General features: G+C 43.2%; 2 protein-coding genes and 2 long non-coding RNA genes across 6 annotated transcripts in view; 1 reads left to right on the top strand and 3 right to left on the bottom strand.

Moving 5' to 3' along the window:
* Positions 1–13,201: 13,201 nt before the first annotated feature.
* LOC135514849 (patatin-like phospholipase domain-containing protein 2) lies at positions 13,202–47,031 on the bottom strand. Its single transcript, XM_064938512.1, has 10 exons — positions 46,947–47,031; positions 46,334–46,844; positions 35,119–35,351; positions 34,726–34,791; positions 30,093–30,302; positions 21,019–21,079; positions 20,218–20,403; positions 19,097–19,229; positions 16,654–16,773; positions 13,202–16,528 (listed from the first exon to the last, which is right to left on the bottom strand). Exons 2-10 carry the CDS (start codon positions 46,518–46,520, stop codon positions 16,300–16,302), a joined length of 1,425 nt encoding a protein of 474 aa, XP_064794584.1. The 5' UTR covers positions 46,521–46,844; positions 46,947–47,031; the 3' UTR covers positions 13,202–16,299.
* A 13,478-nt stretch (positions 47,032–60,509) lies between these two features.
* Positions 60,510–62,389, bottom strand: LOC135514542 (uncharacterized). Of its 2 annotated transcripts, none has more exons than XR_010451693.1 (3): positions 61,762–62,389; positions 61,379–61,480; positions 60,510–61,284 (listed from the first exon to the last, which is right to left on the bottom strand). It is a non-coding gene; the product is annotated as an uncharacterized LOC135514542 (long non-coding RNA). The 2 variants fall into 2 exon arrangements; XR_010451694.1 differs by lacking the exon at positions 61,762–62,389 and adding an exon at positions 61,577–61,667.
* Positions 62,390–62,911: 522 nt separating this feature from the next.
* On the bottom strand, positions 62,912–63,275 carry LOC135514541 (uncharacterized). The gene is made up of 3 exons (XR_010451692.1): positions 63,223–63,275; positions 63,071–63,132; positions 62,912–62,988 (listed from the first exon to the last, which is right to left on the bottom strand). It is a non-coding gene; the product is annotated as an uncharacterized LOC135514541 (long non-coding RNA).
* A 5,205-nt stretch (positions 63,276–68,480) lies between these two features.
* sult4a1 (sulfotransferase family 4A, member 1) overlaps positions 68,481–72,089 on the top strand; it is a 24,500-nt gene continuing 20,891 nt past the window's right edge. For both annotated transcript variants that reach the window (XR_010451739.1, XM_064938511.1), the window contains exon 1: positions 68,481–68,811. Coding sequence is in view for 1 of the 2 variants with exons in the window: in XM_064938511.1 (XP_064794583.1) it covers positions 68,643–68,811 (169 nt within the window). In the remaining variant the exon portion in view is untranslated. The remainder of the gene's footprint in view (positions 68,812–72,089) is intronic.

The following is a 72,089-nucleotide window of genomic DNA, read 5'->3' as shown; positions in this document are numbered from 1 at the left end:
CTTTTCTCTGTAAGTGTGCCTTAAAAACTTCTTGGTGACAGGGGGGCAGTACTGAGTAGCTTGGATGAATAAGGTGCCCAGAGTAAACTGCCTGCTACTCTGTCCCAGATGCTAATATATGCATATTAGTATTATTGGATAGAAAATACTCAGAAGTTTCTAAAACTGTTTGAATGATGTCTGTGAGTATAACAGAACTCATATGGCAGGCGAAAACCTGAGAAAAATCCAACCAGGAAGTGGGAAATCTTAGGCTTGTAGTTTTTTTAAACTCAGCCCCTATTGTAGATAGATACAGTGGGATATTGGTTATGTTGCACTTCCCAAGGCTTCCACTAGATGTCAACAAACATTAGAACTTTGTTTGAGGATTCTACTGTGAAGTGGGACAGAATGAGAGAGGAATGAGCCAGGTGTCTGGCAGATTGCCACAGGCTCTGAGGTGCGGTCACGAGAGCGTTAGCTCTCGTTCCATTGCTTTTCTACAGACATAGGAATTCTCCTTTTGGATTTGTTTACCAAACGCCCTAACAAAAGAAGCTATTTGAACATAAATGATGGACATTATCAAACAAAACAAACATTTATTGTGGAACTGCGATTCCTGGGAGTGCATTCTGATGAAGATCATCAAAGGTAAGTGAATATTTATAATGCTATTTCTGACTAATGTCGACCACCCAATATGGCGGATATCTTTTTGCTGATTTGTTGTCTGAACGCTGTACTCAGATTATTGCATGGTTTGCTTTTTCTGTAAAGTTTTTAAAAAATGGACACAGCGGTTTCATTAAGGAGAAGTATATCTCTAATTCCATGTATAACAGTTGTATTTTCATCAACATTTATAATGAGTATTTCTGTAAATAGATGTGGCTCTCTGCACAATCCCCGCATGTTTTAGAACTACTGAACGTAACCACGCTGCGCCTTGGTCTCCTCCATACAACGACCGTGACTCACTGGCTGTTGGCGAGGTGGGACGCTACCGTCCCACATATCCCAGAGAGGTTAAAGGTCCACTGTGTAGTTTTTGTATGACCTGACCAATTTCAGATAGGTGGTGGAAGAAGGTTCTTCTCATCACTCCTATCAATGCCAACTAACAGGCACATGGGGGGAGGGCTTGGAATTGAGGTTGGTTTAGGAGTTGGGTCTTGTAATACTGTGTTTGTAACCAAGTGGGAGGTTGGAATTTACCAGTTGTGAAGTCGTAAATACCAGTTGGATTTACTCAAGTGCTTGAACTCGTTTGAAACGTTGATTGGCTAAAGGCCAACAAGCTGCATAAACCATGAAAGAAAAGTACAGCAATCATGCTTGTAAACAAATTATAATGTTCAAAACCATATTAATAGAATGATTTTATAAATAATGTTTTGTTGTTACATGTAGCCCTTTACACTCATATACAGAGCTGTGAAGGACAGAGCCTGGGGTCTGACATCATGTATAGCATGTTACTGTTCAGCCACAATGTTCCAATTTTGGCGTTAATCACTGCCCAAATCAGCCGTTTTTCAACCCGTATACAATTACTGTTGATGTTTACACAATTCAAAAACGGTCCATTATAAATCACAATCTGGGCCAGGTGGGCATCCTTTGAAAGCCTGTTCGATTGTCAACATGACTAGCTAAGTTAAATACAATATTACAGTGTTAGGCTTTCCCAAAGCAAATCAGGGAAACTAATTCTGGTGCACATGGATAGGAGTCATGAGTCATTAAGAGGCGTGTGCCGCAGCATATTATCTTCACAGTAGACAAACACAGGCTCATTGTATTCAGAATAACACAGGGTATAACGCAATGTCATCTTGTAACTGTACGTCAAACATAGTGATCATAAACGTTGGCGTGTTTTATGATATGGAATTGTGAAGTGCACATTTGACTTGTTTGGTTTGCTTGTATGACAATTAAAGCAGCATTTATTATTTTTATTTTTTTATTTCACCTTTATTTAACCAGGTAGGCTAGTTGAGAACAAGTTCTCATTTGCAACTGCGACCTGGCCAAGATAAAGCTTAGCAGTGTGAACAGACAACACAGAGTTACACATGGAGTAAACAATTAACAAGTCAATAACACAGTACAAAAAAGGCGAGTCTATATACATTGTGTGCAAAAGGCATGAGGAGGTAGGCGAATAATTACAATTTTGCAGATTAGCACTGGAGTGATACATGATCAGATGGTCATGTACAGGTAGAGATACTGGTGTGCAAAAGAGCAGAAAAGTAAATAAATAAAAACAGTGTGGGGATGAGGTAGGTGAAAATGGGTGGGTTATTTACCAATAGACTATGTACAGCTGCAGCGATCGGTTAGCTGCTCAGATAGCACATGTTTGAAGTTGGTGAGGGAGATAAAAGTCTCCAACTTCAGGGATTTTTGCAATTCGTTCCAGTCACAGGCAGCAGAGTACTGGAACGAAAGGCGGCCAAATGAGGTGTTGGCTTTAGGGATGATCAGTGAGATACACCTGCTGGAGCGCGTGCTACGGATGGGTGTTGCCATCGTGACCAGTGAACTGAGATAAGGCGGAGCTTTACCTAGCATGGATTTGTAGATGACCTGGAGCCAGTGGGTCTGGCGACGAATATGTAGCGAGGGCCAGCCGACTAGAGCATACAAGTCGCAGTGGTGGGTGGTATAAGGTGCTTTAGTGACAAAACGGATGGCACTGTGATAAACTGCATCCAGTTTGCTGAGTAGAGTGTTGGAGGCAATTTTGTAGATGACGTCGCCGAAGTCGAGGATCGGTAGGATAGTCAGTTTTACTAGGGTAAGTTTGGCAGCGTGAGTGAAGGAGGCTTTGTTGTGGAATAGAAAGCCGACTTGATTTGATTTTCGTTTGGAGATGTTTGATATGAGTCTGGAAGGAGAGTTTACAGTCTAGCCAGACACCTAGGTACTTATAGGTGTCCACATATTCAAGGTCGGAACCATCCAGGGTGGTGATGCTCGTCGGGCATGCGGGTGCAGGCAACGATCGGTTGAAAAGCATGCATTTGGTTTTACTAGCGTTTAAGAGCAGTTGGAGGCCACGGAAGGAGTGTTGTATGGCATTGAAGCTCGTTTGGAGCTTCAATGCCATACAATATAATCCATTATAATCCTCAACGTCTCATATTTCAAAATACAATGAGTCCTCTTATCTAACAGCATTTCCCTCACTCACACAACAAAATATTTGAAAAAGTTGCCCAATTAGCAGGAGGGACAAGGGCAACGTCTTGTCACACGAGGTGCTCAAGTTCAGAATGGCTGTCAGTCAAAACCCATACAGATTTTGACTGACAGTCAGTAATTGTGTGCTGGTGCGGATGCAGGGTTGTGTTCCAAGCAAAACAATTACAAAAGTGTGCTTTCTCTAGTTCCTCGATGACACAGCTCGGAGCTCAAAAAAGCACCTCAGATTTTAAGACTCTTTGAGTCATGAAAGTGCTTTGAAATGACTTAAATGTGCACACTTTGGAGAGGTGTGTGGTTAGTTGTCTGACTGGATACACCAGTTAGTCTTCTGACTCAAACCCTTGTCATGTGTTTGACTTATGTTGCATCTACACCACATTTCCCAGGAATATTCTTATCGTGTCACTGAATGTACACAGAGTATAACATTTCATCATCAAGAAATGCAGCGTAAAGTACTGTAAATGTAAAATGCACATAAAATCAACAGTTTAAGTGTTTCCAATGACATCAGTGTGCATTGTGTGATTTTAACCAATTATGAGTAGGTATTGCCTACTAATTGGTTATCTTCCTCTATATTTTTTACTACAAAACATAGAAACGTGCAATCTTCATGTTAATGTTGGGGTGATGCTGGAGATAATGCAGTTGATTTTTTTTTAAATGTCTCTTTTAAACACTGTACAGGAAATATGTATTATTTTGCATTTGATGTGATATGAAAGTAGGAGGCTTTGTGATTTTAGACCCTTATCGTAATTGAGATTGTTGGGGGTGGTGCTGGAGATGATACATATGAAGTAGACCTTGTTTTATTTATTTCCCTTTAACACAGTTGCAGCCAACATTACTTCTCAGTTTCAACAATTTTCTGCCGTCCATCCGTTTCACACGATCATTCAAAGACGCTTCCGTAAACAAGCCGTAAACATGGAAATAGAGCCGTGTGGTGGTAAGAAGGAAGTGGTGGTCTGGAAGGGAGATACAAAAAGGAAACATTAAGAGCACGTTAACATAAAGGTGCTCGAAATGATAAAGTAGGGCCAGGTGACTAAAGGAAATGGACATATAGCATCAATAAACTTAGGATCCTGCCGGGACTAAACATAACTAGAACAGAGCATTAGCATAATCGTTAGCATAAACGGAGGGGCATAGATATATTACATAAATAACACTTACATCTACATGACTATATAATATTATAAAGGAACTTACATCATTTTTTAACATTTATTTTACTAGGCAAGTCAGTTAAGAACAAATTCTTATTTTCAATGACGGCCTAGGAACAGTGGGTTAACTGCCTGTTCAGGGGCAGAACGACAGATTTGTACCTTGTCAGCTCGGGGATTTGAACTTGCAACCTCTACGGTTACTAGTCCAACGCTCTAACCACTAGGCTACCCTGCCACATGTTGGATTGATTTGCTGCTTATATGGGGAAACAGGAGAGACAAATGCAGAGGGGAGGTGATTAGGGAGTGGGAACAGGTATGGAGGGAAAGGGCTTGACATTTTTTGACAGTTGGAGTCCTGTAGGCGTGCACCCCGCATTTAACCTAACCCCTCAACAACTACTCATTTACATTTTAGTCATTTAACAGACGCTCTTATCAATAGTGATTAGGGCTAAATGCCTTGCTCAAGGGTACAGACAGATTTTCCACCTAGTCATCTCAGGGATTCAAACCAGTGACCTTTCAGTTATTGGCCCAATGCTCTTAACTGCTAGGCTACGGCTAAAACATTACATTAGAAAAATATTGTGATATGACATTTAGGCTATATCACCCTACACACAATGCATCTCTTTAATAATAAAACAATAATGCTTGGGTTTTATATAGCATTCATCATGGAAACAAATATGATGTTATTAGACTCTGTATTGTAAGCATTGTACATCTTGTCCCCAGTGCAAGCTCAAAACATGATGTCCCTAAAGCCAGTATTAGACATGGTTATGGCAGACAGGCATTCATTTTGCGGGACATGATGTGGCCTGTCATTACTTCATAAGCCTCGATCACATGAAGCCAATTCTAGTGAAGCTAACTGTTGGATTATCTTGAAATTCCTATTTTATTTGATTGTGGTCAGTGCCACTGGGCTCTGTTTTGAGACTTGGTTTCCAGAAAGACATCATAACTACTGAAAGACATGGTTGTTAATTGTAATGTGTTGGATGCATGGATTCTGTGGGACTTGCTGATTCTATGGGATTTCATGTAGTGTGTAATTGCCTCTGGAGCTTATATGCCTAATGATGGGTAACCAGGCTGTCTAGTATCTGATCTCTACTTCACAGAAACAGTGTTTGTTTCCCTTTAAGAGAGGGTTCATGGAAGCCAACTACATAATTTGGGGTGTGAGGTTGGCATAGCTGTGAAATCTGTTGTCCTAGGCTACTGTAGGGCAAGTCTCTGTCACAGACAGTGGGAGACGCTAAAAGCTGACAAGTTGCACATTGAGAAAGACCAGATTTGGAAAGAGAAATATAGTTTGGTAAATGTTTGCCTGACATAACAATATACTGGTTTAGTTTGGGCTGTGAATATTTCCCTCATTGGTGTCATATTCCATTTTAACTAATGACTAACCATGTATCTTTTCCTCTAGATTTCAACTACCCATTACCCTTTCCTCTTGATTCTCTCTACCTCCCTCAGCCTGGCCTAGACATCATACAGGTGGGCCTACAGTACTGAGTATTACTACTGTTCTGTAGTACCCTCAGCCTGGCCTAGACATCATACAGGTAGGCCTACAGCACTGAGTATTACTACTGTTCTGTAGTACCCTCAGCCTAGACATCATACAGGTAGGCTTACAGCACTGAGTATTACTACTGTTCTGGAGTACCCTCAGTCTGGCCTAGACATGATACAGGTAGGCCTACAGTACTGAGTATTACTACTGTTCTGTAGTACACTCAGCCTGGCCTAGACATCATACAGGTAGGCCTACAGCACTGAGTATTACTACTGTTCTGGAGTACCCTCAGCCTGGCCTAGACATCATACAGGTAGGCCTACAGCACTGAGTATTACTACTGTTCTGTAGTACCCTCAGCCTAGACATCATACAGGTAGGCCTACAGCACTGAGTATTACTACTGTTCTGGAGTACCCTCAGCCTGGCCTAGACATCATACAGGTAGGCCTACAGCACTGAGTATTACTACTGTTCTGGAGTACCCTCAGTCTGGCCTAGACATCATACAGGTAGGCCTACAGCACTGAGTATTACTACTGTTCTGGAGTACCCTCAGTCTGGCCTAGACATCATACAGGTAGGCCTACAGCACTGAGTATTACTACTGTTCTGGAGTACCCTCAGTCTGGCCTAGACATCATACAGGTAGGCCTACAGCACTGAGTATTACTACTGTTCTGGAGTACCCTCAGTCTGGCCTAGACATCATACAGGTAGGCCTACAGCACTGAGTATTACTACTGTTCTGTAGTACCCTCAGCCTAGACATCATACAGGTAGGCCTACAGCACTGAGTATTACTACTGTTCTGGAGTACCCTCAGCCTAGACATCATACAGGCAGGCCTACAGCACTGAGTATTACTACTGTTCTGGAGTACCCTCAGTCTGGCCTAGACATCATACAGGTAGGCCTACAGCACAGAGTATTACTACTGTTCTGTAGTACCCTCAGCCTAGACATCATACAGGTAGGCCTACAGCACTGAGTATTACTACTGTTCTGGAGTACCCTCAGCCTAGACATCATACAGGTAGGCCTACAGTACTGAGTATTACTACTGTTCTGGAGTACCCTCAGTCTGGCCTAGACATCATACAGGTAGGCCTACAGCACTGAGTATTACTACTGTTCTGGAGTACCCTCAACCTGGCCTAGACATCATACAGGTAGGACCTACAGCACTGAGTATTACTACTGTTCTGGAGTACCCTCAGTCTGGCCTAGACATCATACAGGTAGGCCTACAGCACTGAGTATTACTACTGTTCTGGAGTACCCTCAGCCTGGCCTAGACATCATACAGGTAGGCCTACAGCACTGAGTATTACTACTGTTCTGGAGTAGCCTCAGTCTGGCCTAGACATCATACAGGTAGGCCTACAGCACTGAGTATTACTACTGTTCTGGAGTACCCTCAGTCTGGCCTAGACATCATACAGGTAGGCCTACAGCACTGAGTATTACTACTGTTCTGGAGTACCCTCAGTCTGGACTAGACATAATACAGGTAGGCCTACAGCACTGAGTATTACTACTGTTCTGGAGTACCCTCAGTCTGGCCTAGACATCATACAGGTAGGCCTACAGCACTGAGTATTACTACTGTTCTGGAGTACCCTCTGTCAGAAAAATATTGTGATATGACATTTTGGCTATATCACCTTACACACAACTCATATCTCTAATAATAATAATAATAATAATGTTTGGGTTTTATATAGCATTTATCATGGACCCAAATGTGATCTTATTAGACTATATTGTAAGCTTTGTACTAGCACTAAAACCGCACTCAATGAGCTGTATACCGCCATAAGCAAACAGGAAAACGCTCATCCAGAGGCGGCGCTCCTAGTGGCCGGGGACTTTAATGCAGGGAACCGTAAATCAGTTTTACATCATTTCTATCAGCATGGTAAATGTGCAATCAGAGGGAAAGAAAATTCTAGATCACCTTTACTCCACACACAAATGCGAACAAAGCTCTCCCTCAACCTCCATTTGGCAAATCTGACCATAATTCTATCCTCCTGATTCCTGCTTACAAACAAAAATTAAAGCAGGAAGCACCAGTGACTCGATCAATAAAAAAGTGGTCAGATGTTAAACTACAGGACTGTTTTGCTACAGACTGGAACATGTTCCGGGATTCTTCCGATGGCATTGAGGAGTACACCACATCAGTCACTGGCTTTATCAATAAGTGCATCGAGGACGTCGTCCCCACAGTGACTGTACGTAATTACCCCAACCAGAAGCCATCAAACAGGCAAAGCATCAATACAGGACAAAGATTGAATTATATTAAACCGGCTCCAATGCTCGTCGGATGTGGCAGGGCCTGCAAACTATTACAGACTACAAAGGGAGGCACAGCCACAACCTGCTCAGTGACACGAGCCTACCAGACAAGCTAAATAACTTCTATACTCGCTTCGAGGCAAGTAACACTGAAACATGCATGAGAGCATCAGCTGTTCCAGACGATGCTCTCCGCAGCCTATGGGAGTAAGAACCTTAAATAGATCAGCATTCACACAGCTGTTCCAGATCACGCTCTCCGCAGCCGATGGGAGTAAGACCTTTAAACAGATCAGCATTCACAAGGCCGCTGGGCCAGACGGATTACCAGGACATGTACTATGAGCATGCGCATGACCAACTGGCAAGAGTCTTCACTGACATTTTCAACCTCTCCCTGTCTGATCCTGTAATACCAACATGTTTCAAGCAGACCACCATAGTCCTTGTGCCCAAAAACACTAAGGTAACCTGCCTAAATGATTACCGACCCATAGCACTCACATCTGTAGTCATGAAGTGCTTTGAAATGCTGGTCATGGCTCACATCAACAACATTATCCCAGAAACCCTAGACCCACTCAATTTGCATACCGCACCAACAGCTCCACAGATGATGCAGTCTCTAGGGGCTTAGACAGCTGCCCCAGGGAATTCCTGATTCTACCTGTATTATGCTGGAGAGAACACCCTCTGTGTTTTGTTAGACAGGTAGCTCTTTAATCCACAATATCGTAGGGAGTGTCAAGCCATAATACGTACATTTTTCCAGCAGCAGGCTGTTATCGATAATGTTAAAAGCCGCACTGAAGTATAACAAAACAGCCCCCACAATCTTTTTGTCATTATTTTCTCTCAGCCAATCATCAGTCATTTGTGTAAGTGCTGTGCTTGTTAAATGTCCTTCCCTATAAGCATGCTGAAAGTCTGTGGTCAAACCCCATTTTTTCCAAAAGTTACTAAGGGTTGGTAACAGGCTGATTGGTCGGCTGTTTGAGCCAGTAAAGGAGACTTCACTATTCTTAGGTAGCAGAATGACTTTAGCCTCCCTCCAGGCCTGAGGGTCCGCACTTTCTAATAGGCTTAAATTCAATATGTGGCAAATAAGAGTGGCAGTATTGTCCTCTATTATCCTCAGTAACTTTCCATCCAAGTTGTCAGACCCCGCTGGCCTGTCATTGTTTATAAGACAACAATCATTTGTGTGTGAGAGTGAGTGAGTGAGTGAGTGAGTGAGTGAGTGAGTGAGTGAGTGAGTGAGTGAGTGAGTGAGTGAGTGAGTGAGTGAGTGAGTGAGTGAGTGAGTGAGTGAGAGAGAGAGAGAGAGACCCTGGGCAAGCTGGTAGGTCTGGTTGTACTTCCATATTCGTTCACCAGCTCCACATCTGTGTCAGGGTCCTCTCTATGGAAGTCAACCCTCATGAGGAAAGCCATCCTGGGCAGGAGGCTGGGGATCTGGGGTGGCAGGTAGTCTAGTGGTTAGAGCATTGGACTTGTAACCAAAAGGGTTGGCAGATCAAATCCCTGAGAAGACAAGGTACAAGTATGTTTTTCTGCCCCTGAACAAGGTAGTTAACTCACTGTTTCTATGCTTTCATTGAAAATGAGAATTTGTTCTTAACTGACTTGCCTAGTTAAATAAATATAAATCTGCTCTATGTCCATGCAAAGTCAACCAGGAAGATACTGGAATTATGGGATAGGGAGATGGAAGAGAAAGTCATTAGAAGGCAGAAGAGATGTAGTGGGATGTGAAAGAACATTTAAATTTGACCATTTTTCTCCCCAATTTCGTGGTATCCAATTGTTAGTAGTTACTATCTTGTCTCATCGCTTCAACCCCCGTACGGACTCAGGAGAGACGGTCGAAAGTCATGCGTCCTCCAAAACACAACCCAACCAAGCCGCACTGCTTCTTAACACAGCGCGCATCCAACCCGGAAGCCAGCTGCACCAATGTGTCAGAGGAAACACAGTGCACCTGGTGACCTGGTCAGCGTGCACTGCACCCGGCCCGCCACAGGAGTCGCTAGTGCGCGATGAGACAAGGATATCCCTACCGGTCAATCCCTCCCTAACCCGGACGACGCTAGGCCAATTGTGCGTCGCCCCATGGACCTCCCGGTCGCGGCCGGCTGCGACAGAGCCTGGGCTCGAACCCAGAGTCTCTGGTGGCACAGCTAGTACTGCAATGCAGTGCCTTAGACCACTGGCCACCCGTGAGTAAGAACATTTTTAAGTATAAAAAAGTGTACCCACTTCATACAATACTTTCCATAGTTTTACACCGAAGCCTACTTATAAAAACATTGTGTGCTCTTGAAATGCTCAACTGCATATCTCTATGAAGAAGTGAGGGGGTAGGTGACTTAAGTTGGTTACTTGTCTAAGATCCAACAGGTGGTTATTTATTATGACTACTGCGCCCTCACCTGGTGGGCTCTAAGCCTTGCATGCCAGGCCCCCTTGTCACAGTCACTCTTTTGTATCTCTCTACTGTACACCAGGATTAGCATTCTCTCTTGACCTCCTTCCTTATCGTCCTGTTGTACCTGCAGTGATGCCGAACACATCGCCTGCATCGTGCACCTAAAGCAAGGGCAGATCTAGGTAGGCTAGCCAGATAATAAGGACAACATGACCAACAACAAAAAAACAATTAAGCGCAACTGCATGCACAGAACGATAACTTTAAAATTGCGTTAAACCAACTGTAAAATATGCAAACCATTCAGAAAGGCATTTGATCTGATACTGAGCTGTAGCTAACATTATCTAGCCATAAGGCTACCAACCTCGCTGATAAATTTGTAGTACAAGCTCTTCCAATACTGCGGTGGGAATTGTTCTTTTTTGCCTGCACTACAGACTCCACTAATACAGAACTAGTAAAGGCCCAGTGCATTATATATATTTTTGTATTACATTTATTTATTATTATATATATATATATATCATATCTTTTTTACTTCCCGAGCCTATGCCCATGGCTCTGCCCATAAGCACTCTGTTATGTTGTGCTGGGTGTCATGCACGGATGCTGCTTTATAATGTTTCTAAATTTGAGTCTTCAGTCGAGCCAGAGTCCTTAAAACAACAGCAAGTTACCAAACCACAAGAAGATTCAAATGTGTTTTTTGGTGATGGCTTTATGGGATACCTAACAACTTGTAAACAACTACCCATCCCTTTGAGTGAGTACTATTTCAATAGTTATGTTAAATAATACACACAAGGTCCAATTATATTATATGACTGTTGCCTCCCGTTTATTGGGATGGTAATGCCGTTTGTTTTCTGATTTTATTTATATATATATATACAGTTGAAGTCACATACACATAGGTTGGAGTCATTCAAACTCGTTTTTCAACCACATTATTGCATTTATAATTCACTGTATCACAATTCCAGTCGGTCAGAAGTTTACATACACTAAATTGACTGTGCCTTTTAAACAGCTTGGGAAATTCCAGAAAATTCTGTCATGGCTTTAGAAGCTTCTGATAGGCTAATTGACATAATTTGAGTCAATTGGAGGTGTACCTGTGGATGTATTTCAAGGCCTACCTTCAAACTCACTGCCTCTTTGCTTGACATCATGGGAAAATCAAAATAAATCAGCCAAGACCTCAGAAAATAAATTGTAGACCTCCACAAGTCTGGTTCATCATTGGGAGCAATTTCCAAACTTGTTTTGGTCCTGTCCAGACTGTCTGTCTTTTTTATGTGAGGTCCGGACCACCTTGATTTTAACATCTACAAACCGGACCAAATCTGAACCAATCATAGATGTCTATGTTTCACAAGTTTGAACAGCACAGCAGTGTACAGTACATTAGAGTACAGTAAATGGTAGTTCAGTACAGTAGAGTACAACAGTACAAGTATAATGTACTGTAGTGTACCCTACTTTACTCTAATGTTCTCTACTCAAGACATCTTTTCAACTTAATTCAGAACCAAAAATGAACCTAACTTCAACATCTGGGAAAAGACATCTTTGAGATGTGTACAAAACAGGAACACCTTCCTAATACTGTGGCAGGTAGGTAGCCCAGTGGTTCGAGTATTGGACTAGTAACCAAAGGTTGCAAGACCGAATCCAGAGCTGACAAGGTACAAATCTGTTGTTCTGCCCCTGATCAAGGCAGTTGAACCACTGTTTCTAGGCCGTCATTGAAAATAAGAATTTGTTCTTAACTGACTTGCCTAGTAAAATAAAACGACACTCCCTTTTGCCCTCAGAACAGCCTCAATTCGTCGGGCATGGACTAAAAGCGTTCCGGATGGATATGCTGGCTGATGTTGACTCCAATGCTTCCCACAGTTGTGTCAATTTGGCTCAATGTCCTTTGGGTGGTGGACTATTCTTTACACACCGGAAACTGTTGAGATTGAAAAACCCAGCAGTGTTGCAGTGCTTAACACACAAAGCGGTGTGCCTGGCACCTACACCCATACCCTGTCCAAAGGCACTTAAATATTTTGTCTTTCCCATTCATCCTCTGAATGGCAGACATACACAATCCATGTCTCAATTATCTCAAGGTTTAAAAATCCTTATTTAACCCATCTCCTCCCCTTCATCTACACAGATTGAAGTGGATTTAAGTGACATCAATAAGGGTTCATAGCTTTTACCTGGTCAGTCTATCATGGAACAGGTATGTTTTGTGCACTCAGTGTATGTACCCAACAATGAAAACACTTACGGGAGAGTGGTGTAAGTTGAGCCATTTTTTACATTCAGCATCACTCTGTCAAGGGAAATGTAGTATTTTTCTAACAAAGATATCTACATATATTTCAGGATGTTGCGTATCCCTGGAAATAATCAGAATTCATGTAAACATTAAAGTTTTAAAAATATATCTTGTCCAAAAAAGTGGTTTGCACAACTTACCCTGGGTATGGGGTTAAGCCACCTACACATTTATGTACTGAATTAAATATTACCACTACAAAACCATGTCTATCTTTATTTCCCAAACACAATTCAGTACAATCACAATATATATTTTTGTATCATTTTAAGCATATTTTAACACAGGCTTAAGGCCTAACAAACACTTTGTACTTTTAAAAACATTTTTTACATAAACAGGGTCCGGCCTAAGCCTGGGAAGAAAACACTTACATTTGCTCAACTTGCAATTGGCTCAACCATTGTCTCAACTTACCCCCATGGTCATTGGCTCACCTTACCCCAAGGCAAACATCTTCACTATATTAGCCCACACAGCTACAAGGATGCACTTTCATGCTAGGTTTAGGATCTCATATTGAAGGTTATTGAGACCCCAACTGTTGTATAGAACAATCTTAAAATGATCTACGTAAGTTGGTTTAGATACAAGCATCATGAAACCTCGAACACAAATTAATTTGACGTGGTAAACTTTTTTTTGTTTTACCTAACTTGCTTACCACTTTTTCCATGTGGTTTCTTCCTTCAAACTCCATGAAATTATGGACTCGTCCTAAATATTTGGTCAAATTATGAATTTTGTGTATAAACAAAGCTCAATTTACCGCTTTGGTTCAACTTATCCCACTCTCCCTTTCCTATTCTGCACAGTTTCCATAATGATGAGGCACCACAATAGGATTTTAATAGTTACAGTATATTTAAACACAAAAGGTCACATCATAAAAACTGTTGTTGTGTTTAATGTTATTAAGATAAGGTCCTTAAATGTGAAATAACAACAGTAAAGTATATTTAAGAAATATACCGCTAACCACTAGGCCATCTTAGGGACATCTTAACCACCTGCAATCTTAGGGACAAGTAGGTAGAGGTTTTCACAGTGTTACACACGTTATAAATACAAGTACAGTATGTACCCTACTATAAATGGGGCAGTGTGGTAACTTAAATTTGACATTTGATTATGCCATTAAAATTGTGAATCCTATGCACCTCAAGTTAGTGTTCAAAAGCAATGGTCAACATTGAGAGATATTGTGATTCAAATTTCTTGACACCACAGTAGTTCATAGTTCAGTTCAGGGGTCCTGTCTAATAGTAGTCAGGAAAACACACAGCTCTTAGTCAAGGAAGTCAACGTCAACTCAGGTCAACAGTCCATTAGGAAGGAGGCATGAATGCTCCATTTGACTGAACACAGGTAGTTCGGTATTGTAGGCATGTAGGTACTGTAGGTAAGTAGGTAGTGATAACACGTTATCTGGTAAAACTAGACAAAGTGATTTATAAAATGTGCATTTCCAAACAATAATTCACTGGCAGAGGTGGTGAGCTGGTTGAATGTTTTACAATGTGTACTGTAGAATAAAAAATGATTGGTGGAGTGATCAAAAGACATGATTGAGTCAATAGTGTGTCTAACAGTTCTGGATCCCAAAGCTATTCGATCACATGACCATTGTTTGCCTATCCTAACCCACCTTTCAGTTACTATACACTATAGACAGGCCCAGTGGGAGGGAACTTTAGCTGGTACATGTGGTTTCATTATGTTTGATATGTTCCATTTCAGACATAACAAAAATGCCCATCCTCCTATAGCTCCTCCCACCAGTCTCCTTTGTCGCTCAAATAAGTTAATAACTGATTGATAGTACTAGCATGTGGTTTGCTGCAACCTACAGTATCAGACCACTCTACTTATGACACAACTTTGATTACAATATAGCTACAGTATGTCAAGGGGCAAGGCTCTAGACTTAAACCATTTAATGGCGTTTTGCAACCCTTTGACTTGGCTGTGCGAGTTAAATTTGTATTGGGTGCCGTGCGAGCTGAACATTCATGACATGTTCACCTCACTCAAAAGTCCTATTTTTTTGGGTGGCTGAGACCATGATTTGGTCAAACAGTAAAGTGCATTATCCTCATGATTCCTGCAATGAAAGTGTCTGCCCAGTCCCTTGGCTTGTTTCGCTGGAGCCTGCTGCCGTGATGAGCAAGCCATAGTGTGCACTCCGGGAGAGAGAAAAAAGGCTTCTTGATTGTATAGCATTTCAATATAACATTTCAAAATCCAATTGCAGGAAATACATAGCTTTAGAAGCAACTACTGTGCTCAGCTTTCTGTGGGTATACTTTATATTTGTCATTTCCATAATATTCAGCTCAACTGAGCTCCTGAGTGGCACAGCGGTCTAAGGTACTACATCTCTGTGGTTGAGGCATCACTACAGACACCCTGGTTCAAATCCAGGCTGTATCATGAATAGCAGTGATTGGGAATCCCGTAGGGTGACGCGCAATTGGTCATCTGGGTTTGGCCGGTGTAGGCCATCATTGTAAATAAGAATTTGTTCTTAACGGACTTGCCTAGTTAAATAAAAAAATAGCAACTATTTTACAATCAAAATATTAGATATGGCTTTAAGATACGAAGCCTGCGAAATGCGCTATTGCGAGTGCATAGGGTAGCAGGGCTACAACTGCAACAAAAAAAGGACATTACATTTACATTTAGGTGAATACATGGCTACAAGCAGTGGGTATTATATTTAATATTAGTGATCTAGCTAATGTGTTTTGAGTTCTCACTTTATCATGTGGTGTATAAGCCCCCAAAATAAATGTGTCTATGATATTAGTGCACATAACGATATAGGCAAATTCATCTCTATTGAACAAAAAAATATCAGAAAATTCTGGAGCCCTATTTTAACAGTAAAATATAACAACTCACAATTCATAAATATATCAACTCGCAATTCATGACAATTTTTGGATTACGTTGCACATCAAAATACTGTATCTGGAATCATGCTTTCCTGCTTGGACGTTAGATAGAACAACTTATTTCTTGAATAGCCTACCATCTCAGTAGTTATGGTCCATCTTGGGTTAGTTATAAAAATCTTTGATTTGACTTCACTCCCATAAAAACTCTGGATGGAAATGTGGTTTGTGGCTAATGAGGCAATACAAATGTGATGTGACTAAAATATGACTCAAATTAAAGTGCATTCAGTTGACTAAAATGGCTCTGTTTTGTCATTTTAACAATGACTAAATCATTATTCAAATCACAAAAATGTGACTAAGATTTAATGATATTTTAGTCAAAATGCCAGACTAGAATGAATCTAAAAAAGAGTGCCAAAATGAACACTGAAGCAGATCTGTCGTGGGGAGGGGCTGGGTGTGTGGGGGCTGGTGGGGCGGTGGGAAGGGGGGGGGATGGGGATGTTCCAGTATTGGCTTTGGAAGTTGAGGACAGAACGAGCGAACCCGAAGAGGTGACATTCTCTCTCCCTGGGTCCGTCACTGTCCAGGGGTAGGGGCAGGCTCATGCAATTCCTCAGGGAACCATCACTGCAAAATGAAAAACACACAAGGCCATTAGACTTTATTCATACTGTATGACATACATCCACATCTACAAGTAGACTCCATCTATCCATAATATAACCCAGTAGTAGAAACTCCATGTCTCTCACCTGGTTATGTCTGCTAGTGCTCCTCTCCGGGTCTGTCTGTACATGCTCCCAGCCACATCCCCAGCCACCCCAGCTAGCCAACGCATATCTGCAGGCACCTCTGGGATCCACTCCACAAACCTGGAGAACAGGAGAGGGACAAGAAGAGTCCATGTACTGTGATGTACCACCAGTGGTGGATTGACTTGCCTATTTTGTTACAATGTCCACTAGGTGGCGGCCCTGTACAGGACATTCAAATTGATTGGGTTTGGTAAGAAACATCAACCTACTAAATTGTATTTGTCACATGCTTCCAACAATGCAGAGATAAAAAAGACAAATAATAAAAAAATAACACAAGGAATAAATACACAATGAGTAACGATAACTTGGTAAAATACACAGGGTGCCAGTACCGAGTTGATGTGCAGGGGTACGAGGTAATTGAGGTAGATATGTACGTATAGGTATGGATAAAATGACTAGACAACGGGATAGAGTAAACGGTAACAGCAGCATATGTGATAAATCAGAAGAGATTAGTACCAAAAGGGTCAATGCAGATATTCCAGGTAGCTATTGATTAATTATTTAACTATTTAGCAGTCTTATAGCTTAGGGGTGGAAGCTGAACGGTCAATGTCTTGGGTGTCTGGAGTCTCACAATTTTTATGGCCTTCCTCTGACACCGCCTGGTATAGAGGTCCCGGATGGCAGGGAGCTCGGCCCCAGTGATGTACTGAGCCGTACGCATTACCCTCTGTAACACCTTGTGGTCGGATGCCAAGCAGCTACCATACCAAGCGGTGATGAAACCAGTCAAGATGCTCTCAAAGGAGCAGCTTTAGAATTTTTTGAGGAATCTATTCAGGCTCTTGAGGGGGAAGACGCATCATGTCCTCTTCACGACTGTGTTGGTGTGATGTGGACCATGATCATTCCTTAGTGATGTGGACACTGAGGAACTTGAAGCTCTCGACCTGCTCTACTTCAGCCCCGTTGATGTGGATGGGGGCATACTCAGCCCCCCCTTCCTGTAGTCCACAATCAGCTGTTTTGTCTTGCTGACGTTGAGGGAGAGGTTGTTGTCCTGGCACCACACTGCCAGGTCTCTGGCCTCCTCCCTATAGGCTATCTCATTGTCATCGGTGATCAGGTCTGCTACCACCGTCGCATCGTTGGCAAACAATGTGTGTGCTGGAGTCGTGCGCTGCCAGTCGTGGGTGAACAAGGAGTACACTAGGGGACTAAGCACGCACCCCTCAGGGGCCCCAGTGTTCCACCTGGAATGGCCAGGCAGGAAGTCCAGGATCCAGTTGCAGAGGGAGGTGTTCAATCCCAGGGTCCTTAGTTTAGTGATGAGCTTGGAGGGCACAATGGTGTTGAACGCTGAGCTGTAGTCAATGAACAGCATTGTCACGTAAGTGTTCCTTTTGTCCAGGTGGGAAAGGGCAGTGTGGATTGTAATAGAGATTGTGTAAACTGTGGATCTTTTGGGGAGTTATGTGAATTGGAGTGGGTCTAGGGTGTCTGGGATGATGGTGTTTATGTAAGCCATGACTTGCAAAACATTTTATGGCTACAGATGTGAGTGCTGCGATAGTCATTTAGACAGGTTACCTTGGCGTCCTTTGGCACAGGGATTATGGTGGTCTGCTTGAAACATATAGGCATTACAGATTGGATCAGGGAGAGGTTGAAAATGTCAGTGAAGAAGCTTACCAGCTGGTCAGCGCATGCTCTGAGTATGCATCCTGGTCATCCGTCTGGCCTTGTGAATGTTAACCTGTTTATAGGTCTTTCTCACATCGGCAACAAGAGCGTGATCTCACATTCAACCGGAACAGCTGGTACTCTCATGCATGGTTCAGTGTTGCTAGCCTCAAAGTGAGCATAGAAGATATTTAGTTCGTCTGGTAGGCTCGCATCACTGGACAGCTTGCGGACGGGTTTCCCTTTGTAATCCATGATTGTTTGCAAGCCCAACCACAATGCGACGAGCGTCTGAGCCAGAGTAGTAAGATTCGATTTTGGTCCTGTATTGACGCTTTTCCTGTTTGATGGTTCGTCGGAGGGAGTATCGGGATTTCTTATAAGCATCCACATTAGTGTCCTGCTCCTTGAAAGCGGCAGTTCTAGCCTTTAGGCCAGTGCGGATGTTGCCTACAATCCATGGCAACAATAAATATGCATGTACGGTCAATTTGGGGACGACGGCGTGATTGCACGTTCGCCAACAGAACAGAGGGTAGATATTTGGTTGCTGTGGTGGGCTAATGAGGTTGCTGTATGCTAAAGGATAGTTATGCTAAAGGATATTTCTGGGTTTTTTAAAAGCTGATTTGTTTGCACAACTGTTGTCATTGGTTGCTGTTTGAGCTACTGTGACTGCATTGAGTTCATTGAGGGCTTGTTAGTTTGTGGTAGGTAGCACTAGTAGTGGTATAGGATGTAGACTTACCTCTTGCCCACTGAGTAGGCCGATACCACAGGTAGTGTGCAGGGCAGGAGCATGTAGGAGGCCACTCTGACCGGCAGCATCTCAGACACCTGAGCATACAGACCAGGCTTCTGCTGGCACGCCTCACAAAACACTACAGTCATAGAGACACAATATGTCACACTTTGCTGACACAGGCACAGCCTCAGATGACTTTCAGATCCACACAATAACCACAGTCCACCTCTTGACAGCAGAAGGAAAAAAATTGCATAAGAGTTAAGTTCCTGCAATTCGTCACATTCTGCCATGGGGCGTAGAGACAATGTTGTAGTTTTCAACCAAGTTTGCTACAATTCTACACATTCTGCCTTTGGGCAGAGAGAAAATGTTGTAGTTTTAAACTCAAGTTTGCTGCAATTCTACACATTTTGCCATGGGGCGGAGAGAAGATTTAGCCGTTTTTAATATGACTTGAGTGACTAACAAAATCATTGGGGGCTCCCCGATCTGTAATTCAACCATGAACATGATTACTGTAAGTTTAGATAGTTGGCTAAATTAGAATTTATCAATCCCCCCCCCCCAAAAAAAATGCTGACATGGGATAATTGAGTGACGGAGAAGCTAAGTTTCCTTACAATTTGCGACAGATTTTCATGTGAATATGATCAAATCTGCATAAAACAATATGCACATTTTCCCACCAGAGATGTGTTTTCATCAAACTGACTTTTTGCGGATAAAAGGCTGTTTGTGATGAGTTAGTGCCTGCCATGTCTGCATCTATAAAATTGTACTGGCATTTCATGTTTTCATCAGCCTGGTGGTGACCTTTAATGCTTCAGGTAATTCAACTGCATTAAATGGTTGATGGAAACCTGCTTAGTGACTGACATATCAAGAGAAAAACCGCTGATGCACAACCATCTTACGAAATTGTACCTTGTGTATTCTACTATACGAACTCAAATATATATATATATATATATATATATATATATATATATAATATATATATATATATATATATATATATATATATATTGATATACACACAAAAACGTGGAAATTGATACGTAGGCCTACAAAAGGGCGCGGGACGCCAGTTGCCAATCCCTGGTCTCGGTTGACCCATCTACCTTTTTTGATTTGGGTTGGCAGGTTGTCAACAATCTGCTCATCCAACCACCAGTGTTGCTTCCTCAGGAGGCGGAGCCGCCAGAACATCCAGTTATTTGTTGTTTCCATGGCGATGGGCTTGCAGCAGGCGGCTTCTGATAGGTTGGGGTTGGGGCCAGCAGTTGGACACTCCAGCTTCAGCAGGTCTGACATCATAAACAATACATTCCTCATCTTTATAATACAGCATAGACAAGTTGTTTGTTTAGCAACAAAACCGACGCGTGGCAACTATGGGGCAAAACAGACAAGGTTGTCTTAGGTTGTTGACAACATGTAAACTATATTTTGTCTCAATGTTTATTGAAACCATAGATACAATTGCACAATGAGCATTTGTTGTCACTTAAATACATTGTTAAAGTTGTTGGTTAGCTAGCTAGCCATATTAGCATTGACATGAAATCAGTCTAAACACCTCAAAACAAGACCTGGTAATCAAGATAAAACTAGCTGAAACAAGCCACCTACGAGTCCCCACACGGCAGCTTCTTGTCCTTGTTGCCAGCTATCTGACTGATCAGAATCATAACAAAGCACGGCTTCTGCCACCATCGATGCGCGCACATTTTCGTGACCTTGTCAGCCAACCCGTCAATACAAATATTACACCATAAATAAGCGTTGGTTTACTCCATACTTCATGTTGAACCCTGTACAATTGACATCATTGATGCCCACTGCATGTACTGTATATCACATTAGCTTATGATCTTAGCACAGCCCACTACGACTGTCAAAGGCAACATAGTCATACTCACGGTTCTCCTCAAGAAAGCGAAGGGCGTCCTTGTAGCCACTCTGACATATCTCTGCCATGACCTGTCAAAGAAAACACATAGATCAGATCATATCTATTGAGGCAAGGGATCATATGCAAGAGGTAGATTGAATAAATGCAGTGCCTTGCAAAAGTATTCGGCCCCCTTGAACTTTGCGACCTTTTGCCACATTTCAGGCTTCAAACATAAAGATATAAAACTGATCACTGCTCATAAAAAAAGGGACACAAGATACCCATAAGACAGAGATTTTGTTAACAACCCGACATAGTTGAAGTCGGAAGTTTACATTCACTTAGGTTGGAGTCATTAAAACTAGTTTTTCAACCACTCCACAAATGTCTTGTTAACAAACTATAGTTTTGGTAAGTTGGTTAGGACTTCTACTTTGTGCATGACACAAGTCATTTTTTCAACAATTGTTTACAGATTATTTCACTGTATCACAATTCCAGTGGGTCAGAAGTTTAACACTAAGTTGACTGTGCCTTTAAACAGCTTGGAAAATTCCAGGAAATGATGTCAAGAAGCTTCTGATAGGCTAATTGACATAATTTCAAATCAAATCAAAGTTTATTTGTCACGTGCCCCGAATACAACAGGTGTAGACCTTACAGTGAAATGCTTACTTACAGGCTCTAACCAATGGTGTATAAAAAAAGGTATGTATGTATGTATGTATGTATGTATGTATGTATGTATGTATGTATGTATGTATGTATGTATGTATGTATGTATGTATGTATGTATGTATGTATGTATGTATGTGTGTGTAGTAAAGAAATAAAACAACAGTAAAAAGACATTTGAAAAAAGAGTAGCAAGGCTATATACAGACACCTGTCAGTCAGGCTTATTGAGGTAGTATGTACATGTCGGTATCGTTAAAGTGACTATGCATATATGATGAACAGAGAGTAGCAGCAGCGTAAAAAAAGAGGGGTTGGAAGGGGGGAACACAATGCAAATAGTCCGGGTAACCATTTGTTTACCTGTTCAGGAGTCTTGTGGCTTGGGGGTAAAAACTGCTGAGAAGCCTTTTTGTCCTAGACTTGGCACTCCAGTACCGCTTCCCATGTGGTAGTAGTGAGAACAGTCTATGACTGGGGTGGCTGGGGTCTTTGACAATTTTTAGGGCCTTCCTCTGACACCGCCTGGTGTAGAGGTCCTGGATGGCAGGCAGCTTTGCCCCAGTGATGTACTGGGCCGTACTCACTACCCTCTGAAGCGCCTTCCGGTCGGAGGCCGAGCAGTTGCCGTACCAGACAGTGATGCAACCGGTCAGGATGCTCTCGATGTTGCAGCTGTAGCACCTTTTGAGGATCTCAGGACCTGAGGGGAAATAGGCTTTGTCGTGCCCTCTTCACGGCTGTCTTGGTGTGTTTGGACCAATCTAGTTTGTTGTTGATGTGGTCACCAAGGAATTTGACGCTCTCAACCTGCTCCACTATAGCCCCGTCGATGAGAATGGGGATGTGCTCGGTGCTCCTTTTCCTGTAGCCCACAATCATCTCCTTAGTCTTGGTTACGTTGAGGGATAGGTTGTTATTCTGAGACCAACCGGCCAGGTCTCTGACCTCCTCCATATAGGCTGTCTTGTCGTTGTCGGTGATCAGGCCTACCACTGTTGTGTCATCGGCAAACTTAATGATGGTGTTGGAGTCGTGCCTGGCCATGCAGTGGTGGGTGAACAGGGAGTACAGGAGGGGACTGAGCACACACCCCTGGGGAGCTCCAGTGTTGAGGATAAGCGTGGTAGATGTGTTGCTACCTACCCTCACCACCTGGGGGCGGCCTGTCAGGAAGTCCAGGATCCAGTTGCAGAGGGCGGTTTTTAGTCCCAGGTTCCTTAGCTTAGTGATGAGCTTTGAGGGTACTATGGTGTTGAACGCTGAGCTGTAGTCAATGAACAGCATTCTCACATAGGTGTTCCTTTTGTCCAGATGGGAAAGGGCAATGTGGAGTGCAATAGAGATTCCATCATCTGTGGATCTGTTTGGGCGGTATGTAAATTGGAGTGGGTCTAGGGTTTCTGGGATAATGCTGTTGATGTGAGCCATTACCAGCCTTTCAAAGCACTTCATGGCTACGGACGTGAGTGCTACAGGTCTGTAGTCATTTAGGCAGGTTGCCTTTGTGTTCTTGGGCACAGGGACTATGGTGGTCTGCTTAAAGCATGTTGGTATTACAGACTCAATCAGGGACATGCTGAAAATGTCAGTGAAGACACCTGCCAGTTGGTCAGCACATGCCCGGAGCACACGTCCTGGTAATCCATCTGGCCCCGCAGCCTTGTGTATGTTGACCTGTTTAAAGGTCTTACTCACGTCGGCTACGGAGAGAGTGATCACACAGTCGTCCGGAACAGCTGATGCTCTCATGCATGCCTCAGTGTTGCATGCCTCGAAGCGAGCATAGAAGTGATTTAGTTGGTCTGGTAGGCTCGTGTCACTGGGCAGCTCGCAGCTGTGCTTCCCTTTGTAGTCTGTAATAGTTTGCAAGACCTGCCACATCCGACGAGCGTTGGAGCCGGTGTAGTATGATTCAATCTTATCCCTGTATTGACGCTTTGGTTCATCGCAGGGCATTCCAGGATTTCTTGTCAGCTTCCGGGTTAGAGTCCCGCACCTTGAAAGCGGCAGCTCTACCCTTTAGCTCAGTGCGAATGTTGCCTGTAATCCATGGCTTCTGGTTGGGGTATGTACGTACAGTCACTGTGGGGACACGTCCTCAATTAACTTATTGATAAAGCCAGTGACTGATGTGGTGTATTCATCAATGTCATCGGAAGAATCTCGGAACATGTTCCAGTCTGTGATAGCAAAGCAGTCCTGTAGTTTAACATCTGCTTCATCTGACCATTTTTTATAGACCGAGTCACTGGTGCTTCCTGCTTTCATTTTTGCTTGTAAGCAGGAATCAAGAGGATAGAGTTGTGGTCAGATTTACCAAATGGAGGGCGAGGGAGAGCTTTGTACGCATCTCTGTGTGTGGAGTACAGGTGATATAGAAATGTTTTCCCTCTGGTTGCACATTTAACATGTTGATAGAGATTTGGTAGAACTGATTTAGGTTTCCCTGCATTGTCTCCGGCCACTAGGAGCAGTGGGTGAGTCTCCGGCCACTAGGAGCGCTGGGTGAGTGGTTTCCTGTTTGCTTATTTCCTTATACAGTGGACTGAGTGCGGTCTTAGTGCCAGCATCTGTCTGTGGTGGTAAATAAACAGCCACGAAAAGTATAGCTGAGAACTCTCTAGGCAAGTAGTGTGGCCTGCAGTTTATCACAATATACTCTACTTCAGGCGAGCAAAATCTAGAGACTTCCTTAGATTTTGTGCACCAGCTGTTGTTTACAAATATGCACAGACTGCCCCCCCTCGTCTTACCAGTGTGTGCCGTTCTATCCTGCCGGTACAGCGTGTATCCCGCTAGCTGAATATCCATGTCGTCATTCAGCCACGATTCCGTGAAGCATAGGATATTACAGTTTTTGATGTGCCGTTGATAGGATATTCATGATCGTACCTCGTCTGGTTTATTGTCCAATGATTGCACGTTGGCGAGTAATATTGATGGTAACGGCAGCTTTCCTAGTTGCCTTCTGCGGGTCAGGATGAGGCATCTGGCTCTTCGTCCTCTGCATCGCTTCCTTTTGCGAATAATTGGGATGTCTGCCCTGTGGGGTGTTTGGAGAATATCGTGTGTGTCACGCCCTGGTCGTAGTATATTGTGTTTGTCTTTATTTATTTGGTCAGGCCGGGGTGTGACATGAGTTTATTGTGGTGTGTTTTGTCTTGGGGTGTTGTTAGGTGTTGGGTGTAGCATAGTCTATGGCTGTCTGGAGTGGTTCTCAATCAGAGGCAGGTGTTTATCGTTGTCTCTGATTGGGAACCACATTTAGGCAGCCATATTCTTTGAGTATTTCGTGGGTGATTGTTCCTGTCTCTGTGTTTGTGTTCACCAGATAGGCTGTATAGGTTTTCACGTTCGTTCTTTGTTTTGTTCGTTATTTCATGTCTAGTTCATTTTTATTAAAGAACATGAATAACCACCACCCTGCATTTTGGTCCGCTTCTCCTTCGACAGACGAGAACCGTTACAGAATCACCCACCACAACGGGACCAAGCGGTGTGGTAACAGGCAACAGCAGGAGAAACAAAGAGAGGAATGGACATGGGAGGACGAATTGTACGGAGATGGACCTTGGGATCAGCCTGGAGAATATCGCCGCCTCAAAGAAGAACTGGAGGCGACAAAAGCGGAGAGGCGCCGGTATGAGGAGGCAGCACGGCAACGCGGATGGAAGCCCGAGAGTCAGCCCCAAAAATGTCTTGGGGGGGGCTCAGGGAGAGTGTGGCAGAGTCAGGAGTCAGACCTGAGCCAACTCTCCCTGTTTATCGTGAGGAGCCAAGGAGGAGACCAGAACCAGAGCCAGTGTTGGAGGTGAGCGAAGCAGAGACTGTGAAGGAGTTAATGGGGAAATTGGAGGAGAGAGTAATGAGGGGGTTGCTGTGTTGGTGCTTTAAGCATGGAATTCGCCCGACGGCGCGTGTCGGGGATTTGATGGCACCTTGGTCAGCGCTCCATACTCGTCCTGAGGTGCGTGTTAGTCGGCTGGTGAAGATGGTGCCAGCCTCACGCACCAGGCCTCCTGTGCACCTTCCTAGCCTTGCACGTCCTGTGCCAGCACTGCTTTCAAGATCTCCAGTACGCCTTCCCGGTCTAGCCCATCCTGTGCCACCTCCACACACCAGCCCTCCGGTGGCAGCTCCCCGCACCAGGCTTCCTGTGCGTGTCCTCGGCCCAGTACCACCAGTGCCAGCACCACGCATCAGGCCTAAAGTGCGCCTCGCCTTTCCAGCGCTGCCGGAGTCTCCCGCCTGTTCAGCGGAGCCAGAGCCTTCCTCCTCTACAGCGCTGCCAGAGTCTCCCACCTGTTCAGCGCAGCCAGAGCCTTCCTCCTCTCCTGCGCTGCTGGAGTCTTCCGCCTGTTTAGTGCTGCCAGAGCCTTCCGCCTGTTCAGCACAGCCAGAGCCTTCCTCCTCTCCTGCGCTGCCGGAGTCTCCTGCCTTTTTAGCGCAGCCAGAGCTGCCAGCCTGCATGGAGCAGCCAGAGCTGCCAGTCTGCATGGAGCAGCCAGAGCTGTCAGTCTGCATGGAGCAGCCAGAGCTGCCAGTCTGCATGGAGCAGCCAGAGCTGCCAGTCTGCATGGAGCAGCCAGAGCTGCCAGTCTGCATGGAGCAGCCAGAGCTGCCAGTCTGCAAGGAGCTGCCAGTCTGCAAGGAGCTGCCAGTCTGCATGGAGCAGCCAGAGCTGCCAATCTGCATGGAGCAGCCAGAGTTGCCAGTCTGCAAGAAGCCACCAGAGCTGCCAGTCTGCATGGAGCAGCCAGAGCCACCAGTCAGCATGGAGCAGCCAGAGCTGCCAGTCAGCATGGAGCAGCCAGAGCCGTCAGTCTGCCAGGATCCGCCAGTCATCCAGACTCTTCCAGATCCACCAGTCAGCCAGACTCTTCCAGATCCGCCAGTCAGCCAATGAAAATAGTTTTGATATATAGTTTTTTACATGAAAACTTGAAAAAACATTGTAGCATCCGCTACAAGACCATGGTGCTTGCCTACGGAGCTGTGAGGGGAACGGCACCGCAGTACCTCCAGGCTCTGATCAGGCCCTACACCCAAACAAGGGCACTGCGTTCATCCACCTCTGGCCTGCTCGCCTCCCTACCACTGAGGAAGTACAGTTCCCGCACAGCCCAGTCAAAACTGTTCGCTGCTCTGGCCCCCCAATGGTGGAACAAACTCCCTCACGACGCCAGGACAGCGGAGTCAATCACCACCTTCCGGAGACACCTGAAACCCCACCTCTTCAAGGAATACCTAGGATAGGATAAGTAATCCTTCTCACCCCCCCTTAAATGATTTAGATGCACTATTGTAAAGTGGCTGTTCCACTGGATCTCAGAAGGTGAATTCACCAATTTGTAAGTCGCTCTGGATAAGAGCGTCTGCTAAATGACTTAAATGTAAATGTAAATGTAAATGAAGTAGAGGGGATTCGAGAGGTTGTGTTAGAGACGAGAGTTGGTGTTCTTTCAGTGTTCTGCCGTTCGCTCCTTCCTACAGGAATTTCTTGACAAGGGTAATGTGGTAGCAACCTACATGCGTGCTCGGTTCATTCTTTATGCACTCAGTTTGCCCCTGACTACTCTAAGGTTATGATACAGTGCCTTGCGAAAGTATTCGGCCCCCTTGAACTTTGCAACCTTTTGCCACATTTCAGGCGTCAAACATAACGATATAAAACTGTATCTTTTTGTGAAGAATCAACAACAAGTGGGACACAATCATGAAGTGGAACGACATGTATTGGATATTTCAAACGTTTTTAACAAATCAAATACTGAAAAATTGGGCGTGCAAAATTATTCATCCCCTTTACTTTAAGTGCAGCAAACTCTCTCCAGAAGTTCAGTGAGGATCTCTGAATGATCCAATGTTGACCTAAATGACTAATGATGATAAATACAATCCACCTGTGTGTAATCAAGTCTCCGTATAAATGCACCTGCACTGTGATAGTCTAAGAGGTCCATTAAAAGCGCAGAGAGCATCATGAAGAACAAGGAACACACCAGGCAGGTCCGAGATACTGTTGTGAAGAAGTTTAAAATATTTCCCAAGCTTTAAACATCCCAAGGAGCACTTGTGCAAGCGATAATATTGAAATGGAAGGAGTATCAGACCACTGCAAATCTACCAAGACCTGGCCGTCCCTCTAAACTTTCAGCTCATACAAGGAGAAGACTGATCAGGGATGCAGCCAAGAGGCCCATGATCACTCTGGATGAACTGCAGAGATCTACAGCTGAGGTGGGAGACTGTCCGTAGGACAACAATCAGTCGTATATTGCACAAATCTGGCCTTTATGGAAGAGTGGCAAGAAGAAAGCCATTTCTTAAAGATATCCATAAAAAGTGTTGTTTAAAGTTTGCCACAAGCCACCTGGGAGACACACCAAACATGTTGAAGAAGGTGCTCTGGTCAGATGAAACCAAAATTGAACTTTTTGGCAACAATGCAAAATGTTATGTTTGGCGTAAAAGCAACACAGCTCATCAACCACAACACACCATCCCCACTGTCAAACATGGTGGTGGCAGCATCATGGTTTGGGCCTGCTTTTCTTCAGCAGGGACAGGGAAGATGGTTAAAATTGATGGGAAGATGGATGGAGCCAAATACAGGACCATTCTGGAAGAAAATCTGATGGAGTCTGCAAAAGACCTGAGACTGGGACGGAGATTTGTCTTCCAACAAGACAATGATCCAAAACATAAAGCAAAATCTACAATGGAATGGTTCAAAAATAAACATATCCAGGTGTTAGAATGGCCAAGTCAAAGTCCAGACCTGAATCCAATCGAGAATCTGTGGAAAGAACTGAAAACTGCTGTTCACAAATGCTCTCCATCCAACCTCACTGAGCTCGAGCTGTTTTGCAAAGAGGAATGGGAAAGAATTTCAGTCTCTCGATGTGCAAAACTGATAGAGACATACCCCAAGCGACTTACAGCTGTAATCGCAGCAAAAGGTGGCGCTACAAAGTATTAACTTAAGGGGGCTGAATAATTTTGCACACCCAATTTTTCAGTTTTTGATTTGTTAAAAAAGTTTGAAATATCCAATAAATGTCGTTCCACTTCATGATTGTGTCCCACTTGTTGTTGATTCTTCACAAAAAAATACAGTTTTATATCTTTATGTTTGAAGCCTGAAATGTGGCAAAAGGTCGCAAAGTTCAAGGGGGCCGGATACTTTCGCAAGGCACTGTATGTCCTAACGCTGCGTTCATTCCTAAGGTCATTTCCATGACTTATAGTAGTCAATCCACTGACCTCTTTCCCTTCCAACCCTCCACTGTTCCCTTCTCCAGAGCAGCATTAACACGTTGTGTCCGGCACACACACTGCACATTTACATAGACAGTAATAGGCCATTCTGGAGTTGTGATCAACTGTTTGTTTGCTTCACCAACCCTGCTCGGGTTAGGGCTTTGCCCAAACAACACGTCTCCCATTGGGTAATCACCAAGGCGTACAGTTGTTGGGGATTGCAGTCTCCCCTGGGTGTCCTGGCACATTCCATTATAGAAAATGCCACGTTATGGGCACTGTTCAGAGGCATCTCCGTCTTGGAGATTTGTGTGGTGGATAGTGAGGTTCTATCACCTGGACGTTACTGTGCCCTCACTAACACACACAGTCCTTGGTGCTGGAGCTGAGTAGGATGGATCAGGTACATGTACCAAAACAGGCTTCTCAGGAAACTGACTACTGGCAATCGGTGTGTTTTGCAAGTATCCCATAGTGAGATGTCGAACCGAGTCGACTGAAAGAAAACTTTGGGTTACCGTATTTAAGCCCAGTTCAGTGTAGGCGATGAGGGAGACATCTCACCAGATTGCCCCTCTTGCACGACTTGTGTAAGAGGTAATTCTTAGAATGAGGAAATCAGAGCAGTACAGGGTGTTATATGGACATGCAAGGCATACACCCACAAAGTTCTGATTGGCCTGTTAGGAGGTGATTGAATAAGGCTTCAACCAATGACCCGCCGAAGAAGGCGTGTCCCATAGTGAGATGTCTCCCTCAGGAAACCGGGGTTATATACCGTAACCCAAACATTTAATATTACATTCATAATCCATACATAAGACATTTACACATTAGGCATAAACAACCACGTCTAATGAATGGGACTAAGGAGCATCCTGATCCTCCATCCTACCTTTGGCAACATAACGACTTCCTAACACATTCATAACCCATGAATAACGCATTGGTAAGCAGCCATAGCGGGCGTCCACCACTCTGAGTGGTTCTTAGGAGAACCCTTTTTGGTTCCAGGTCGAACTCTCTGTGGAAAGGGTTCTACATGGAACCAAAAAGGGTTCTACTTGGAACTAAAAAGGGTTCTTCAAAGAGTCCTAGGTGGACAGCCAAAGATCCCTTCCAGGTTCTAGATAGAAAAAAAAGGTGCTAAGTGTGGACCTTGGGTTCTGGGGGGAACAGGGCCTTGCTGAGGCGGTACATGTTGCTCAGGCTCAAACGGATGGAGGTGTTGGTGAGACGAAGCTCGTGGAAGTTGAAGGAGGTGTCCCGGGGACAGATGTCACTTTCGCCCGAAAATGGAGAGATGCTGATGGTGTTCTTCAGCTCTGACTGAGGAAGGTTGTCACTGATTCCCCCATCCACGTAACGCTACAGAGAGAAGAGGGGGAGACAGGGAGGAGGAAGAGAGTGAGAAAGTGAGAATAATTGGGTGTTTTTGGACCCATGCACAAATTTAAACAAGCCTGTTTCACCATTTCCTTACATCAGGACCACAGCCTCTCCACAGAACAAGACCCCAGGCATACTGTGGTCAAGATGTCTCAGAGCTGACAGATATGACTGTTCTACATCTCTTATACTGTATCAACTTAGAATGAATGCCAGACAAATCTTCTCCAAGGGGTAAGACACGTCAATATACAGTGGGGCAAAAAAGTATTTAGTCAACCACCAATTGTGCATGTTCTCCCACTTAAAAAGATGAGAGAGGCCTGTCATTTTCATCATAGGTACACTTCAACTATGACAGACAAAATGAGAGAAAAAAAATCCAGAAAATCACATTGTAGGATTTTTAATGAATTTATTTGCAAATTATGTTGGAAAATAAGTATTTTGTCACCTACAAACAACCAAGATTTCTGGCTCTCACAGACCTGTAAGAGGCTCCTCTGTCCTCCACTCGTTACCTGTATTAATGGCACCTGTTTGCACTTGTTATCAGTATAAAAGACACCTGTCCACAACCTCAAACAGTCACAATCCAAACTCCACTATGGCCAAGACCAAAGAGCTGTAAAAGGACACCAGAAACCCAATTGTAGACCTGCACCAGGCTGGGAAGAATGAATCTGCAATAGGGAAGCAGCTTGGTTTGAATAAATCAACTGTGGGAGAAATTATTAGGAAATGGAAGACATACAAGACCACTGATAATCTTCCTCGATCTGGGGCTCCACACAAGATCTCACCCCGTGGGGTCAAAATGATCACAAGAACGGTGAGCAAAAATCCCAGAACCACACGGGGGGACCTAGTGAATGGCCTGCAGAGAGCTGGGACCAAAGTAACAAAGCCTACCATCAGTAACACACAACGCCGCCGGGGACTCAAATCCTGCAGTGCCAGACGTGTCCCCCTGCTTAAGCCAGTACATGTCCAGGCCCGTCTGAAGTTTGCTAGAGAGCATTTGGATGATCCAGAAGAAGATTGGGAGAATGTCATATGGTCAGATGAAACCAAAATATAACTTTTTGGTAAAAACTCAACTCGTCGTGTTTGGAGGACAAAGAATGCTAAGTTGCATCCAAAGAACACCATACCTACTGTGAAGCATGGGGTGGAAACATCATGCTTTGGGGCTGTTTTTCTGCAAAGGGACCAAGACGACTGAATGGGGCCATGTATTGTGAGATTTTGAGTGAAAACCTTTCATCAGCAAGGGCATTGAAGATGAAATGTGGCTGGGTCTTTCAGCATGACAATGATCCCAAACACACTGCCCGGGCAACGAAGGAGTGGCTTCGTAAGAAGCATTTCAAGGTCCTGGAGTGGCCTTGCCAGTCTCCAGACCTCAACCCCATGGAAAATCTTTGGAGGGAGTTGAAAGTCTGTGTTGCACAGCCCCAAAACATCACTGCTCTCGAGGAGATCTGCATGGAGGAATGGGCCAAAATACCAGCAACAGTGTGTGAAAACCTTGTGAAGACTTACAGAAAACGTTTGACCTCTGTCATTGCCAACAAAGGGTATATAACAAATTATTGAGATAAACCTTTGTTATTGACCAAAAACTTATTTTCCACCATAATTTGCAAATAAATTCATTAAAAATCCTACAATGTGATTTTCTGGATTTTTTTTCTTCTTATTTTGTCTGTCATAGTTGAAGTGTACCTATGATGAAAATTACAGGCCTCTCTCATGTTTTTAAGTGGGAGAACTTGCACAATTGGTGGCTGACTAAATACTTTTTTGCCCCACTGTAGCTGTTACCGTTTCCCCATGCCAAGTGCACTATCTCACTGTTTTGTGTAAGTATTTGTTCAGTCGCTTTCTGGAGCCACGCTGTCTGAATTTCACCCATCCTCACCCTTTCTCCCCCTCACCTAAGATATCAATATCTCCTCCAGCTCATGGCTTCAGCCAATCAGACAGTAGCCATGTGTCTCAAACCTGTGCACGCTCTAGCCATGCAGTCTCTCCAGGCCCTGATTGTCTAGCCAGCCTGACCCACGCTCTCCAAGGGAGTAAATATTGCCCTGTAACTAAACTGTGTTATTCCAGTCTGCAAGTGCGGGTGTACAGATGTGCATTCGATTTGTGACTACAAAGTAAGTTGATGTCGCTGTTGTCATTGTAGTATGTGCTAGAATAGCACTATTCCATGTAGTTCTGATTCCTGTTATTATGTTACTACTGATAATGTATGCAAAGAGTCCTTGCTCTTGTGTGTTGCTGTGAAATAGGATACTATTTGTATAATATACCGTCCTTGTCATCATTCTTACTGTGCTAGTGCCACGCTCGTCATTAATCTGGTGTTACTATGTAATGCATGGTTATTAAGTCATTATTAGATACAGTCCTTGTTGTTCTATACCATATCTCATCCTATCGTACTCTGAACATATCTATTCAGGACAGTGCATTTGTCTCCTGTATAGCATATTTACTCCCTCTCTATTTCAGTCCATTACAGAACCATACCCATGTACATCTTCTCCTGTGTATGATTAAAGTTCCTGTGCGTGTTGACTCTGGGCTGTTGTATTCCCTCTAACCGGGGGAGGTGTCAGTGAGTCACAAACCAGTAGATATGTAGAGGGTCGCTCTCTTTCAACAGCCCGAGACCGAAATACATATAGCACATATGCCACTTAAGCACTGACAGAGACCGCTAGGTATTTTGAGAAGAGAGGAAGTAAATAATAATATTTGCAAAATCTACTATACATATCTTCTGCAAAAAAAAAACACACAAAAAAAAACGTGCCACTTAACCCAACTCGGTTATCACTGCAATTGAATGTATACGATACGACATATTCAAGGAAACATTTTCCTTGTGGGCATATTAGGCGTGGCATGTCAGCACAAGATTTCCCCTAAGCCAGCTTCTCCATACTGCCAAATAATGACCAAACAGACCGACAGTACTATTTGGAGAATTAATCCATTTTGCCAGTCTTATGTAATTGCACGATGCAGCTCCATTTCAAGTACAGATGTGCATAATTAACATTTTCTTGTGTAAAACACTTAGGACATCTAAGGGAAAAAATGATATCAGTGCCAGTTCCAAAACCAGATTAAGACTCTATTTGGCAGTGAGGTTGGCAAAAACATTGGGTTGTGACATAGATCCTTTTTTCTGGATCTTAGTAGAATTTGGACCCATTTTGAGTCCCACATATAATTGTGTTATCTCTACTCCCACCATTTAAAAAGGGGAAACCTAGTTTGTTTCTAGTAATCTCTCCTCCTTCAGTCTTCTTCTGTGGACTTTACATGGCGGTTAGCAGCCAACCTGGCGACGCAGATGCTCATTGACGCGCGCAAGAAGTTTAGATTAAATGGTTGAATAACATGCATGTGTACATTTATTTCGCATGCAACAAGGGGTGGTGTGGTTAGCATATTAGACAGGTCTGTGTGTTAATGTGCTCAGTCACAATGTAGACTTGGCTCTGAGCCAGTTCTTCCCCTGAGTCAGAATGGTACGAGAGAGACAGAATACTTTGATAGATCATTGTTACATGGTAGTTGATGTTTTGGAGGACTGTGCTCCTATGTCCTAGTGACTCAGTTTAGAATGGAGCCACCCTGGACTTCCTGGTCCCAATCTGCTGAGGCCAGAAACCAGTCTGGAAGTATATAATACACCACTGGTCTGCCAAGGGAAATGGTTCACGGGCTGATTAGCTCCTAGAGTAAGGTAGACTGACACATGAACAAGTACCAGAGTGTATGCACAGACCGACAGACGGACATACACACAAACCGAAAAACACAACATTACTGTCACGGCTTTCGTTGTGGGAAGGAGGAGCAGACCAAAATGCAGCGTGGTTGTGATTCATTTTATTTAAATAGAGAGACTATACACGAATAAACTAACAAAATAACAAACGTGTGAAAACCTAAACAGCCCTATCTGGTGCAAAACACAGAGACAGGAACAATCACCCACCAACACACAGTGAAACCCAGGCTACCTAAATATGGTTCCCAATCAGAGACAATGACTAACACCTGACCCTGATTGAGAACCATATCAGGCCAAACACAGAAATAGACAAACAAGACATCCAACATAGAATGCCCACTCAGATCACACCCTGACCAACCAAAACATAGAAACATACAAAGTAAAATATGGCCAGGGCGTGACAATTACGCTACACTTGAACCTAGCCACCTTATGACTATGACCTGAGCAATAAAGGCATTAGAGACGAGACCATAATAAACCCAGTCTAACATCTGCTGCTTTTTCTTAGAAAACAAGGAAACAGTGTTCAAAGAAACGTAAGAAAGCAGTTGAGGCATTAGGGCCTTGGGCACTTACCACTCCTTGGAAGGACGGAGGGATCAGGCCACAGTATATGGGGATGAAACAGCTACACAGCAGTGCCTGTAGACACATCAGAGAGAGAGAGAGATGTTACACAGTCCAACCCAGTTTACATTACATACAACTCATGTAAACAGTCAATGGCAAGGCCAGTAGGTGAAAGGACAAATATGTATGGGATATGTATGGGATATGGAAAAACTTAAGTGCTCAGGGGTGTTCAGGGCACATATTCACAATGTGCTTCATAGTAGGAGCGCTGATCTATGATCAGGTCCCAACTCCAATCCATTATGATTTAAGTGGCAAAACTGATCCTAGATCAGTACTCCAACTCGGATATGTTTTGTGAATAGCAGCCCAGGTGGTTTGAGTGGGGACACTCACCTGGATGAGCTCCTCCTTGGACTTGAACTCGGACACGATGACGTTTTGTCCATCAGACACGCGAGTGAGTGACACACACAGCCTCCCGGAGGCGAGTGTGTGCGCGTCGGCGGGCAGGTCACGCTCCAGGCCCGACCTGATGATCTTGACCGGGTTGAAGGAGGGGTGGAGGGGACCCAGGTTACGCTTCCGGGCCTCCTTGACTGTTTCGATCACATCCTCACAGCACTTAGCTAGAGGAGGGGAGAGATGGAGAGACAGTGTGTTAGTTGTGTTTGGGCCTTCCGTTGGGAGGAATTGGATGTTTTTTATTCAAAGGAAGATTGATTCTCAAGGGAACTAAACAGTGATCTGTAGCTCACAAAACATTTCTCCACTGGTTTAACTTATTTACTGCTCTGCACCTGTACTGAGCTAGTTATGTGTGTTCATCTTATCTACACTTGGATGGAATGGATCTATAGACTGTTATACACAGTGTTCTAATAAAAGAAAATCTATTGGTGATAAGAAAATACTGAGGTAGTCTAATAGTTCATCAAATGGCTACCAAGACGATCTGCAGTGACTGACTTTTTTTGCACTGGCTCTATGCACACTCACTGGACTCACCCATACACTCACACATACTACAGCGACAATCACACACACACACACACTACATACACTCTCACACGCTGCTGCTACTCTATTTATTATCTATTATGATTGCCTAGTCACTTGTACCCCTACCTACTTGTACATTTGACCTAAATCACCTCAACTACCTCGTACCCCAGCACATTGACTCGGTACCGGTACTCCTTTTATATAGCCTCGTATATTTTGTGTTCCCATTTCCTTTTTTTGTGTGCAAATGTTCTTACTTAAGCCCTTCACAGTAAAGTTGACACCTGTTGTATTTGGTGCATGGGGCACGGAGAATATTTTGCAGCTGTGAAGCAAATTTCCTGAAATAAAAAATGTCATATTCATATACTATCTGGGGGGCCCAACCCAAATTAATATATGTCAAACAGTCCCTCAGCCAGCCAAATCACCAGTTGAGATCTTTATCAGCCTCTCTCCCCTCAGAAAACACAGTCATCACAGGAGGTTGGTGGTGTAAGGGTTTTCCTCTGGTGAAAGAGAAGCGGACCAAAATGCAGCGTGGTGGTTATTCATGTTCTTTAATAAAAGGAACTCGACATGGAATAACTAACAAAACAATAAATGTGTGAAAACCTAAGCAGTCCTATCTGGTGAAAACCCAGCGACAGGAACAATCACACACAAACACACAGTGAAACCCAGGCTACCTAAATATGGTTCCCAATCAGAGACAATGACTAACACCTGCCTCTGATTGAGAACCATATCAGGCCAGACATAGAAATAGACAAACAAGACATCCAACATAGAATGCCCATTCAGATCACACCCTGACCAACCAAAACTTAGAAACATACAAAGCAAACTATGGTCAGGGTGTGAAAGGTGGCACCTTATTTGGGGAGAATGGGCTCATGGTAATGGCTGTAGCGGAATCAGTGGAACGGAATCAAATACATCAAACACATGGTTTCCAGCCATTATTATGAGCCGTCCTCCCCTCAGCAGCCTCCACTGACGGTCATAAATCAACAGCTGTTCAACGTGGATTCTTCAACGGCAAAACCATTTTGGTGCATCTTTTATTGGAAGCGTTGTTAATGGTAATGTTATCTGTCTTAGTTGGCAGGCTGACGCTACCACACATTCATGGCAGTTACCAAGCACATAGTGTAGACCTTATGCATTTTTTATTTTTTTTTAGCTTTTTGAATAATTCAAATCAAATCCAATTTTATTGGTCACATACACGTTTAGCAGATGTTATTGTGAGTGTTTCGAAATGCTTTTGTTCCTAGCGCCAACAGTGCAGTGATATATAACAACTCACAAAAATACACAGAAATCTAAAAGTAAAAGAATGGAATTAAGAAATTGATAAATATTAGGAGGAGCAATGTCAGAGTGTCATTGACTAAAATACAGTAGAATACAATATATACATATGAAATGGTTCCATTATTAAAGTGACCAGTGATTATATGTGTATGTACATAGGGCAGCAGCCTCTAAGGTGCAGTGTTGAGTAACCTGGTGGTCGGCCGGCTAATGATGGCTATTTAACAGTCTGATGGCCTAGATGCTGTTTTTCAGGCTCTCAGTCCCAACTTTGATGCACCTTTACTGACCTCGCCTTCTGGATGATAGCGTCCTCAATGATCTTTTGGCCTTCATGTGACAGCGGGTGCTGTAGGTGTCCTGGAGGGCAGGCAGTGTGCCCCCGGTGATGTGTTGGGCAGACTGCACCACCCTATGGAGAGCCCTGCGGTTGCGGGCGGTGCAGTTGCCGTACCACACGGTGATAGAGGTCAACCGGATGCTCTCAATTGTGCATCTGTAAAAGTTTGATGTTTGTAGGGGCCAAGCCAAATTTCTTCAGCTTCCTGAGGTTGAAGAGGCACTGTTGCACCTTCTTCACCACACTGTCTGTGTGGGTGGACCATTTCAGATTGTCAGTGATGTGTACGCCGAGGAACTTGAAGCTTTTCACCTTCTCCACTGCGGCTCTGTCGATGTGAATAGGGGCGTGCTCCCTCTGTTGTCTCCTGAAGTCCACGATCAGCTCCTTCATTTTGTTGACGTTGAGGGAGAGGTTATTTTCCTGGCACCACTCCACCAGGGCCCTCAGCCTACATGGAGGAAGTGTCTCACCATTGTTGGTAATCAGGCCTACTACTGTTGTGTCGTCTGCAAACTTGAGGATTGAGTTGGATGCGTGTGTGGCCATGCAGTCATGGGTGAACAGGGAGTACAGGAGGGGACTGAGAATGCACCCTTGTGGGGCCCCTGTGTTGAAGAGCAGAGAAGTGGAGGTGTTGTTCCCTACCTTTGCCACCTGGGGGCGGCCGGTCAGGAAGTCCAGGACCCAGTTACACAGGGCGGGGTTCAGACCCAGGGCCCCAAGCTTAATGTTGAGCTTGGAGGGTACTATGGTGTTGAAGGCTGAGCTATAGTCAATGAACAGCATTCTTACATAGGTATTCCTCTTGTCCAGATGGGATATGGCAGTGTGCAGTGCGATAGCGACTGCATCATCTGTGGATCTGTTGGGGTGGTATGCAAATTAAAGTGGGTCCAGGGTGTCAGGTAAGGTGGAGGTTTATATGATCTTAACTAGACATCACTTCGTGATGACAGGGTTAAAGTCATTTAGTTCAGTTACCTTTGCTTTCTTGGGTACAGGAACAATGGTGGACATCTGTGGACAGCAGACTGGGATAGGGAGAGATTGAATATGTCCGTAAACATTACAGCCAGCTGGTCTGTGAGGACGCGGCTCGGGATACCGACTGGGCCAGCAGCCATGCGAGGGTTAACATGCTTAAATGTCTTATTCACATTGGCCACGGAGAATGAGAGACCACAGTCGGTGGAACTGTGTTATCCTCAAAGAGAGCAAAAAAGGTGTTCAGCTTGCCCAGGAGCAAGACGTCAGTGTCTGCAACGTGGCTGGTTTTCCCTTTGTAATCCGTGATCGTCTGTAGACCCTGCCATGTCTCATGTCTGAGCCATTTAATTGAGAATCATATAATTGAGAATACGTCTCTATACTGACGTTTTGCCTTTTTGATTGCCTTACGGAGGAAGTAACTACACTGTTTGTATTCTAACATATTCCCAGTCACCTTGCTGTGGTTAAATGCGGTGGTTCGATGTTTCCTTTTGCGCGAATGCTGCCATCTATCCACGGTTTTTGGTTTGGGTAGGTTTTAATAGTCACAGTGATAACAACATCCCTAAACACTTCCTGATGAACTCAGTCACTGTGTCTGAGCATATGTCAATGTAATTCTCAGAGGCAACCCGGAACATATCCCAGTCCATGTGATCAAAACAATCTTGAAGCATGGATTCCGATGGTCAGACCAGCGTTGAATAGACTTTAGCACGGGTACTTCCTGTTTGAGTTTCTGCCTATAGGAAGGGATGAGCAGAATGGAGTCATGATCTGATTAGCCAAAGGGAGGGCGGGGGAGGGACTTGTAGCCATTCCGGAAGGAAGAGTAACAATGGTTGAGAGTTTTTGAAGTGCAAGGACTTCAGGCAATGTGTTGATAGAACTTTGGTATCGTTTTCCTCAAATTTGCTTTGTTAAAACTTCTTAAGGATAGCCCCTTTTTTTCTATTTTAGCCTAAATGACATACCCAAATCTGCCTGCAGCTCAGGCCCTAAACCAAGGATATGTATATTCTTGGTACCATTTGAAAGGACACAGTTTTAAGTTTGTGGAAATGTGAATTGAATGTAGGAGAATAACACAATAGATATGGTAGAAGAAAATACAAAGAAAAAAAATACTTTCTTTTCTACCACCATCTTTGAAATGCAACAGAAAGGTCCCTGTTCCAGCCATCACTGGTTGTAATTCCAATGGTGTCCACAAGATGGCAGCAGTGCATGTGCAAAGTTTCAGACGGATACCTTGAAGCATGAGCGAACTCCATGACATTTAGTGTGGAGTCACCCAGGTACATTTGGGCAAATCGTGAAGTATACATTTGCATTCATATTACATTTTTTCGGATACTCCCATAAAGCCCAGCTCATTGGCTATCTAGCTAGCTTTGACCCCGATTGGTGCTTATTTGACAAAGTTTGAGTCGTTCAAGTGAAGACCGCCCGCGTCATCGGCGTACCATGAAGGCGTCGCTCGCTGACTAAATATGGTGTTCTATAGGATATACTACACCCCTAATGATATAGTGTTAAGGTAATTTTTTAATCAATAATGACTAATTATGTGTACATTTCAATCAGGACTGACTAATCAGAATACTATTATGTTACTGTATATGTACTAATCCGAATACTATTATGTTACTGTATATGTATGAATTTTCTTTCTTAATCCCAGTACTGAATATAATGTGTGTAAATATAATCAGGAATTGGAACAATGACTGTCTGTTCCTTGGTAGAAATGAATGAACTAAATCTTCAGACTGGCTAGAATGCTTATCTACACCGGAAGACCTTGGCTCAGCCATAAATTATATTAAATTGGTAGGGAGACGATGTGGGAAGGCTTGAGATACTGCCTTTGTACCAGGGTGGGAGACGAGACGGGTTGATACTGGAACTAATGACGTCATTTTCAGTTTATAACCTGTGGTAACCTGTATCGTGTTCAGTGCTCTCGTGAATAAACTCTGCTGATTGACTTTAAGACTGGGCTCTGTCCATTATTATAGAATAAGGGTCTTACAAATCCTTATGAATTGACAGAGTGTTTAATTTTAATTGGGTATTAAAACATAGAGCAATTTAATTCCTGTAACATATAGTGAAGTCTCGTTATGTTCTAGGATCTCTGAGGAATACCTACGAACACAATTTGACTGGTTGAAACAATGTTTAGGTGAGATTTTCACTGATTCCTTTCTTTGCAAATTGAACAAGTGGAAATATGAAAAAGGATTTTATCTAACAAAATTACACTTCATCTTATCTCTGGGACCCTTTGGATGATAAATCAGAGCAAGATTTCAGAATGTAAGTACACATTTCACCTTCAGAGGTGAATTTATCAAACCTATTGTGGTGACAATAGTGTTTTCTTGTCAGGAGCTCTCAAACAATAGCATGGCATTTTTGGGCAGTAATAGCTACTATAAATTGGACAGTGCAGTTATATACAAGAATTTAAGCTTTCAGACGATATAAGACACTTATATATTCCGACATTTGTTTCTCTAAAATCTGTGATGATGACACAAGGCACTGCATGATTTACAAGTCCAGTGTAGTTCCTTGAGGGCCGTCGTGGTATTGGCTTGAGGGGGAATATACACGGCTATGACTATAACTGAAGAGAATTCTCTTGGGAGGTAATACGGTCTACATATGATTTGTGAGCTATTCTAGGTCGGGTGAACAAAAGGACTTGAGTTCCTGTACGTTATCACAATCACACCATGAGTGGTAAATCATGAAACATACACCACCGCCTTTCTTTTTCCCAGAGAGTTCTTTATTCCTGTCTGCGCAATGTACTGAGAACCCAGATGGATGTATGGATGGGGACAGTATATCCGGAGAGAGCCATGATTCTGTGAAACAGAGTATGTTACAGTCCTGATGTCTCTCTGGAAGGAGATCCTTGCCCTGAGCTCATCTACTTTATTGTCTAGGGACTGAATATTATACTCGGAAGCGGTGAATGGTGTGCACACTTGAGTCGGACTAGAAGCCCACTCCGAATAACTCTTCTCCACCTTGGCTCACGCCTTGGTCTTGGAACAGCCTCTGGGATAAGTTGAATGTTGTTTCATAGGGGCTGCCTGAGGCGGTTCTCAATCAAAGGATCTATTATGGGAAAGTTCTTTGTATTTCGTGGGTGAATTTGTCTCTGGAAAGTCAGGCTGTAATAGGTTTTGCGTTCCGTTTTGTTGTTTTGTATTTATTAGTTACCTACATATACAAATTACCACAACTAACCTGAGTTCAGTGTGTCAAATCGGAGCAGGCATGCTGTCCGGTCCGGTCCATGGACAGTCGCTGGATGGGGGTGCCACTTGGGAGGGTTGGCCGGAAGAATTCCCGGGCCAGGTGGAGGCACTAAGGAGAGCTTTTTTCTGTATATATCAATGATGTTGCTCTTGCTGGGGGCAGGGATTCAGGTAGGAGACCTGCGCAATCTCCCTGATCCACCTCTACGCAGACGACACCATTCTATATACATGGTGTTCGGGGCCCGTCATTGGACACTGTGCTATCGAGCCAAATGCCATCCAAACGGTCCCCAGTGCTTCAATGCCATACAACAGCCTTCCTTCCGTGGCCTCCAACTGCTCTTAAACGATTATTAGTAAAACCAAATGCATGCTTCCAGTACCACCTCCAACTCCGAGCTCGCTGCCTGTACCCGCATACCACCAGTGCCGCACCTAGCATCACCACACTGGATGGTTCCTCCACCTGCCGGAATATGTGGACACCTATAAGTACCTAGGTGTCATGGCTAGACTGCCAGTCTGCAAGGAGCTGCCAGTTCCAGACCCATATCAAACATCTCCATCTGCAAAATCTGCATGGAAGCCAGAGCTGCCAGTCTGCATGGAGCAGCTAGAGCTGCCAGTCTGCGTAATGAAAGCCAGAGCTCCTTCAGCTCACGCCAGTCTGCAAGGAGCGGCCAGTCTGCATAGTAAAACTGAGTCTGCATCCAGAGCTGCCAGTCAGATGGAGCAGCCAGACAGTCAGCATGAAGCAGCCAGATGTCATCTGAAAATCTGCAGTCAGTCCAACACTCTTCTCAGCAAACTGGATGCAGTTTATCACAGTGCCATCCAGATCTGCCAGTCAAAGACTCTTCCAGATCTGCCAGTCAGCCCTTCCACTGCCAGTCAGCCAGACTCTTCCAGATGCTCAAGTCGGCCAGACCCTTCCAGATCTGCAGTCAGCCATCCAGATCTGCCAGTCAGCCAAGACCTTCCAGATCTGCCAGGTCATCTCCAATCTGCCAGTCATGACTCTTCCAGAGATAGCCAGACTCTTCCAGATCTGCCAGTCATCTCAGACTCTTCAGATCTGGTCACGACCCTTCCAGATCTGCCAGTCCCAGACTCTTCCAGATCTGCCAGTCAGCCAGACTCTTCCAGATCTGGTGCCAGATCTCCACTGATCAGCCAGACCTTCCAGAAGCCAACACTCTTCCAGATCTGCCAGTCAGCCAGACTCTTGCCAGATCTCCAGCCAGACTCTTCCAGATCTGCCAGTGCCTCTTCCAGACTGCCAGAACAGACTCTTCCAGATCGTCAGCCAGAAGATTGGAGACCTTTATCTCCCTCACCAACTTCAAACATCAGCTTCCATCTGAGCAGCTAACCGTCAGCCAGACTCTGCCAGCTGTAGTCATAATCTATCAGCCAGGATGTCAGCCAGGAAAGCCGGTCAGCCCCACCCAGGATCTTCAGATCTGATACCTCATCCCCACAGATCTTTTACCTGGCTTTATTTACTGGGTCTCGGTACTTTCTTTTCTGGGCTCTTTTTGCACACCAATATCTCTACCTGTACATGATCATCTGATCATTTATCACGGTCCAGTGATTAATCTGAACAATATTTATAAGTGGGGTTATACGCCACCATGGACAGACGCCCACCCGGACCCTCCCTCATGCCTTTTTGTCACGCCTTGGTCTTAGTATTGTTTTAGTTAATAGTTGGTCCCAGGGGTGACATGGGTTTATTGTTTTTGTTTAGTGGGGTTTTTAGTTATTGAGCTTGTTAATTGTTTACAATCCAGGTGATGATTGTATTTAACTTTGTATTTCTGGGTGATTGTCTGTCTCTGTGTTAGTGTTCACAGTGCTATGTTTTGTTGTTTTTATTTATTAGTTATTTCATGTATAGTTTCGTTATTTGTTTCACTAATAAAATGAGAACTTGTTCTCAACTAGCCTCTGGGCCTACCTGGTTGGGAAATAAATTTGGGGTGTACCCTTACCTAAATACAAATTAAAACTAAAAAAAAATAAAATAAATTTTATTGTGTTACTTTTTATTATATATTTCACTTTAGCTTATTTAGTAAATTATTTTTCTTGAACTGCATTGTTGGTTATGGGCTTGTAAGTAAGCCTTTCATGGTAAGGTCTACACCGGTTGTATTCGACACTGTGACAAATAAAATGTTATTTGATTCTGGTTGTAATGCTGGTGAGTTACCGCCGCTCTGATATCAAAAAATTAGTTCCGGCTGTATGTAATAACACAAAAAACGGTCTGGGCTAATGATGTAAGAAATAACACACAACAAACAAAGAAGAAGAGCTTCTGGCATCATCTATTTTACTTCAGGAATGATGTTCAAACCCCTGCTCATATGAAACTTCTCTCCTGGACGAATCAATTGATCCACACCAGTCACTTTCCTCCATCCTCACCTACCACAGGTACTTTTGGCTGGCTGAGTTAGTGTTTTATAGCCTATGCAAGCACAACACTATTTTGAATATCTAGTTTATTCAATTGTTATAGCCTACTGACTCACTTTTGAAAGAAATCCTGAATATGCTGCCAAGCATTTGTGGTCCCAATAAGGGCCCCTGTTTACAGTGTTTTAGGCTATCCAGGGCTTTTCAAAATCCAAGACCAAAAATACTAGACATTTACATAATTGTATTTCACTTTACAGGAATCTCTGTGATACAACCTCTCCCGGATTACACAAAACTAAGTACTATTACTCACTGCAGCGGAGTACCTGACCAGAGCTCCCCTTTGCATGCACATAAAAACATCTATAGATATCTGTACATCCCCTGAACTGTGACATGAATTCAGGCTACCTGTCTTTCCCTTGACTGTTGTTTGCTCTGTATTCATAGTGCCTGTATAACATCAACATTGAGTAAAGCTGAAACAATTCAAATGGGCTGTAGGCCTGTGTTCGGTACAGCTACATGTTCAACACAGCTCAACTGTCATGACCTGTTTATGACACCTCCCCACTAGATGGGGTGATGTACTTGTCGTTGATATAAAAGTTGGCGTTGATGGGGTCACAATAGTGCATTGCCTGTCAAGTCTCCTCGCTGCTGATTGGTCAGCTCAGTGGAGCCACATTCTTATCTGGTCGAGGCTGGAGAAGGGGAGGTGTAGTTGAGTGAGCTTGAGGCTATTACGGTCTGTGCCTGTCAGCTTGTAACATGATGAGAGAGAGAGAAAGGGCCTGGAAGATATCTGTAAGATATCCTTTTTTGGCCACCGAGCCTAGACACAAACCTTCATGAACACATGAAAAAAAGTAATCTCTACATCAAAAAATGTCATTTTTCTCCATAAAATTGCTGCAGAAAGATTTTACATTTTGGAGAGGTTTTTGATGCCTGGGTATGGACAAAATAACATTCAGTCAGATTGGTATAAGATATCAGCATAATTCTTCCAGGCACATGTTGACAAGATGTTGGGGAATCACTGGAAGGTGACCAGCTGAGTATATTTGACTAGTCACCTTAGTGTACAGCTCAATGAACAAACCAGGCGTTTTGTTATATTTTAGTCTTCTGTGATATAGTGTATATAAAGTGCAATATTGGGATGCAATCTCAAAATGGAATACATTTCAACTCCATAATCATACATGGTACAGGTCAATTATTCAATTTATGCCCATAACCATGTGTGATGTGTATACTCTTGTCTCAAAGTAGATTTGTTTAAGACTACCAGGAAACGCTCTGTGCGGACCCCTGTGTGGTAAAAGGTTCATGACCCCTATATTGACTCTATAAGTCAAATAAATAAATAAATGTATTGGTCACATACACGTGTTTAGCAGATGTTATTGCGGTTGTAGTGAAATGTCTCCCTCTATTACTCTTTCTTTCAATCTCTCACCCTCTTTAACACGCTCTCATTTAAACATGATACAACTGGGATAGGTATGGACTGATTCCAAGAAACCTGGCAGGCTACTCCTTAGTCTCTTGACTATAAGGTTCTAGGGTTCAAAATTAAGAGAGGGAAAAAAGGCCAGGTATTGCACAGACAGTCAGCTAAGAACTACTCCCTATGTCAGTTCTATGTGATGCAAGGTTATATTTGCTCTTAATCGTGATTGCGTGTGTGTCCCAAGTCAGCGAGATCCATCAGTACCATTGGGAGGCCCCTGATCCAGAGGACCAATAGGTCAATAGTCCTATAACTGACCCAGATGACATTTATCAATGGTGTGACATGATCAATGAGTGGAAGGCTACCACATGTATACACAGGCATGTATTTTGGCTCAAATTATACATAATTTGCAGTTAACATGGGAAAAGTGTAGCCTTTTTTTAAATTCAAAATTCAACCTATCTATTACATAGGAGCAAAGTTTCCAGCATTGATAAAGTAATTTCACCCCATGTCTCAAGACCACAAGTTATTATGAATTTGACTGCTAATCTGAAGTTGCCCTAAACACATGAAAGAGGACTACTCCTTGTGCGTAAAAGTCTCCAACCCCATGTCTCAAGACCACAAGTTATTATGAATTTGACTGCTAATCTGAAGTTGCCCTAAACACATGAAAGAGGACTACTCCTTGTGCGTAAAAGTCTCCATCCAGGCAATCAACTGATGACAGGGACCGGTGAAATCATGGGGCCAGTGTCGGGTACTGTAGCCTACCTATGGATGCCTGGCTGGCGAGCATCGAGGCGGAGAGGGAACCAGCTGAAGCCCCGTAAATCTTGGTGGCACCTTTGATGAGGTAAGGCGCTTGTTCCAACAGGCAGCTGGCCACTCCGATGTGATAGATCCCCAGGAACCCGCAGCCGGCGAACGACAGATTCCATTCCTTTGTTAGGTCGAACATCCCGGGAGGACAGTCTTTAACGATGACCTACAAGTTTGGGTAAATGCGCTCGTTATGATCAATCCAAAATGTTAACTTTTTTGACAAGTTCCCTTCAGTGTTGGTTGAATGTCAACAACAGCTCCGAAAGATATTGGAATAGAGGACGGCTCAAACTGGCGTACACTAGCCAGTTTACTCCCCTTGTGCATTGTACGAAGAGACGGAGAGTCATCTACTGAGAATCGCCGGAGCGCTGAACTACCCGGTTCTAGAAGAGGGCAGGTCTGGCCAATCTGCATAAGGAGGTAGAGTCTTATTTTAGGTGGAGCCACGCCCCACACTCTGCATTGGAAATAAATGAGAGAGATGCATTCGATTAATATCTATTATATCATAATCTGTATATTTGTTTAACCTGCCTGCTATTACTATGACAACTCGAACCTTATTAACAGATTTGAGTCGTCTATATCGTCCACTGCGGTCAAGAGAGCCGAGACTCGCAAAACCCAGTCAAGTCACCCGCGCTTCAGGATCCTCCTGAATTTGGTTCGCGAATACACAACACTTTCCGGTATCGCGTGTTTTCAGGTAGGAAAACCTAGGGTGGAAAGATCAGGTCGTACCATTCTAGCCAATGAGAGGGCAGATAAGCCTGTGAACAACGGACACAACTCCGATATAAAGTATTTTTTCGCAAAGTTGCCGGGATGTTACGTGCTCTATTTATAACAGTATACTCGTAACAACCTAATCATTGCAAAACTCATATTCGATCAAACAAGTAGTGATGTTACGTTTGATACAGGAGCTCCAAGGCATGCCTTGAAATCGTTAAGAAGCTAACGCCTCGATCACACCTACAGTGCAAAGAGCAAAATGGTACGCAGCACCATATAGATATGTGTGCAACAAAAGTTCAGCATTCACCTTCTGCTACCACTTCTGTCAAGCCATTAACGTTTACAATTTGATGCATGCGTTCGATAAATACGACGTGTGAAACCACACAAAACGCTCTGCAACGAAAAGCAAACACAACTTCCATTGGAAATTAATGTACATATACGTAGCAGTGTGATGTTGGTCCCCTCGATTGTGCCCCACGTGGCACACAAGGACCAGTTCAAATAGGCCAGGTAACGAGTGGATGTTAATAATAATAAGTCAGAGTGAGTTTTTTTTATTTCATTACAGCTGCATAGCTAATGTTATTTTTTGTGTGCAAACACTTTTTCATATCTATATTGTAAATACACTTGATTGTAAAATTGTTGTATATTTTGGTTTGGTCCATGTGGGTATCTGTGTTACCGTACCCTCCTATTGTTCTCTATTGCCTGACCTTCAATTAGCGAGGTATGTTGCCCTTGGCTCTGCTACTTTTCAATATAAAACCGTGGTAATGTTACACAATGTGCTGTTATGGTTGCATACGTTTTGTTAAATATTTACATTTGACATATTGTATGTTCAACAGTTTTGACGAGCTCGCTAGCTAGGGTACCTATTGTAACTTGTGGTTACTTGGGACAGTGTTTGAGTGAGATGTGCTCGCGCAGGTACCTGAGAGCTGTGACTGCGCCAACGGCTAACAATTTGTACATTGTCTCTTCGTGCACAGGACAAATAAAAATCCAACAAGCAGACCTCCAGTTGTGGCAGTGTCCTCATTAAATTACACAACGCAGAACAATCCATGCTATATATATATATATATATATATATATATACACAAAAGTATGTGGACATGCCTTCAAATGAGTGGATTCAGCTATTTCAGCCACATCTATGGCGGACGGGTGTATAAAATCAAGCACACAGCTATGCAAACATTGGTAGTAGAATGGCCTTACTGAAGAGCTCAATGACTTTCAACGTGGCACCGTCATAGGATGCCACCTTTCCATCAAGTCAGTTAGTCAAATTTTTGCCCTGCTAGAGCTGCCCCGGTCAACTGTTTGTGCTGTTATAGTGAAGTGGAAACGTCTAAGCGCAACAACGCCCCAGCCGCAAAGTGGTAGGCCACATAAGCTCATAGAATGTCCTCGGTTGCAACACTCACTACCAAGTTCCAAACTGGCTTTGGAAGCAACGTCAGCACAATAACTGTTGGTCGGGAGCTTCATGAAATGGGTTTCCATGGCCGAGCAACCGCAACAAGCCTAAGATCACCATACCCAGCGCCAAGCGTCGGCTGGAGTGGTGTAAAGCTCGCCGCCTTTGGGATCTGGAGCAGTGGAAACACGTTCTCTGGAGTGATGAATCACGCTTCACCATCTGGCAGTCCAACAGACAAATCTGAGTTTTGCGGATGCCAGGAGAACGCTACCTGCCCCAATGCATAGTGCCAACTGTAAAGTTTGGTGGATGAGGATTAATAGTCTGGGGCTGTTTCATGGTTCGGGATAGACCCCTTAGTTCCTGTGAAAGGAAATCTTAACGCTACAGCATACAATGACACTGTGACATGTGCTTCTAACTTTGTGGCAACAGTTTGGGGAAGGCCCTTTCCTGTTTCAGCATAATAATGCCCTCGTGCACAAAGCAAGGTCCATACAGAATGGTTTGTTGAGATCAGTGTGGAAAAACTTGACTGGCCTGCACAGAGCCCTGTCCTCAACCCCATCGAACACCTTTGTGATGCATTGGAAAGCCGACTGTGAGCCAGTCCTAATCATCCAACGTCAGTGCCTGGCCTCACTAATGCTCTTGTGGCTGAATGGAAGAAATTCCCCGCAGCAACATTCCAACATCTAGTGGAAAGCCTTCCCAGAAGAATGGAGGATGTTATAGCAGCAAAGGGGGGACCAACTCCATATGAATGTCCACGATTTTGGAATGAGATGTTCGACTAGCAGGTGTCCACATACTTTTGGTCACGTAGTGTACTTGCAAAACCCTATCGGTGTGATTTCGATAGCAGAGTGCCAATGCATAGTGCCATGTATGTATCACTTTGTCAGAAGTACGGCATCAATCTCATCTGAAGCTTATTTTTATCACATGCTTTTTCAAACCATGTGTTACTAAATGCAAGATCCAACTGACTTCACCTTGGTTGATCCTTTCTTCGATTCCAAGTTGCTTTCAAACACTGACCTCTACTATACGCCGTACTTACAAATATAGTTAGGATTTTGTACAGATTCTTTCACATGACAGAGAGCTTAGCAAGTGGAGTAGGGAATTATTGAATGTTCAGGGACATGAGGGTATGAGACCGAATCTCTGTGAAGACACTATTTAGTAACTTGATGAATGTGAAACCATACTTTCTGCACTGTTGTTCAAATAAATGGTTTTATTTAGTATCGTATTAGCTTCTGTCTTAAGCATCCTAAATAATGCCATAGATTCACTTTTTGAAAAAGAGAACTTGAATGCAAAAGAGGGAAGCATGATGTAAAATGCAAACATGGTATTCCAACTGATTATGGGCTACTAAACTCAACGATTTTCTGCCACAGAGTTTTGATTAAATTGTTTTTGCTGCTATTTATTGCTGACCAGCAGATGTCACTAATGTGCGAACAGATAATGAATCTCCCAGTACTGTTTTCTGGCACAATTTGGTGAAAGAGCAGAAGCCTTGAGGAAGCCTCTGTTTTCCATCACTACAAATAAGACTCACACAGCAAATAATCTGTAAAAACATTTGTTGACCAAATTCGACACTCTCATTGACCTCCATACAAAAACTCTTTGCTTGGTGAGCTAAAAAAAAATCGACAAAGATTTGGGGCCCAGTTATCAAATCAAATTTTATTTGTCACATGCTCTGAATACAACATGTATATAGACTTTACAGTGAAATGCTTACTTACGAGCCCTTTCCTAACAATGCAGAGTTAAAAAGTAAGAAACATTTGCTTAATAAAAAAAGGAAACAAGGCTATATATATATATATATATATATAAAAGGAGTACCAACTGGTACCGAGCCAATGTGCAGGAGTACGAGGTAGTCGAGGTAAGAGGTAATATGTACATGTAGGTAGGGGTAAAAGTGACCAGGCAATCGGGATAGATAATAAACAGAGTAGCATCAACGTATGTGAAATGTGTGAATGTGTATCTATGTGTGTGTGTTTGTGTGTGTGGAGTCAAAATGAATGTTTGTTTTGTGTGTGTGTGTGTGTGTGTGTGTGTTTTGGAGTGTCAGTGTATGATGTGTTTGAAGTCCAGTGAGTGTGCATAGAGCAAATGCAAGAAAACATTGCCTCTTCCTCTCTGGTTGGATTCTTCATCAACATTGTGAACAGAGTGCCCCATGGTAGTGGTGGGGTTACGGTATGGGCAGGTAGATATAAGCTAAGGACAACAAACACAATCACATTTTATCGATGGGAATTTGAATGCACAGAGATACCGTGACGAGATCCTGAGGCCCATTGTCATGCCATTCATCCGCCACCATCACCTCATGTTTCAGCATGATAATGCACAGCCCCATGACTCAAGGATCTGTACACAATTACTGGAAGCTGAAAATGTCCCAGTTCTTCCATGGTCTGCATACTCACCAGACATGTCACCCATTGAGAATGTTAGGGATGCTCTAGATTAGATTAACATCTACGACAATGTGTTCCAGTTCCCGACAATATCCAGCAACTTCGTACAGCCGTTGAAAAGGTGTGGGACAACATTTGACAGGCCACAATCAACTCTACGTGAAAGAGATGTGTCGCACTGCATGAGGCAAATGGTCACACGAGATACTGACTGGTTTTCTGATCCATGCCCCTACCTTTTATTTGAATGTATCTGTGACTAACAGATGCCTATTGTTAGAGTTGCGTAAATTCAAATCTGTTATCAGGATAAATATAACAATGAGTCACCGATTTTATACTATGTATTTTTTATTAGCTAAGTAATAAATGGCAAATGCAACTTTTGTATATACGGGCTCACTGTAATACCACACAGGGCAGAACAGAGAACTGACAGGATGTATGTAAACAGTGTTCTTATACTGTGATGGACATAGTTCCAACCCGTCTGTTGGCCTATCACAGTAGAGTCTGGGCGTGGTTTAAACTTGCTCAGCCTATCGCAGGTGCTCAGGCGGGTCCCCGCCTCTTGGCGCTTCTTGGAGTCCTCCCTCTGTCGATGTATAGATTCCTACTGTTCTGGTATCACAGCCTAGTTACAACAGTTGCTCAGTTCCTGCTATTGTGTTGTTCAGTATTTTTCCATCTCAGTTAAACCTCGTGATGACCACCCCTCCCTGTACCTGATATCACAACTTTGTAAGATACAGCAAGTCACACCATGTGCTCAATATTGTTACATACAAACACAAGGACAAAGCATCTGCTGGGCTGTTATCTACAGTTTTGCAACATGCAGGTCACACCATGTTACTCAGTTCTTGTCACACACACAAACAGGCAAGTAGAAAGCAGTTGTTTAATCTCATAATGATGCTCCAGTGCACAAATGCAGATACCTCACACAACCAACATCAGATAATATTTAATCATATGGTAATGGCTATAATGTAAAACACAAAATCCCACAATCCCCCTTTTTCACACCCCCAAGGTTGTGAATAAAAATTCAGCAATGAATCATATAACAGTTAAAGTTTAAAATACCTTCATGTCCTCCATTCGATCCCACTATGTACTAGATTGGCTACCAGACACCTAGGAACTTAAAACCCTCATGTCAAAAGAGAACAGATAATTTAAAAACAGAATAAAAGAAAATGGTGTTACATTTAAGTCCCCCTTTTGACACCCCCTAGGGTGTCACTCATAATCCTTTATTTCAGCAGTCCCAACATAGTAATATGTTAATAGCATTTCATGAAAATAATAAAACGTTTATTAATAAAACACCCTCCTGACTGGCAAGAAGCATATCCAAAGCAAGTCTATTCTGTCTGGCAACCCTAGATGTGGCCTCAAGCTGTTCAGACATACCAGTGAGTGCATCACGGGAGTAATTCACAAAACGCTGTTGATTTATAGTAGATATAATTAATCCATGCAGTCTGTCTAGCATCCACTATGGCTGGACCTATAATAGGTAGTAAATGCCAGTCCGTCATTCCTACCCAAGGCCTGAAACTCATGAGGAACCCCCACTGGCACTCCCAACAGGTTAGTGTGTATGTCAACTACATCCTCTGTCCATGGAGCACTACGTCTATGTCTCCCATGGGATGGAATGTTTTCAGGTCCCCTGGATACAGAACCCAACAGCTGCTCAGCAGTAACATCAACAATGGTCAGTGGAATTATCAAACTGGTCAGAGCACACATACCTTGCCAGTCTCCTCTAAGAATGGGTCTCAGCACTCTTTTGGGTCCACAGATCCACCACACATCAGCCAGACCACTAGTTTGGTTTAGGCCTGTAACTGGCCAGGTAGAATTAATGGTTATGTTACTACTGCAATCAGCTTCAGGCAATCTCCCATAATCAATGCCATTACCTGTACCCGTGATGCAACTGTAATTGCCCCCATATGCCTTAACACCCAAAGGGGCCCGATGAGGAGGTACTGTAGGAAACACGAGGCTCAAAGAGGAACAGAGAGTTGAATTGGGCTGAACCTGGTAAAAACCTCTCAGAATACACAACCACCCCTCTCCTTCTCCTATAGCAAATGGGTGTGTAGCCAGAACAGGTATAGCATGACCACATATAATGCAGTCCTTTCTTTTCAGGGTCTTATCTGTATACCTCATATAAGACAGCCACAAATTGTCCCTACCATCAAAACCAGTCTCAGTGCCTAATTGATCAATAGCTGAATAGTCTCTAACGTTAATCACCTGAATGGGATTTGACACAGTGGTGGTGGGTGGCAGGTTCGGTCCAGGGGTGGTAGAGGAGTGTGTCTGGCTCTGGTTCTTCTGGGACCTCTGTGGTTTTGGCAGCACCTTAATAGAAAACAGACCCATCGTGTCTGTCCCGGTCCTTTGTAGTCCGAGGGTGTAAGTGCCTGCATCAGAGAGCTTAATAGTTTTGATGGTTAGTAGGATTTCATCACCTTTACAAAGTTCAACAGTGTCCCAGGTTTCCCCCATATCATGGAAAACCTATCCACCTTTGTGGGATCCCCCATGCTATAAGGATACCCTCTTCTCCAATCCCAGAACTGTCCCAAGTTGGTTATCATGTAATCCCCATACAGACACCCTCCCCATTACACAGGTACACTGGCACTCCTGTACACAGGTGTTAAAACCAAACACAAATATCTCAATTTCTTCCCTGCCCTGTTGGCTCAAAATATGTCCCAAATACTTAACATGAGTCTACCATCATGAAAACTTATCCTAGCTCATTTTCACACCACATTCATCAGAGAAAATATAATGACACTATAATGTAAATTTCACTGCCTTTTTGTATTAAATTACCTTTATCAGTATTACAAATGACCCTAGATTCTCCATCCAAATGGCTTTCCAATGAGGCTGATCAGACCACAAAGGAAAGTTACAATGGAGGTTATGATAATTATGATAATCCTCTCAAACTCAAATCATTTGTTTTAAATTTCCTCGATGTTTCATGTCTTACATTCGTGCTTCTCCAAATTGTCTCCCCAAAATACTTCTTAAATACCCTGCCATTAGACACACACAACTGTGATAAACGTACACTGTCCCTTTAACATAAAATAAATACACTTTGTGCAATACACTTTGTGGGCCTTTCATTGTTCCCCATAATGAAAACAGATTCTAATGTTAGTATACCTTAACCTCCTGTTTAATTTCAATGGTGTTATCTGAACAATCAAACCAAAATCAATAACCGGATGTACTTGTGTAAATTAATTAAAAGAACAAAATACATCCACCTTATTTCTCATCACACTCAACACTTACCGTTACCAGCTCCAACTGAAATACCTAATGTACCACACTCGCTTGGCAGGCTCAAATTAATACAACTCAGACATCTCATCTGAAGGTCCCCGACCTCATTCATACCGATATTAGTCCGACTGAATATCAAGCGTATTTCATGCACACGATTTGAGTCTCACAAATCTTCATTCACGCCAGTAAGCTTCAACTTACACCATAAACACACAAATCTTAATTCACGGCAGTAAGCAGACCAGTGGGAGACGCAATGGCCCCGCCTTCTATCCATTCCCTGTACAGCTTTTCCCCCATCTCTTCCACTCCTTACCCTCTCTGCCTCCATTCTATTCTAGAGTGGACTTCAGCGTTTTCAACACCTTTTCTATTTCCAACGACATTTTATTTACACTACAATACTGTCAACAACCTATGCCTTTACTCAGTCCCAAGTGGTACCCTTTCCTTACTGCTAAATCGGCCCCTAATTAGGTCTAAAGTAAGAACTCAATTATGCCCTCTGGGTCCCCTAGAGTATTAAGTAGTCTAGTGTCCCCCGGATTATCACCTTTACTTCAATACCAAATGTACAAAATAAAAAATACAATCACTCCATAAGACTAACGTGTCGACCGGATCACGTTTCTTGAACAACTTAATGTCTCATTCAAACTTGGTAGTCAGTGCGCCGACTTTACTACCCGATATACTTCACACACACCTATGCTTTGTTAGGACCTTAGAGAGACCCTCTCCATAGGGCTAAATCGGTCTCAAGTCCAAGTAATCAATTTAATTATCCGTCATTCACACTTGGCCCTGCCTAGTACATTTCCATTCACACTTTGGTGGTAACTCGTTACCCACCACTCATACATGTAGTCCCAGACTATCCAGTCACACTTTTATAATCAACTAGAATGAATCATACATGTAGTCCCAGACTATCCATTCAAGCTTTGGTGGTCACCCGTTACCCACCACTCAAACATGTAGTAAGTGTCCTCTGTTACCACCCACTAGCCAGGCATACTAGTACATCCCATACACAATGCATCATTAAGTATTGTTGATCAATAATAAAATTGCAGTTGCCAATGGAGATATTACTTTCTCAACTATTTTCCAATCTCACATATCATAATAGTTTAAATGTAGTAAATTACATCAAACAGGTGTTTTCACAAAATGAATTTGGATAAAGCCAATATGCAGAATTTACAATAGGTATCTGCTTACCTTTTTAGTAGACCGGTCTTTTTGTCCGATGACAGCAATGGCCAATCGGCTGGACAATCTCCAGTATCATCCTGTTTTCCCAGTCATGTGACAGTCATGTGACATCCACAGATTAATACATATTTTGACTGATTTCCTTTGTATGAACTGTAACTCAGTCAAATCTTTGAAATTGTTGCATGATGCATTTATTGTTTTGTTCAGTGTACTTTTTTTGAACTACTGTCCACATCCGCTTTTTCAACAGAACAAAAAGCCCAATCACATAGAATTGTCATGTCTGTCCCTCAAACGTTATGCCACAAGCGAAAGCCCTTCCTAATGTCACAGAGGGTCACCCCAGTGACCCCACACTCATTAGTGCGACTCGGTTCCATCTCCTGACCTTCATGTGTATTGCACAGGGAAAGCTCCAACTAATATACTGTTTATAGGCAGAGTGCCTTTTACATGATGTAGCATTTGGTCATAGCATTGTCAATGAAATGGAAAAACGGTCCTGAATCATCTCTTAGTTTTATGGAGCACAGAGTAGGATTGTACTGTCCATCCACCTGGTAAAGAGGGGGCTGCCACCTCCAATCTGGCTCATATTATCTCCTTGACTAAAAGAAAAATAGATTTCATGTGGCAACATTGTTAAAATATTGGCACATTTCAAAAGCAGAAAATCCTTCATTACCAACATTCATACTGCTTTTCACTAAATTAACTGCCCTTCCCTGTTTAGCTCAGTGGAAGAGAAGGTGTGAAATGGGAGAACGTTATAGCCTGACCTATGCTATTGTTTTGTTGTATTGGTAGAGGGTTCTGTGCTGTGAAAATGTAGCATACTAGGCATTCAATGTTCATGTTCTGTGCTGTAGCCTTTTGTGATGTAGGCCTATTCCAATATAAAATAAACTCTCTATCACCCAAGTGTGTATATTTTCAATATCAATACAGTGAAATATTAAAATGCCTTGGGGTTGGGGAAAGTTCTGTACTGTAAAAATATAGCATACTAGGCTACATTGTTTATTTTCTGTGCTGTGGCCTATCATGACTTAGGCCTATTTCAATATAAAATAAACCCTGTATCACCAAATATGGATAGTTTGATTTACAATTGTATCGAAATAAATAACAACGGCATATCCAATACATTTTGTTAACACTCGGCTACTCCCGTATCGAGCTTGAAAAGTCATTCTGCCTTCTCCCCATGACTGCCTCGTGAACGACAATCTTGACGCTGTGTTTTAACGTTTAGAAACGTCAATAATGATCACTTGTGATACGGCTTTCGAAACATGTGGCCCTTATCTTTCATCAGCGAGAAAGAATCCTTCAAATAAAAAAAGACAGGCCTATGCTTACTGTAGCAGTTTTGCATATAAGTTTTCCACGGGCAAAATGGCTGCTGAACATATTTTGAGATGTGTGCCACTAGTACATCATTAATCCAGTGTGATGACTATTCCATATCATAACACACTGTCACACCCTGACCATAGTTTGCTTTGTATGTTTCTATGTTTTGTTTGGTCAGGGTGTGATCTGAGTGGGCATTCTATGTTGTGTGTCTAGTTTGTCTGTTTCTGTGTTTGGCCTGATATGGTTCTCAATCAGAGGCAGGTGTTAGTCATTGTTTCTGATTGGGAACCATATTTAGGTAGCCTGTTTGGTGTTGGGGTTTGTGGGTGATTGTCTATGTTAGTTGCTTGTGTCAGCACAGTCCTGATGATAGCGTCATGGTGTTTTGTGTTCAGTTCTTTCTTTAATTAAACGTTCATCATGAACACATACCACGGTGCATTTTGGTCCTCTGATCCTTCTCACCTCTTCAGATGAAGAGGAGGAAGATCGTGACACACGCCCATATTATGCCAGTTACAACAATGGAAAAACAATTGATAACTGTATATTACAGTGAACTTTTAAGGGAACCTAATTCAATTTTAACACTGTTAAAATGGATTGTAAACATTTTATGATGTGTGCCACCAGGACTTCAATATTTTATCATTAACATTGCAAAGCATAACATGCCCATATTATGCCAGCTAGAAGATTGTAAAAATACTAGTTTACTGTATATTACAGTGAACTTTGAGGGATTCTAATTCATTTTTAACACTGTAAAACACAGTAAAAAAGTGAATTTTAATACAGTAAAAATGGACGATAAACATTTTGTCAGATGTGTGCCACTAGTATATACAATAGTTTTCTGGGAATGCTATAAAGTCCAAAAGTTATGGGCGGAGCTAGAAAGTTGGTTGTCAGAAGTATTACAATGTTAATTTACTGTCTCTGCATATTTTAAGTCATGGCATATCGGGTGTGGTGAGATACACAATTGGCTGGATGATTGTCTTCTCATCACTCATCTTGAAGAAACGTATATTAAAAACTTGGAAATCAATCAATCCACGAACATTAACACAATGAAAAAATCAAATGATTTGTTATTTAAATAGCATGGGCAACAAAGAAAAACAAAATGGTTCAATTTTAGGCCATGAGGTAAACATTACATTTACATATGTTTTTGCCTCATTTATTCTATTGCAGACACCTTAATGCAGTCTTTTAAATGATATTACGTGAGCTAAACATAAAAAATAAATACAGTTGAAATCGGAAGTTTACACCTTAGGCAAATATATTTAAACTCAGTTTTTCACAATTCCTGACATTTAATCTTAGTAAGAATTCGCTGTATTAGGTCAGTTGGGATCACCACTTTATTTTAAGAATGTAAAATGTCAGAATAACAGTAGAGAGAATGATTTATTTCAGCTTTTATTTCTTTCTTCACATTCCCACTGGGTCAGAAGTTTACATACACTCAATTAGTATTTGGCAGCATTGCCTTTAAATTGTTTAACTTGGGTCAAACGTTTCGGGTAGCCTTCCACAAGCTTCCCACAATAAATTGGGTGAATTTTGGCCCATTCCTCACAGAGCTGGTGTAACTGAGTCAGGTTTGTAGGCCTCCTTGCTCGCATACGCTTTTTCAATTCTGCCCACAAATTTTCCATAGGATTGAGGTCAGGGCTTTGTGATGGCCACTCCAATACCTTGACTTTGTTGACCTTAAGCCATTTTGCCACAACTTTGGAAGTTACCCATTTGCAACCAGGCTTTAACTTCCTGACTGATGTCTTGATGTTCTTTAATATATCCACATAATTTTTCTCCCTCATGATGTTATCTATTTTGTGAAGTGCACAGTCCCTCCTGCACAAAGCACCCCCACAACATGATGTTGCCACCCTGTGCTTCACGGTTGGGATAGTGTTCTTCAGCTTGCAAGTATCCCCCTCTTTCCTCCAAACATAACAATGGTCATTATTGCCAAACAATTATATTTTTGTTTCATCAGACCAGAGGACATTTTTCAAAAAAGTACGATCTTTGTCCCCATGTGCAGTTGCAAACCATAGTCTGGCTTTTGAATGGCGGTTTTGGAGCAGTGGCTTCTTTCTTGCTGAGCGGCCTTTCAGGTTCTGTCAATATAGAACTTGTTTTACTGTGGATATAGATACTTTTGTACCCGTTTCCTCCAGCATCTTCACAAGATCTTTTGCTGTTGTTCTGGGATTGATTTGCACTTTCCGCACCAAAGTACGTTCATCTCTAGGAGACAGAACATGTCTCCTTCCTGAGTGGTATGACAGCTGCATGGTACCATGGTGTTTATACTTGAGTACTATTGTTTGTACAGATGAACGTGGTATCTTCAGACGTTTGGAAATTGCTCCCAAGGATGAAGCAGACTTGTGGAGGTCTACACGTCTTTTTCTGAGGTCTTGGCGGATTTATTTTGATTTTCCCATGATGTCAAGAAAAGAGGCACTGAGTTTGAAGGTAGGCCTTGACATACAACCACAGTTACACTTCCAATTGACTCAAATTATGTAAATTAGTCCATGGGTAGGCCTGGGAGAGTTTAGGCCCACCCATTTGGAAGCCAGGCCCACCCACTGGGGAGTCAGGTCCAGCCAATCAGAATGAGATTTCCCCACAAAGGGCTTTATTACAGACAGTAATAGTCCTCAGTTTCATCAGCTGACCAGGCGGCTAGTCTTAGACGATCTGTAACGGCTGCCGTGGGTTGAAGAAGGTGAGGACCAAGGTGCAGCGTGGTACGTGTTCATGTTTTTATTTTGAACTGAACACTGAATGGAAAAACAACAACAAAAGAGAACGAAACAGATCAGGGGCCTGTTGCACAAAACTAGGATAAGGGATTAAGCCAGGATATCTTGGTGATCCTGGCTCAATTGAACCGTAATCCGGTTGCACTAAAGATGGATAGGGGGCAGGAGGATATGTTATGGTATAAATTACCATGGAGATTTATTCTGTGGAGCTAGCCTGCTCCAGACCAGGCTAAATTCCAGGATCTATTTAATCTCATCCCTAATGTCAGTCAGCAGTCACCACAAATGGAAACCAATAGTTATTTCACTGCTCACTATACATTGTTATCACATATAACTAGACCCACTGTTATTATTTAAACGTTTGTGATCATTAATTTCAATGATTTTGGATAAAAAATGATTTTTAGATGATGTTGCTATCATTAGATAATTTACAGTTTCCCATAGACTATAAGGCTATATATAAAATGATAGAATATTAGGGCCACAGAGGGGAAAAAAACAAGTCATAATATTGTAACCAGTTGTTTTAAAGGAGGACAGTTGTTAAAATGACAGATGTGGGGCATTTCGTGAAATTGTACTTCAGTATGGTTTCATAAACAAAGACATGCTGATGTGCCAGAATATTAAGTATCACATTGTCATAAGTATCAAAACTGTAAAAACAATATGTAGCTTTTCTGCAGAAAGAACCAGCCTCATAAATGTATGACTTTATCCTTTTTCTTCAGTGTGGCCCTAGTACTCTGTCATATAAACAAATACACATTCCATATGAATATAAAAACACAATGTGTAACATTATGTTCCTTTATTGAATAAGGACAAAACAAAGCAGGTAAACCATCAGCTCCTTTCGAAACTGAAGTCACAGTGACTCTACAAGATGGAAAGCACAGAATCCAAGCATATTATACAAAATGATACATACACATTCAAAGGTCTGTATATAACACACCCTGCATGTCTGCACACTAAAATAAATGCAGGACAAATCCATACACATCAACTGAACAGACAAATGAATGGATGCAGTAGCCTCCCTGCAGCCTTGTATTACACACAGTATACCGCACAAACATCATAAGAGGCCAAATTCGTCAAAAAACGAACCCAAAAAAAACCAAATTCCTCTGCCACCGCAGGACATATTTAACCAAAATTGAAAGCACACATACTAACTAAAATAATTCAACACATATTGGTCCCTCAGCAGCCGACCACTGTCGTCATCAGGGAAGATTGCCGGATTGTCCCAGTCCATGGCTGGTGGCACTCTGGGGGCCCTCTCCTTCCTCAGGCAGGCCACATTGTGGAGGACAGCACAAGCCACAGTAATATCACATGCCCTAACAGGGCTGACCCTTAATTTGTGAAGGCAGTGAAAGCGTGCCTTCAGGAGGCCAAAGGTCATTTCAACTCTGGCCCTGGTCCTGGCATGGGCATGGTTGTAGGCCTGCTGTGCTTCCTGGGGGTCTGTGAAAGGTGTCAGGAGAAAAGGCTGGCAGCCATACCCCCTGTCTCCCAGCAACACACCAGAGAATTCACCTGTCAACACAAAATCTCATCATTACTACCTCATAAACACAGTGATATTCTTGACACAGCCATGATGGTTATAAATAGGGGTTGTGTGGCTTACCTTGTGATAGATTTCAGAGGCCCGAAAGATTCTGGAGTCATGGACTGAGCCAGGCCATTTTGCCACAACATTGCTGATCACACAGTCAGCATTGCAGACCATCTGAAATCATAAGATGAGGAATATTACACCAATCAATGCACATCACTGGCAATGCAGAGTGTTCGTCAATGGACAATATCAAAAAGTTATGTTCACCTGAACATTAATGCTGTGAAAGGATTTCCTATTCACAAAATCGGCCTCATGGGCACCTGAGGGGGCTTTTATCCTTATGTGTGTGCAGTCCACTGCACAAATGACATTGGGGAAACCTGTCACACAAAGTAATGAGTATCCTACTATGTGTTAACAGTTGTCCTGTAATTTGTAGATCCTCTTACCTGCAATCCTATAGAACTCCTCTTTGATGTCACAGAGTCTTCTGTGGCCAGGGAAGGAGATGAAGACATCTGCTAATGCTTTGATAGTCAGACACACACTCCTTATTGTGCGGCAAATTGTGGCCTTGTTCAGCTGTTCTGCATCCCCCACTGAGTACAGGAAGGCTCCACTAGCAAAAAAGCGCAAGGCCACACAAACCATTTGCTCCACACTCAGTGCATGGCTCCGTGCAGTGCGGTGCTTAATCCTGGGACCCAGTAGTCTGCATAGATACCTGATGCCATCTGCAGAAAACCTGTATCTTTCATATAGATGGTCATCAGGGAAGGCCAGTGGGTCCAACCGGTCCCTGAAGACCCTTTCTCGCCTGAAGGCTCTCCTCAGCACAAGTGCTTCTTCATCCACCACATCTCGCACGAATGGGCATGCCATTGTCAGAGCAGAAAGGAACACACAATTTTGGGCCTTCATATAGGCTAGTGGCCACACCTGGTGCTGGGGGGGTGGGCAAAAGAGGGCGATGCCTTATAACGATGACTTGGTTGTACTGATTGCTGGGAAAATAAAAAAAACCTTAGAAAGATGCCACCGTCCTGTGTGCTCACAATAAGAGCTGATATGTCATGGCTCACTTGACTTTACGAGAATATACCTAATTTTTTATTTTGAGCTGTGTCATCTTCTTGGAGCTGGGGGAGGAAAGAAAAATAATGATTAATACATTTGTGTTACAGTTAGCATACAGTGTACATTGAAGGCATATCTCACCTCCCTCTCAAGTTTTTTTATTTCATGGTCCAGTTTCCTAATTGTCCTCTTTTTTATTTCGGACTCCAGTGCAAGATTTTCCATCTTTTTCTTCTTGTACTGAATGTCTATGTCTGCCAGTTCTATTTGGCGCCGGAGGTGGTTGCCATACAACTTTCTGATAGCTTGTGAGCTCTGTGAACACAATACAATTAGCGCAGCTGGAATTTGGCAGGATGTGGTGTCCTTTTATTAATACGCACTATGTTGCCAGGCTGGTTTTCCCACTGTATAGCATCTCGGTCCTGTAAAATAAATTAGATTTTTTGATTTTGATGAGGACTCCTCACCATTGTAGAGTAAATAGTACTTTCACAGTCTTAACATGATACCTCATGCCTTCTGGAATCCAGAGAGATGGTCTCCTCCTCATCATCGTCTCCATCATGTGCTGTTGCTGCTGCACTGGGGCCTTCACCCTATCACATTTAATCGGATTCATATTGAAGCTAGTAGACAAGACATGCCAGGCCTACAGTATGCCTTTGATGGAGTACTCACTGGATCAGCATCGTCTGGTGCTTGTGCTGGTGGCTCTAACAGGAACACAGTGCTGCCAGACACTGCAAGGCAATAGGTAAACCAAAGTCAGACAGTCCAAATTGATTCAATATGAATGTGGTTGTATCCCATGTAGAGATGGAAGGACATACCTTGAATGAAGCGGGTGGCATCTTGGGAGGAACCTATGCTCGTCTCTTTCCCCCAGGGATCCCCTCTAAGACGGGCCTGCCTTTATTTAGCTCCAAGGCCATGTCCTCTGCTGGGGTAAGGTCAGCCTTTGGTGACCCACCACCTGTGCCTTGTCTGTGGGTATTCTTTTTCACTGCTAAAACAGTACAGACAATGTGTGAGCAGGCACCTTCTGGGTACAATATATGCTTGTGCTTTGTTAAATATTAGTCAGGGACCATACCATTCTGCAGAATGTTCTTGTATTTGATTTTGACCTGCTGCCATGTCCGTTTTGGCCCGTTCATGTTTAATCTACACACACACACACACACACACACACACACACACACACATTTAATGGAGTCACACTGCAAAAAATTACTTGGTATTTTTGTCTTGTTTTCAGTAAAAATATCAAAATTTATCATAGCTTTATACAGTGTGATGGAGTTACTTTACACAATTTCACTCATATCTGCAGTGCATTTCAATTAAAAATTTAACCGTTTCATAATTACAGTACAACTGCATTTTGGAGATGTGAATTAAATATTTGAATTGTAATTGTGATGTTTCAGCGGAGCGGTGAGTGTGTAATTGTGCACTACTTACGCATTCAGGCGGTCTGCAATACTTTGCCACGCTTTTTCTCTTTGCTTTATCACTGTGGCGGTGTTGCCTTTCTTCTTAATTATATCTTTTACCTCCTCGTATGCCTCCATGAGGATTTGTGCTTCCGACGGGGAAAAGTACGCGGCTCTAGTTGCCATGGTAAATCAGTTAATCTGTGATCTGTGGCGGGGTCTATTTGAGTGAGCCGTGAGCGCGCACCTATCCAGGATTGGTTTCACCTGGCTTAATGAATCCGTGTCTGCTCATCCTGGCTTGGTCTTTGTGCAACCAATTAAGCCTGGACGCACATGTTTTGGCTTCATTGAGCTCAGCTGACTCATTTATCCCGGATGTCTTAATTCTACTTTTGTGCAACAGGCCCCTGTCTGGTACAGAATACAAAAACAGAAAACAACTACCCACCAACACAGGTGGGAACAGGCTACCTAAGTATGGTTCTCAATCAAAGACAACGATTGACAGCTGCCTCTGATTGGGTACCATACCAGGCCAAACACATAGAAATACAATACACAGAACAAAACATAGAAATGAAAAACATAGAATGCCCACCCCAACCAAACCAAAATAGAGACATAAAAAAGGAACTAAGGTCAGGACGTGACACGATCCCGCAAGTGAAGAAGTCAGATGTGGAGGTCCTGGGCTGGCGTGGTTTCACAAGGTCTGCGGTTGTGAGGCCGGTTGGACGTACTGCCAAATTCTCTAAAACAACGTTGGAGTTGGCTTCTGGTAGAGAGATTAACATTAAATTATCTGGCAACAGCTCTGGTGGACATTCCTGCAGTCAGCATGCCAATTGCACACTCCCTCAACACTTGAGACATCTGTGGCATTATGTTGTTTGACAAAACGTTTTGTCACCAGCAAACAGGTGCACCTGTGTAATCATGCTGTTTAATAGTCACTCGAGGTACATTCTCTCAACCGGCTTCATGAGGTAGCCACCCGGAATGCATTTCATTTTACAGGTGTGCCTTGTTAAATGTTAATTTGTGGAATTTCTTTCCTTCTTAATGCATTTGAGCCAATCAGTTGTGTTGTGACAAGGTAGGGGTGGTATACAGAAGATAACCCCATTTGGTAAAAGACCAAGTCCATATTATGGCAAGAACAGCTCAAATAAGTAAAGAGAAACAACAGTCCATCATTACTTTAAGACATGAATCTCAGTCAATCCAGAAAATGTCAAGAACTTTGAAAGTTTCTTCAAGTGCAGTCGCAAAAACCATCAAGCGCTATGATGAAACTGGCTCTCATGAGGCTCACATGAGGACCACCACAGGAAAGGAAGCCCCAGAGTTACCTCTGCTGCAGAGGAAAGAGTTAATTAGAGTTACCAGCCTCAGAAATGTAAGCAAAATAAATGCTTCAGAGTTCAAGTAACAGACACATCTCAACATCAACTGTTCAGAGGGGACTGTGTGAATTAGGCATTCATGGTTGAATTGCTGCAAGGAAACCACTACTAAAGGACACCAATAATAGGAAGAGACCTGCTTGGGCCAAGAAACACAAGCAATGGACATTAGACCGGTGGAAATCTGTCCTTTGTTCTGAGGAGTCCAACTGTTTGATTTTTGGTTCAAACCACCGTGTCTTTGTGAGATGCAGAGAAGGTGAATAGATGATCTTTGCATGTGTGGTTCCCACCGTGAAGCATGGAGGAGGAGGTGTGATGGTTCTTTGCTGGTGACACTGTCTGTGATTTATTTAGAATTCAAGGCACACTTAACCAGCATGGCTACCACAGCATTCTGCAGTGATACACCATCCCATCTGGTTTGTGCTTAGTGGGACTATCATTTGTTTTTCAACGGGACAATGACCAAACCTCCAGGCTGTGTAAGGGATATTTGACCAAGAAGGTGGATGATGGAGTGCTGCATCAGATGACCTGGCATCCACAATGACATGACCTCAAGCCAATTGAGATGGTTTGGGATGAGTTAGACTGCAGAGTGAAGTAAAAGCAGCCAACAAGTGCTCAGTTAACGTTGGAACCCCTTTAACGCTGTTGGATAAGCATTCCGAGTGAAGCTGGTTGAGAGAATGCCAAGAGTGTGCAAAGCTGTCATCAAGCCAAAGGGTGGCAACTTTGAAGAATCTCAAATATAAAATATGTTGATTTGTTTAAAACGTTTTTGATTACTACATGATTCCATATGTGTTATTTCATAGTTTGATGTCTTCATTATTGTTCTACAATGTAGAAAATAGTCAAAATAAAGAAAAACCCTTGAATGAGTAGGTGTGTCCAAACTTTTGACTGGTATTGTATATACACTGCTCAAAAAATAAAGGGAACACTTAAACAACACAATGTAACTGATTGACAATAAATTTCACATGCTGTTGTGCAAATAGAATAGACAACAGGTGGAAATTATAGGCATTTAGCAAGACACCCCCAATAAAGGAGTGGTTCCGCAGGTGGGGACCACAGACCACTTCTCAGTTCCTATGCTTCCTGGCTGATGTTTTGGTCACTTTTGAATGCTGGCAGGGCTTTCACTCTAGTGGTAGCATGAGACAGAGTCTACAACCCACACAAGTGGCTCAGGTAGTGCAGCTCATCCAGGATGGCACATCAATGCAAGCTGTGGCAAGAAGGTTTGCTGTGTCTGTCAGCGTAGTGTCCAGAGCATGGAGGCGCTACCAGGAGACAGGCCAGTACATCAGGAGACGTGGAGGAGGCCATAGGAGGGCAACAACCCAGCAGCAGGACCGCTACCTCTGCCTTTGTGCAAGGAGGAGCACTGCCAGAGCCCTGTAAAATGACCTCCAGCAGGCCACAAATGTGCATGTGTCTGCTCAAACGGTCAAAAACAGACTCCATGAGGGTGGTATGAGGGCCCAACGTCCACAGGTGGGGGTTGTGCTTACAGCCCACCACCGTGCAGGATGTTTGGCATTTGCCAGAGGACACTAAGATTCAAATTCGCCACTGGTGCCCTGTGCTCTTCACAGGTGAAAGCAGGTTCACACTAAGCACGTGACAGACGTGACAGAGTCTGGAGACGCCGTGGAGAACGTTCTGCTGCCTGCAACATCCTCCAGCATGACCGGTTTTGTGGTGGGTCAGTCATGGTGAGGGGTGGTATTTCTTTGGGGGGCCGCACAGCCCTCCATGTGCCTGCCAGAGGTAGCCTGACTGCCATTAAGTACCGAGATGAGATCCTCAGACCCCTTGTGAGACCATATGCTGGTGCGGTTGGCCCTGGGTTCCTCCTAATGCAAAACAATGCTAGACCTCATGTGGCTGGAGTGTGTCAACTGTTCCTGCAAGAGGAAGGCATTGATGCTATGGCCTGGCCCGCCCGTTCCCCAGACCTGAATCCAATTGAGCACATCTGGGACATCATGTCTCACTCCATCCACCAACGCCACGTTGCACCACAGACACTTTAGATGCTTTAGTCCAGGTCTGGGAGGAGATCCCTCAGGAGACCATCCGCCACCTCATCAGGAGCATGCCCAGGTGTTGTAGGGAGGTCATACAGGCACATGGAGGCCACACACACTACTGAGCCTCATTTTGACTTGTTTTAAGGACATTACATAAAAGTTGGATCAGCCTGTAGTGTGGTTTTCCACTTTAATTTTGAGTGTGACTCCAAATCCAGACCTCCATGGGTTGATACATTTGATTTCCATTGATACTTTTTGTGTGATTTTGTTGTCAGCACATTCAACTATGTAATGAAAAAAGTATTCAATAAGAATATTTCATTCATTCAGATCTAGGATGTGTTATTTTAGTGTTCCCTTTATTTTTTTGAGCAGTGTCTATACAAAACGTTTCCTTAAAATATAATGTTTAGAAAGTTCATATGTTACTGTCCCCACTACAACAACAAACTACTTCAATCATGTAATTTTGTCCTTGAAACATTTAATTGAAATAACTGTAGAATTCCATTCATTCCAATGAGGACTGCTCCTTCTGGGGAGTTCCAATATGGCCGACATTTGCCTTAAAGCCATCTTGCTTTCACAATTAACCATTTGTTAAACAGCATCCCCGGTAGGCTACTGCAGCCTATGCAGCCTTACTCCACTCGTGATATCAAAGTCAATTTTGATAAGGCCCGAAAAGTAAATAAACGGTTTGGTAAACCTTCTTGTGGAAGATCGGATAAGTGTGCTTTAAACTGTTTGCTTGGTGTGATTTGTAGCTATTGTCTCTATCTGTGCATCCGACAGCTTTTCTACCATAAAACGTGCGATACCGTAAAGTGTTGTGTATTCACGCATAAAAATTCAGGAGGAGACTGTTGCGCGGATGGCTTTGCAGCGTTTTGGGGGCGTCGGCTCACTTGACAGCAGTCTACACAGATCAAACAAGAGGCCATTACATAGGCTAATGTAGAAGGCCATTGACGTATAATTTGAAAACCTAATCTCTTGATTTTAAATTCCAATAACAACTACCTGCATCAGCTTGAATGCTTCATGTAACCTATGCTTGAAAACATTCCTCTTCCGGCTACAGACACTAGTGAGCACGCGCGTGCTCCGCAACAGCGAACTGGTGCTGAAGCTGAGGAGGAGGCGCGCGCATCACATGAGCGCATCGCATTACATCACTTTGCTACGACGTGATTGGCTGAAGGTCAATGCGTACTTCGCTCGCGGACTATCACGTCCAAGTCTAACCATATATCTCGACTCGAGACGATAATTATTATCGCTCTCAAAACAAATCTAATTATAACCTTTCAATTGATTACACATATACTGTCGTTCGGTGCCCGTTTTGAGGATGGCCGAGAGCGAGGCAGACACGCCAAGCACCCCGATAGAGTTTGAGAGCAAATACTTCGAGTTTGATGGAGTACGACTTCCACCCTTCTGCAGAGGAAAGATGGAGGAGATCGCCAACTTCTCCCTCAGAAGTAGCGACATATGGATTGTCACGTATCCCAAGTCAGGTAAACAATATTGGCAAGTGTTGATTCTATGCAATACATTAGTCCAGTACCCTCACTAGAGAATGCAGGGTCTTAGGTTTTCGCCATATTGTGTCGTGTGTAATAAACGCAATTGTCTTCTGTTGGGTCCTTATAAGTTTATGATTGCATTGTGTTCAGAGTTGCACTGGCCTATTAGGGAAGGGCATCAATGTTTACCTCTCTCCAAACGTAGCCTGCAGCAGGCTAAATGCTGCGATCGCCTGGCTGGGTTAGGAACATTCACAAACAGTCTGACTTCGTGGCAGTCATGGCAGCTCATTGAAGGACTTTTCATTCTGAGTTATGTGCTGCTGAAATCAATAACTTAGCGTAGGAACCTTCGAGTTACGTTAAACACCGGCGCTCGTCGCATTCATTCGCTGTTGACATATGTTATCGGGGGATACACAGACAATGTATTGAATTTTCAGGCCTCGGGTCACGGTTACATCCGTCTCTTTCTGTCAGATCCAGTCTGCTTTGCGCAGTGCTGTGCTGCTGCGGACAGGGCTACGCTGTGCTTGCGCGTGACGCACTTGTGTGTTGACAACATGTGCTGGGAGCAGAACTCGCTCCACGGGTGGGTCCTCCTGGTCACGTGACTAGGTGGACATAAATATCCATCTTCCCTCAAGTTCATTGTGGGAGTCAAATCTTTCAGAGACATATATAGCAATTATTCCTTTAATGTCTCTTCTCTGTCCACACTGGATTTCAGCAGTGCCGATATCTGCGTCTGCAAGAGAGGTGGGAGGAGTCTGGGTTGTTGTGCTCTCGAGGCCTGTCACGACTTCTCCCGAAGTCGGTCCCTCTCCTTATCCGAGATCTTCTAGCCATCACTGATCCAATTTTCCTTTTCCATTGGTTTTGTCTTGTCTTCCTTCACACCTGGTTCCAGTCCCATCAATGACATGTTGTGTATTTAACCCTCTTTTTCCCCATCATGTCCTTGTTGGAAATGGTTTGTTTGTTTGTTAATGCGTTGGTACGCGACTGGTTTTGTACCCATCTTATTATTTTTTGTATATTTTGGTTTTGGAGTTTGTTTGTAAGTTCTTATTAAATTACTCCGTTTATACCAAGTTCGTTCTTCTGCACCTGACTTCCCTGCCACCAATACGCACACCTTACAAGGCCTGGTAACAGATGCAGGCTGGCGATGTTGTTCCCTACAATATTAGCACTGTAATGGAGTGAATGTTATTTGTAATAAGGGTTACATGGATAGAATCAGACCTCTGCAACGCAAATGGCTGGCCCTTCCTCCAGCTAAATATATGACCTAAACCCTCCCTGAACGCTTGAAAGAAACTGTCGCCTGTACCCCAAATAATAATTAAACCAAAGTGGATAGCAGAGAACATGTATACATTTACCCTCACTGCTTGGACAGACCAGAGTCTTAAATATGCAGTTTTAGAAACTGTTCATCTTGTAAGCATTACATAGCAACACAGGAATTTTGATAGCGCGCAAGGTTTTGGGTTTGCAGACCACCGTGGGCAAGAGTAGGGGTGGAAAGATCTCCTTTCTAGTAAAAGCATCGCATGAATCTGTCATCGCATTTTCAGGTCCAAGGAGAAATGGCCTTTTATAAACATTTCATGCAATTCTACTCCATTTTACATATACTACATGACCAAATGTATATTGACACCTTCTTGTCGAACATCTCATTCCAAAATTATGAGCATTAATATGGAGTTGGTCCCCCCTTTGCTATTATAACAGCCTCCACTCTTCTGGGAAGAGGCAGTTTGGAACTCCATCGTGAGTGTCGCAACTGAGGACAGATGATTTTTACGCGCTACGCGCTTCAGCACTCAGCGGTCCTGTTCTATGAGCTTGTTTGGCCTACCACTTCGCGGCTGAGCCGTTGTTGCTCCTAGACGTTTACACTTCACAATAACTGCACTTTCAGTTGACCAGGGCAATTTGATGAACTGACTTGTTGGAAAGGTGGCATCCTATGACGGTGCTGTGTTGAACGTCAATGAGCTCTTCAGTTAGGCCATTCTACTCCCAATGTTTGTCACTGGAGATTGCATGGCTGTTTGCTCAGTTGTATACACCTGTCAGCAACAGGTGTGGCTGAAGTAGCCAAATCCACAAATTTTCAGGAGTGTCCACATACTTTTGTATATATAGTGTATCTTAGAAATATAACTTTGCTCTGTGCTCCTCCCAGCATGCACTTCATAGCCTATAGGCTATGGATCATTTGATTGAAACCACACTAAATAGCCTATAGGCGCAGTTGATGTTGCCCGCAGCATTGGGCACACATCGATACAGCCTAATATGTAACTAATTCTAAAACACAGAAATATTGAGATTTCATCCATTACAAATTACATGACCCACCACTGGACTAGATTTAAAAAAAATACTAAACCCTCCCTTTGACTGAAATGACAAAGCATGACCCTACCCCATTTTCCTCCAGGTAACCATTCTGTACATTTCTATCCCAGTGGCGCAGTGGTCTAAGGCACTGCATCTCCGTGCAAGAGGTGTCACTACAGTGCCTGGTTTGATTCCAGGCTGTATCACATCTGGCCGGGATTGGGAGTCCCATAGGGTGGCGCACAATTGGCCCAGGGTAGGCCGTCATTGTAAGAATGAGTTCTTAACTGACTTGCCTACTTAAATAATGTTGAAATACATTTAAAAAAAATGTTTTTACAAAGTGCCATTTATAATGTTTTGAGAGTGGAACGTCAACTATCGGAAAGTTAAGACTAGATATAGGCAAAAAAACTGGAGCTGTTGAGGGAGAGCATAGTCCTTCCAAGTGCACCTCGCCACGAATCTTCTTCAATCATGTCCATGTCACAACAGGCTCGGGCCCATCAAAGAGAAGGGCGGGAGATGCACAATTCCCCGATGTCTGCAAAGCTTTCGTGGGGGAAGAAATGATCAGATAGATTTTCCAAGTCCTGGTAAAATATGTAGTTGGTAAAGACATTGTACACAGGTGGACATTAGGCTTGCGGCAGTATAGCGTATATACTGTATCCCGGGATATTTGGAAATAGCCACTGGGTGGTTTTTCAATACAGTCAATACCATTTGTAGCTACTTTTTGTAAGTAAATACCTGCAGTCAACTTGAGCAATCAGGAGATAAAGCAGATCACGTTCTTCATTTCACCTGTCACATTATTTTACATTATGAAGCTTTATGAAAAGTTGAGCCAGTCATGTTTGTTTGTAAATAGCACAATGGGTGAAAGCAGGAGCCAAAGCTGTAGGAGT

This window comes from Oncorhynchus masou, chromosome 26 (genome assembly GCF_036934945.1).
Source record: "Oncorhynchus masou masou isolate Uvic2021 chromosome 26, UVic_Omas_1.1, whole genome shotgun sequence".
Lineage (NCBI taxonomy): Eukaryota > Metazoa > Chordata > Actinopteri > Salmoniformes > Salmonidae > Oncorhynchus > Oncorhynchus masou.
Note: the sequence above shows the minus strand (reverse complement) of the source record. Positions and strands in the feature narration are given on the sequence as shown.

Bases quoted from the DNA above. Each gene is read 5' to 3' on its own strand.
- LOC135514849 (XM_064938512.1), bottom strand. From the start codon at position 46,520: ATGTTCGACCTAACAAAGGAATGGAATCTGTCGTTCGCCGGCTGCGGG. The intron at 35,352-46,333 runs GTAGGCTACAGT...CCCCTCCTCTAG, and splicing joins CGCCAGCCAGGCATCCATAG to CTAAGTGCTGTGAGGATGTG. The intron at 16,774-19,096 runs GTAAGTCTACAT...CCTGTTCTCCAG, and splicing joins GCCTACTCAGTGGGCAAGAG to GTTTGTGGAGTGGATCCCAG.